Source organism: Microtus pennsylvanicus, chromosome 17 (assembly GCF_037038515.1).
Source record: "Microtus pennsylvanicus isolate mMicPen1 chromosome 17, mMicPen1.hap1, whole genome shotgun sequence".
Classification (NCBI taxonomy): Eukaryota; Metazoa; Chordata; class Mammalia; order Rodentia; family Cricetidae; genus Microtus; species Microtus pennsylvanicus.
In genome coordinates, this window is record NC_134595.1 from 24127143 (window position 1) to 24199231 (window position 72089).

The 72089-nt window shown below is 37.3% G+C and overlaps 1 pseudogene; it reads left to right on the forward strand.

The window, feature by feature from the left end:
- The first annotated feature begins 32481 nt into the window (after positions 1-32481).
- LOC142836786 (mortality factor 4-like protein 1 pseudogene) lies at positions 32482-33517 on the forward strand (annotated as a pseudogene).
- Positions 33518-72089: the final 38572 nt, after the last annotated feature.

Genomic DNA, 72089 nt, shown 5'->3' on the forward strand with positions numbered 1-72089 from the left:
TGGGAGCGGATCTGAGAGGAGTTGAGGAGGGCAACGTGTAATCAGAACATACTGCGTAAAAATATATTTTCAATGAAAAAAAGGAAAAGGATAGTTTTTATTTGCTGTTGCATAGATGAGACCAAAGAAATTGGTAGGTGATCCAAGCTAAATATAAGGACAAAAATAACACTGCTATGCAGAATTCAAAAAGAAACACAGAGATGGATAATGTAGCTGTGATTCCCTGGGGTAACTGGCCAGGAGTCGAGACAAATGTGTTGCATGAGCAACTGCAGAGAGAGCGGGTATGCATTGGGAAACTGATAGACAGTTCACTAGCAAGGAATGTAATTTTTTTCCTTTTCCTTTTCCTTCCTTCCTTCCTTCCTTCCTTCCTTCCTTCCTTCCTTCCTTCCTTCCTTCCTTCCCTTATTTATTTATTAATTTTAAACAAATAAGAGTTTTTATTCAGATACCTGGCTCCAGGTCTACACTCAAGACTCAGTATTCCCAAGGTGTAGTTCTGAATTACCATAGTCAGCAGACAAAACTCACAAGGCTCTGTACATCCTGAAGAGAGGAGATTTCAGCTGCTGTGTCTCCAACACTTTTTAAATGGGTAACTTGTGAATTGACAGAAATATCAATTTGTTTAAGCAAAATAATTTATTAGCAGATGCCATGCATTCCACAGTATTATGCAATATACCTCAAAAAATATAACAAAGCAAATTTTACAAAAGTAAATGGAATTTTTACAAGCCATCCAAGTAATTTCAAAGAAAATATTTATTTGTTATGGACAGGGAAAGATGCTGTCTTAGTGGGGAAGCCTGTCAAACACTATCTTATTGAAGCAACCAGATGGAACATAATCAATAGGCAAGTTTAAATTCTGAGACTTCTAGTAGGCTGCACAGGGAATCGACTTAAAAAAAAAATACTAGTTTCATTCTTCCAGTTTTCGCATTTGATTACCTGTAAAGAACACTGACATTAGGAGAAAAGGGGCATTATATAAACAACTCACATTCAAAGAGCATCTCTCTCTCTCTCTCTCTCTCTCTCTCTCTCTCTCTCTCTCTCTCTCTCTCTCTCTCTCCCCCGCCCTCCCTCCAACTGCTCAGCTCCTTCTGCCTCATTCTATCCCAACCCACTATGTGTATATTGGAGATTTCACTGAGGGCCTCATGCACACTTAACATGAAATATACCACGAAACCTATACTCTCAACTGCTATATGAATCTTAGATATTTTAAAATTTCATTTAGAAAATGGTTCGTTTCATAATAAGGAAAAGAGCAATGTTTTTGACACACTTACTAACTTAATATCGCATTGTTTTTTGTAATAAAGAGACTGTTGCCATCTAGAAAGCCAACTGCATTGCAAATTTGATTAAAGAATTTTCAGTGATGATTTGGGAACCTTCAGAATTTTACACACTGAATATAAAATTCCCCAAATCATTACAGTAACATATTCATAATATTCTGAAGTAATTAAAATATTATATTACAACAGTGAAACTATGAAAAATAATGAAAATATAACTGCACTTAACTCTTGTTATATGTTTATATAATGTAATTACAAATGATGAACAAAGTTTTAGGATAAGAAAAATCTTTGTTTTCTAGAGTTCACTAAATAACAACATTTTGAATTTTTGTGTCAATTTTTTTAAAACAGCAAGGGAGTAACATCATCTAACCCATTAAGATTTCAGCAGTACTACAATGAAGTTATTAAAATAAGGACACTTGGAGCTTAGAATTTTGCATTTTATACATTGAATCTATCTATGTCTGGTCATGTTTCTTACACAATCAGCTTAGCCTAGGGGATGCCATGTTGGTGTAGCTCAACCATGAGAGAAAGATTTAAGTCAGGTTTACTGAGTGCACAGAAGAAATCACATGAATGGAAAATCCCATTCCAAGCTTGGAGATAACAGCTTACCAAACATGTCAACTCTCTAGCATGTAGAAGATAGACTGTTTGAACCTTTGTCACCAGGAATTAGCTTTCTTATGTCAATATTGGAAACCAACTCTTCCACAAGTGGTTTTTTTTTTTGTGCATGTGTTCAGGAGAAAGAGGGAAGCAGGGGGAGAGAGACAGAAAGAGAGGATAAGCAGAATACTAGTATTTACTTACACTTATCATACCCAAGAATTCTCCTTGTGGGGATAAATAGCTGTGTACATATTTGTATGTGCACATGTCTAAATGTGTATGCACATGTGTGCATGCTTATAGATGCAAAAGCTTGGTGTTTAAATTCTTCCTCTATAGCTCTTATCTTCTGAGACAGGGTCTCTCATTGAACTTGAAGTTCCTAGGTATGGTTGTACTGGATGACCAACAAACCCTAGGGATCCTATATTTGCTCCCCAGTGCTGAGAATGCACGTACATGCTTCTGGGACTGGGAATTTTACAGGGGTCCAAAGGATCTGAATAAGTCCACATACTTTCAAAGCAAGCAGTTAATTGAATGAGCTACTTCCCCAACTTCCACTAACCCCATTATTTGTCAAACTATACAAAGACAGATTGATAATCAAAATATAAGATCAAATTATAGACACCCCAAAAATATTTGTGACCAAGTGAAAATTTACATGATACTCAGGTATTAACATTTAAGAGACTAGGTACCAGCAAGATACCTACATCTGTGAGTTCAGTCAGTGTGCTTGTCATGGAAGACGCTGTACTAAGACTCTCAGTGAACTGGCAACTGATCTGAATGTGTTTGTTTTCCACAATGAACAAAGTAGAATCATTGAGCTCCTGAATTTTATGAAAAAGTTGACTAGAGATTGATTAGTATTAAGAACATTTGATAGTTTTATTTGGATTTATTTTATTTGTTTAATTAGAAGATCATAAAAAATTATAAAATTTCTCCCTTCCCTTTCTTCCATCATATATATATATATATATATATATATATATATATATATATATATATTCCTGTTCTTCTTAAAATTCATGGGTTCTTTTTCATTAATGAATATTACATATATATATATTATATATGTACATTCCTAAATATAACCTGCTCTCTCTATGTAATTTTATATATGTGCATGGTTTCAATGCTGACCGTTTGCCATAGGAAAACCAAATGTTGAGCTCTTCCCTAAGAAGGACCACTTCTCTTCTCTTTTGTATAAGGTTTTGGACTCTTGGTCCCTGTCTGCTTTGGCATGCCCATTTATGTTGTTTTTCAGCTCACATATGAGCAGTCATGTTGGTGAGACTTCATGGGTGTAGCTTCTGATATTTCTGGAAGATGCAACCTTCTGCTCTCTCTTCTGTAATGTTCTCTGAATCTAGGTGTGAAAGTATCTTTTAGATAAAGCCATTGAAACTGGGTTCCATAAGTCTGCATTTTGACTGGTTGTTTGATTTTTTTTTGTAGTGGGTTTCATCTGTTGCTAAGAGAAGTTTTTGATAAGAGGCAAAGATTACTTATCTATCAGTGTAAGGACAAGTGTTTAGTGATTGTTGGTAGGGATTATGCTGGTTTACTAAATTGGTGGATAAAGACTCTCTTCCAATAACCATGACATCACTAGAACCGAGTAATTAGCTAGGTTTCCAGTACCAGGCATGTTTTTCTTCTTGTTGAGTAGATCTTAACACAATTAGAGATGTTAGCTACCACTAAGGTATGCATGCCACTATTGTACCCTTAGTTTTATATTGCTGTGATGATCAAAGATGTGGTTTATAGACATCATAGCTTGGTAGAACTGTTGGCTGCCTCCCTCCTTTGGCAGTTTCTATGGGGCCTTTTAGTACCATGAAAGTACCTCATCCAGGATGAGGCATTCTGGTCAGTACAACTAGGTCTGAAATCTAGGCATGGTGGCTCAAGCCTTTTTATCAGCAATTTCTATAATTATATCACAAATCTTTTTCTTTATTTGTTATTACTATATATATATGTATATATATGCATCAATATGTAAATATAACCTGAAGAGTCAATTTTGTGTAGTTTATATGTATGTGATTTCAGTGTTGACTGCTTGGTATGGGAGAGCCAATTAAGGGTTTTGTCTTTGGGAAAGAATATTTTTCATCACCCAGAAATACTTAATTGGCTATAGTTCCTTATTTTTTAGAGTGATATTTCTCTTTTACACATTAGTATATTTATTGGTGTTTCAAGTGTTCAGATTGTGTTTAGTTATCACTATTTTTAAAAATAGTATTATTCAATTTTCTTCTAATTTGTACCTGATGAAAGCTGTCCCTTCAATACAATACCTAAATACAAAAAATGAAATTTTCATCCAAAATTTATCCTATTGTCCCTGAAGTATAAAGGTTATTGATTTATACCTTTTGAAATAACCTAAAAGGACAATTAAAAATTTAAACTTCATGTTTTATTGTATGAGATAAATCATAACTTGAAAAGACAATGTGGGCTGGGGGGCGCTGGTGCTTGCCTTAAGCAGAATTGAGTGGATCTTTGTGATTTGAGGTCAGCCTGGTCTACATAGTAAGTTTGGGGACAAACTGTTTGACATTGTGAGTTCCAGAACAACCAGGGCTATATAGAATGACCCGAGGAGAGAGAGGGGACGGAGACAGTGAGGAAAGACAGCAGAGAGGAGAAGGTAGCAAAGCGGTGAGCCAAAAGGCAGAAAAGAGAAAGAGCTGCTGCTACACAGAGGAATTGTGTAAAGTGCTTTATGGTGAGAGGGTATGTAAATGAGATGCATAGCTGTGGCTGTGTGGAGATTTGCAACTGTGTGGAGGTAAGGAAAATGCGGCTGTATAGAAAAGAGACATAGAGGAGAAATGTATGTAAATGCAAGATGTGAAGTCACGTGAAAAGAGATGTTGGAACTGAATATTGAAATATGTAACTAAGAAGGAGGAAAGCGTTTGTATTCAAAGAGAGCTTGTCAGAAAGAGACATCATTTAAAACAAAACAGAAAGTTACTGACGTACGATTAATAAAAACTCAGAGGCAGGTATTGGGTTCAACCTGAAGACCAGAAAAGCAAAACAGCCACTAGATCTTACCTCGTCTGAAATTGGTGATCCTGCCTCCAGGAAGCCTCAGAATGAGATTGTGTCTGAGAGCTGTCTCCTCCTGTCTTGTGTTCTTCTCTAGATCTGGGATTAAAGGCGTGCACCACTACTGCCCAGTTTCTATGGCAAACTAGTGTGGCTACTGGGATTAAAGGTGTGTGTCATTGCCCCCTGGTATGGTAGGTAAGGCCAGTGTGACTCTTTGACTCTTCTGATCTTCAGGCACGCTCTATTTATTAAAATGCAAACAAAATGCCACTACAGGCTACCGTCAGGAAAGTGTGTGCTTGTTGATTCTTTCTTAGGTTAACAGCAGAAAGCCTGTGTTTTCTTACTTACCCCCTCAGGTAGAAAAGTCTAGCCCCTGCCGCATTCGTGGATTTTCTCCCATACCCTGATGCAGACTACTGGGGACTGGGCCCCCAAATAGTCAGCAATCTCATATGTGTGTGTGTGTGTCTATATGTATGTAAGTATATTTGTATATAATGTGTTCTGCTCAAATCCAGTCATACCCATTCCACTTTGGATTTTTTGTACATGTGTTTAGGTGTGTGTGTGTGTGTGTAGTGTGTGCATCTGTGTGTATGTCGTGTGTGCATGTGTGTATAAACTTGTGGTGAACTCATGAATATGCATATAGAGGCTAGTGGTCAGTGTCAGCAGGTCATCGGTTCCCACTTTGTATTTTGAGACCATATCTGGCAATAAGCTGAGATCTCTAATTCATCCAGGCTGGATGACAGCTGAGATCCAGGGGTCTGGCTCCATGTCTCTGCTCCACCACAACCCTGAGCTTATGTGCTAATACATTTTTCTGAAGGCATGTTTTGATCCAAAGAGACTGACATTTTGCTAGGCTTTTCCTTGAAGTTAGTAAAATGCCTAGAGACCATTTCAGACTATGAATATAACCTGCTGTCCTGTTGTGTATGTATGATTTTCATACTGTGTATTAGTTTTACCTGTCCTGAAGATAAAAAGTGTAACCAACTTGACCATACCCTGGATTACTCCTGCAATCAACTTTTACTACCTAAGCTAAATACATAATTTTAATCTTAAATGATTTAAATGTATTTTTCTATTCTCCTGAATTCATGCGTGTATGTATGGGTTGTGTAACTATTTGCTGAAAATAGCCCGCATAATGGAAACTACCATAAACAAAGCAAGTACATGCCGTAAATCTTGAGGAAAACTTGTGGAAAGGATCGATAAAATCTATTCCCAATGGTGCTTATAATTCTGGATCAGTTGGGGTCACCGAAATAACTTCTTCCCTTACAAAACTGTTGAAAATATCTGTAAACAATCTCTGACTTTTTTTTTTTGTTTTGATTTTTTGAGACAGGGTTTCTCCATAGCTTTTGGTTCCTGTCCTGGAACTAGCTCTTGTAGATGAGACTGGCCTCGAACTCACAGAGATCCACCTGCCTCTGCCTCCCGAGTGCTGGGATTAAAGGCATGCGCCACCACCGCCCGGCAATCTCTGACTTCTTATGTATATGGTATTTTCACTGCTGTTTAGTAAATATAAAGCCCTTTGTTAGGGACAGACACAACTCACAGAAATTAGGTAATGACACACACACAACAGAGCGATTAAATCTTTGCCCGTAAGCACATAATGCAGATACCTAGAAGAAGTTGAGAACTCAAATTTATGTTCGTTCTTGTTGAAACTAATCCAAGAGAAATTCCTCTGTTTTCACTCCTTAATGTGACAGTTTCACACTCTCTGAGGTTATAATGCACCAATCAATACACAGTTATAAATGCATCATATGTTTCTTAGTGTTTTAATTGCAAATTAATTTATTTGTATGTTTTAAAATTTTCATTTTTTTTGCAGTCTCTAATGGTCATATTCATCCTCAACTTTTTCCCTCCAGCTCCCCACGCCTGCGTCAAACATATCTCCCATGTCTTCCTTTCGGCATTAGGACTTCAAAATAAAAAGTATATAACTAAGATAAGTTAGTGCTGCTCATATATATGTGCTTGGGTATGAAACACTCCTCTAGACTTGAGCCACCTACTAACCACTGTTCCCAGCATCCAAAGCAAAGGGACTTTTCTCCCTCAGAAGCTATAAATTATCATTACTCTTCATCTTGGAAAGCCCCTTTCTGTTATTTTTAAATCTCTTGAACATGTGGGAATCTTTTTTTTTTTTTTGTGTGTGTGTGTAACCATAACCATTGTGAGTTCATGCATATGGTAACTTGTCCTGCCAGGAACTCAACCTTCAAAGTAGTCATCCCATTCTCTGACTATTTCAGTCCTCATGATGTTCCCTGAGCCTCAGGGAGGAGATGGTATGTTTATTCTACTTATCGAGCTTTCAGTTGCTCATTCTCGGCATGTTGAATAATTTTGAGTCTCCACATTAACCATTGCCCTCTGCAACAAGAAGCATCTCTGACCAAGGATGAGTATTCCAAGTCTAAGGATATAAGCATAAATATTTAGAAGGTAGTTTGACAATATAACCATTTAGAAACAGAACACGGCATCAACAGGTTCTCTCTTAGGGCATATGGCTTCCTTATCATAAATTTTTTGACTGTGTTTGTAGTACCAGGTATGTGTTTACTACCATAGAGTAGGACTAAAAAACAATCTGGAAAATATTTGTTACCTCTATAAATCATCTAGCCTCTATTATACAAGTGGTCATATCTTCCTTGGAAGGTGACAATAATGTTTAATATCCAGGACTGGGTAAGAACATTGAACTACCTTTCTCCTCCAGGACACTACATTGCACTTTCCAGCACTATGAAAACTAGTCATTAGGAAATTGATATCTTTATATCCTGCAGCTAAAGGACGGTGTCTTCAGCAATAGGTCTTGTAATGTGGCTAGGTCAACAACTAAGGACAACGGCAATAGTATGGCTTGCTTTAGTGTCTCTGAGCCCTCCTGGACAAATAATTCACAGGAAAGTAACCTTTGCCTGGCACGGAGATTTTTTGTTTAATAACTCATCTTTTTTGGAAGCTTCATTGTTCACTAATGTGACGTACCATTATTCTACTTATTTTAAAATTATGATCTAATTAGTTTATGACTGAGGTTTCATCAAACATCATTTTTCTTAGTTAAGCTATCCCTTAACCCTCCTTTTCCCCACCCCACAATCATCATCCCTATTTAAGCCTTTGACTCATATTAATAATTCTCTCCCCATTCTTTCACATCATATTTCTTCTACTATCTACTATCTTAATTGTATTTTCAAATGCATCAGAACACCACATGTTCCCATGCTGCTTATTCTTGGACCCTTCTTTTTGGCTAACCTTCCTCTGTTTCCTCATCCCCTTACTTCTTTCACTCCACTACGTTATCAAACATTATTGTTTCTTACAGTCTTTCTTCTCTATTGTCATCTCTCTTATCATCTACCATCCACTCAAATGAATTCTAAACCCACTGGACTGTTACTAGTTACATAATTTCTGCATGTGTTCTCAGATAAATATCATTGCAGAAGATTGGCAGCTAGCAATCAGATATGAGAGATAGTGTGCAACATTTGGCGACTTGAGTGACCTTATTATGTATACTTTCCCACTTCCATCCACTTGCGGCAAATTTCATGATCTCATTTTCTTTACATCCAAGTAATAGTTTACCCTGCGTAAGAATGACATTTCCATTAACCACTCATCTGTTAATGGATGTCTGGGTTGATTCCATTTCCTAAGTGTTGTGGACAGAATGGCAATGCACATACCTGTGGATCTCCATAGTAAGATTCGATTTCCTCTGGGCATAAACCCAGGAGTATAGATGAGTCACATGATACATCTATTTATAAGTATTTTGAGGAACTTTCAGATGGATTTCTAAGTAGCTGCACCAGTTTAAACTTCTCACAACAGTAAATAGTACACAGGAGTTCTTCTTTCATCATATTCATGACAGAATTAGTTGCCATTTTTATTCCTGATGATAACCATTTTGATTGGGGTAAGATGGAACTTTAAAGTAGTTTAATCATATTCAGCCCATTTATTGTCTGTATCAAGGAGGGCTACTGATTTTTTTGAGTTAATCTTATTTATTTAATCACCAATGATATTGGACACTTATAAAAATGTCTATTGGCCACCACGCACATTTCCATAGACTCTTGTTTTGTTGTTGTTGTTGTTTTATTTTTTTTGAGACAGGGTTTCTCTATAGCATTAGAGCCTGTCCTGCAACTCACTCCGAAGCTCAGGCTGACCTTGAACTCACAGACATCTGCCTGCCTTTTCCTCTCTAGTGCAGAGATGAAGACCTGCGACACTACTACCTAGCCTACAGACTCTTTTTAATGGAGTTGTTTGTTTTCTTGATGTTTTAGTTTTTAGTTCTTTGGGCATTCTAGACATTAATTCTCCATCGGGTATATAGTAGACCTAGATTTTCTCCCATTCTGTGGCTACTTCCTTGTTTGCTTGACATTTTCCTTCACTGTAAGGAAGCTTTCTAATTTTGTGAGATCCCATTTCTCAATTGTTGGCATTCCTGTTCTGCTGGAGCCCAGTTGAAAATATCCTTACCTGTGACTGTTAGTGGAAGTATATTCCCACCTTTTGCTCCAGCACTTCTGGCACATTGTGAATTATGCTGAGGTCCTTGATCCATTTGCAGTTGAGTTTTGTGTAGATGGAGATATAAGGGTTTAGATTCAGTTTTCTATAGATTGAAATCCTTGTTTCCCATAATCATTTATTGAAGATGCTATCTTTTTTTTTCAATATATACTTTTGTCATGCTTTCACAGATTACATTGCTACACTTACTATATGGGTCTTGGAGATTCAAATATAGTGCCTCATGATTGTGAGATAGTCATACTATTCATTGAATGTCTTTCTAGTACCTGATTCTAGGCTAGAAATTCCACAGATGTTGACATTTTTGAAAGAAGATAACAACTGAGTATTTTCTAAGCAAATAGAAGAGCAAATATATATTATGAAATTAGTTAATAAAGAATTTAAGAATAAAGAGTTCACAAATAGGAATGGAGCTTCCTAAGTCTAAATCTTACTAGACCACACTGATCTTCTTTGATTTCTTTCTATGATACAGGTAAATTTAAAAATACAAGAATTTTTCTCCCTAAAACTATTGCAAGTAATATTTAAACTAAGAGTTATGTTTTCTTAACAATTCACACTCCATGGGCTAGAGAGATAATTCATTGGTTAAGAATAATTGCTTTTCTACAAGATGACCAAAGTTTAGTCCCTAGCATGCATATTGGGTGGTTCACTACTGCCTGCAAAGTGATGCCCTTTTATGGATTCACAGGACATTTCCATGCGTTTTTACTTAGATGTGCAAACATATGATTAAATACAAATAACATAATAATTATTTTAAAAATGATATTTAATTTGTTTATTTTGGGGGATTGATATAATTACATTATTTCTCTTGTCCATTTCTTTTCCAAACCCCAAACCTATCATGTAATTGCCTTGCTGACCTTCAAATTCATGACCTTTTTTTTCTTTAATTGTCACTAAGTATATAAATATAGCCATCTCAGTCCATATAATTTATATAATTTACATGTATGCTTCTAAAAATTACCAATTGGATAACCAACTGTGCTTTCCCTGGGGAAGACTATTCCTTCCACTTGCAGAATTCTTTAGGTACTATAGTTGTTTGCTGCACTGAAGTTTCAAGTGCTCTCCCCCTTTCATTTTAACATATCTATTGGTGTTGTCCTTATTGAGATTATGTTTAGGGAGACATGTTGGTGAAATTTCCTGACTGTAGCTTCCGAAATTCTTCTGGGACACACACCAAATTTCCTGATCCTCTGGTTCTTACAATCTTTCAACCCCATCTTCCCCAATGATCTTTTGGCCTTGTGCACAAGAGTTGTTTCCAGTAGGACTGGGCTCCACAACTCTGCATTTAGATCAATTGTGGTTTTTTATAATGATGTGTGTCACAAAGAGAAGTTTCCTTGATGAGTATAAAGACTACACTTACCTGTGGTTATAAGGACAAATATTTGGAGTGTAGTTAGAGATTATGCTGGTGGTTATTGCTTCATGCTGTTACTAGCCATGGGTGTTTGGCTAGATTATCAATATCAGGAATAATTTTCTTTCCTGTTGAGTGGTCTTATGTTCAATTAGAGAGCTGTTGTTTGACACTAAGGTATGCATGCTGATATTTCACCATTAGAGCTATTTTTGATATGTTTACTCTATGGTTCATAGGTGTCATATATGAGTAAGACTGTTGGCTTGTTCCCTTCTTTGGAAGCTTGAATGGTGCCTTCTTGTACCATGAAAGCTAGTGCTCACAGAGGCTTTCAATTCAGATTAAATTCAGTGGCTTCTGCACCCTTTGTCAAAAGTGCATAGTGTATTCAACACTTGGGACTTGCCTTCTACCTCATGGTAGACAACCAAGTTCATGACTTTTGGGGAGTCTCTTGAACAGCTCTGAACAACAACTCAAAAGAAGGCATCTTATTCCTGATGTTGGGGTTTTGTTAGAGGATCTATGGGCTTTTGGTGGAACATTGAGAGTCCAAATGAGACTTAAACTATATATGCATAAATTTATACACAAATACATTATGTACATTATAAATATTTTAGGTAGATAATCATTTTATGATTCTTTGACTTTTTCTGATACCCTTACTGCTATTTTATTCTCTTCTCTACTTCTGTATTTGTGCCCCCCACCTCTGACTATTGTCTCTTGGGGTATAACATGGAACCAACAAAGCCCTTCTGTTTTGATGCAGTGTGAAGCGACAAGGAGAAAATAGTTTTTGCTTTGAGGATGTTTGTTGCTCCTTGTTATCATAATATGAGAAAAGCCATGAAGAAACATTTTTCTTCATTGAAATAATTATTTTTGTGTAGAAAAAAGGTAAAGTTGTGGGTTTTGATAGCAGGTTTCCTGGGGTATATGTTCTCAACCATTAGTTTCCACTATTGCATTTTTCTTTCTTTCTTTTTTAAACGATGCATCATTCAAAAAAACTTATTAATTAATTTTGCATACTGACTAGTTTGCCTTCCTTCTCCTTCCAATACTCCCCACATACACATATCCATATCCATGCCTTCTCCATTTCTCTTCATAAAAGGGCAGGCCTTCTGTGGCTATCAACAAAACATGGTATATCATATTGTAGTAAGACTAAGCACCTCACCTTGTTTTAAGACTGGGCAGGGAAAGTCAGTATGAGCAACAGGATCCCACATGTCAGAAAAAGGGTGAGAGACAGCCCTTGATCTCATCATTAAGAATCCCAGAAGAAGATCATGCTACACAACTGTCACATATATGCAGAGGGCCCAGATCAGTCCCATGTAGGCCCCCCGGTTGTCAGTTCAATCCTCCCAGACAATACGTAGATATGCAGTATAAATAACAAAATATAGATGAAAGACATGAAACTTCAACAAAGCTCATCAGTTAAGACTATCAGTTTTTGTTTTTGCCCTTATGTATCTTCTTAATCTAATCTAAAATAAAATGAAAGACAAGGAAAGGTACAGAAACAAGGGCTAGAAAACAGCAACATAATAAGAATTTCAATCAGGAGAGCTGTTTTCTGCATTTGTCCAGAGATAGTATAGAGTAATGGTTAAATAAATTTGTGGTCACAAAGACTTTAGAGTTTATATAGAACCAGATCCTGGGCATCATGTGCATTTACACAGCTTGAATTCTACACTCATCCATTCTCATAACAGTGAGGTGTTTATCTTTCTTAAGTGCACACACTTCTGAACCATGGGACTCTTTAGAGGAAGACTGGAGAAGATTCATACTATATATTCAGCAAGACTGGCAGTTTCTTTTTCCTGAGAAACTGAGTTTTTCTTTAGTTAGTGGATTATGTTTGAAAACTGACATTGGTATAGAAAGTGGTAAAAATACATTTTTGGGTCCAAATCGTGTATCATTCACTTCATTTAATGATGCAGGCTGACATGTAACCTTGTTGGATCTTTATTTATTGATTGATCTATCTGTTTATTTATTGTGGACGTCAGGTTTTATTAAGCAACTCCTGGACATAACCTTCTCTTGCTTACCCACCCCTTCTGATCATGTTGTTCACATATAGAATTGAGTCCATTTGACTTATAAGATTTAAGAGACAATATAAATTTACTATTTCAATATTAAATCACTCCTATTTTCAGACTTCTGTCAATCATTCAAATTCTTGTTCTTAATCTCCAGAATAATATTGTGAGGCTGCATGAGTGGCACCTCTTAATTCTATATTTTGACATTTTCTGAAAATCCGAAGTTATTCATACATAAGATGAAGTAATTAAAATGGAATGCTAATTACTATTATATGATTTTTATCATTATATTTACATTGATTAAGTGTTTTTACATATAAGAATTCTTTAACATGCCTAGTCTATAATTACCTTGCATATAATTAACCATAATTTATACTAGTCTCATCTCTGAAATTCATAAGAAAGTGATGCAGAAAACAAGTTGCCATTCAAGTAACTCACCTAAGGAATAGACTTAACATAAACTAACTCTTCCATTTCTGCATAAGCTGTAGGATACTTTTACATTCAGCAAAAAGCAAAGATTGATAATAGTAAGGTAGGGATTGAAAGTGAACTCCAATTTGTCTGTAGAAGGAAAACAGGTTGGCACATTCATTCTTATAGGGAAACTAGAGCTGGCTCCCAAATACACTTCCTATCAAGATGAAATATGAGCTATTTAAGCAAGAGTATGAGTTGTTCTGTGACCCTTAAGTCACTCAGTAGAATTAGACTGTGAGGAAGAGGGTTTTAAAAGAAGAAAATTGGAACTGACAGAAGGCAGTGTGTGTGTGTGTGTGTGTGTGTGTGTGTGGCCTCCAACACTGTAATTTTATTCTCCATTATGTGCTGTGATTATCACAGACTTCTCTTTATCACTCAGCTCTTACAACTGAACATGACAGTTTCTACTCGATCAAATGAAGTTCTTATATGTCAGCGTGTGGTAAACCTTGTTAACCTTATTCTAGGACACTCTCCATGTAACGTGAATAATCAGGCATATCCCTAAAAATCAGAAATGAAAGCTTATTTGGTAGAAATTGTTTATTTGGTAGAAGAGGTTGTTAGATCAATGCTCTCCCTCCCATATTTTGGAAAATATAGCATGTTACAGGTGATGTAACATTTGTAAATTGTCATGCGCCTGATTAAATAAATAGCTAATATGTTTATCTGAGCTATATAATGTGCTTGAACAAATTTCTTTTTCTGTACTTTTCCCTTCATAGTCCAATGTCTTTTTTTCTTTTTTTTCCTGTTTTTGATTTTGTTTCACTTTGTTTTTGAGACAGAATTTTTCAGTGTAAAACTAACTCTTACAGACCAGACTGGCCTCGAACTCATAGAGATCAACCTGCCTCTGCTTCCTGAGTGTTGGGATTAAAGGCACCTGCCACCACCACCCAGTATTCATCAGTTCTTAATATTGATGAGAAGACTCATTTTTTTCATGAACCGTTTATCATGTAGCATTGGAAGTGGCTCTTTTGGCTTCCTAGAACCTGTAGCCTTTTCAGTACTTTTGTGAGTGGTTGCCAACTAGGACTAGTATTTAAAATTAAATATAAATACTATAAAATAGTCATAAATTACATTGGAACAAGTGTAACTAATACTCAAAATCTGTCTTTGTTTTAAGGTCACAAATTCAGTTCAATCTGTTGTGAGTTCATGGTTCTTCAGCCTCAGCTTCACAAGTGCTGGGATTAAAAGAACGTGCTGATGCACAATTAATAAAAACTCAGAGAAAGAAATTGAGGTTTAACCTGAAGGTCAGTAAAGCAAAACATCTAACCACTGGCTCTTACGTCAACCTCAGTCTGAAATGGCGATCCTGTCTCCAAGAATCTCAGAATGAGGCTGCATCTGAGAGATGTCTCATTCTCTTTTAAATCCTCTCTAGGGCTGGGATTAGAGGCATGCACCACTGGGATTAAAGGCATGCACTGCTCAGTTTTTTATAGCAATTAGTGTAGTGACTGGGATTAAAGGTGTGTGTTACCACTGCCTGGTCTGTAAGACTGACCAGTAGGGCTGTTAAACTCTCTGATCTTCAGATCAGTTTTATAAAAATACAAATAAAATGCCACTACAATGTGCCACCACACTGAACTCAAATTTTATCATTTCATAATCATTTTATATTTCACTATTCCCTGTGCTTCTTACGATATTCTTGATTCATAAATTTTCATGTTAGAAATGGATTGTAGTGGTGTAACACTTAGGTCTAATTTCTTGCTTGTGTAAGTCATAGTGGCTAGCTTAAAGTTCATGGTATAAATATTCATCCCCTGGAAATTGGTCAATGCCATAATCAGGACCAAATCCTCAACCCTGAATACTTTTGTTAGTCAATAATTCTAGCACACAACTACCGCTAATGTTTTAAAAAGTCAATGTCCTTTAAGAAGAAAACTGTTTCCTCTGTCAACATGGAAGTTAGGAACAGACTTTTTTTTTATTTTCAGAAAATTTGGTTCCTTCAGATTTAGAAAAAACAATGAATAAAAATCAAATTATCAAGTTTTTCAAGCATTGTTAGACTTTTGAATGACCTACTCTACTAGATTAGGCTAGTTTCTAGTAGATAGATACAAGCTGGTACTGATCAGGAAGCCTTCTTCCTGATGGCTAGCTTTCATAGTATTGTAAGGTACTAACGCAGGCTGCTGAGACACAGATGTAATCAATGGTCTTACTCAGCCATGAACCCTGTGAAGTACGATAATGAGCAGCTAGCAAAAGAAGCCCATAGATATGATAGTGGTATAAAGGTTTTTAGAGTAGCCAATTTGTTTCTGATTTGATGGAATTTAAAGGTTGCTCCACAGAAGGAACTGCACGCCTAGGAATATAAAGCTGACCAAGAACCCATGGCTTAGAGGCTCATAAGCCCCAGGCATGAACCTACTACTATGGTTTTCCTAAACGGATTTAGTATTGGACAACCCTCTGAAGACCTATAGTACACCCACAAACTAGTGAAGCTACCTGTTCTCATCAGAGGAGCTTCTTGGTGCAATGGATGATGGGTAATACAGAAGGTACTTGCCTGTCTTAGTTCAGGGAGCAAGATTCCCTGGAGTGTTCAGTCCTACAAGGGACATCGCTATTGCTCAGCTTCCACCACCACTTAGTGAACAACAAAAACAGGACTGTTGCACTCATAAATTCATAGCAGCTGTGGTTGACTGCACCAAACCTTAACAAATCAAGTCAGTGGATATTTCAGCATGGAGAGAGGAGGTACACAAACACCTACACCAACTTAAAGATCAGTGAGAGCTGATGATGCCTAGGTTAGGAAGCGTAAATTTTCTTTCAGGATGTGATTCCTGGTAGATCAGCCTTGTTCCAGTCAGTGACTCCACACACAGGCATGTAGGTCAGCACAAATTTGACTCAGTAGGACATATGCACACACAAACACACATCATAAAACTGGGAGGCTAAATTAATATGGGATTGAGTGGATTTGGGGAGAGTTGGGGAAGAGTGAGGGTGAATGTGAGAAAAAGATTGTACACATGAATGAAATCCTCAAAGATTAATAAAAATTCTTTTAAAAAGAAAAAAAATGTTCTCATAGACAAAGAAGAATTACTTTTTTCATTGTATAGTGAATCTAATGAGGTTTTCAAAATTGTAGCAAGATTTTAGGATTTACAATAAGTTATTCTAGGCCACTGCATTTTAGATGAAGTTGGTCTTCTTTACATATAATCTCCAGAGTATTTATTGTATGAGATTTTCCTAGAGACACAATTGTGTAACTACACTTGACTTGTTAGCTGACTAAAGAAATCCCTTATAGTTTGAGTTAATTTTGTAAGAGTAATAGGCATCCTCTGTATAATAACCTATTTGTACTTTAGAAGTATTTGTGTTATTGGACTAATAGTTCTTCTTCATGCATATTTGTGTTCCATTTTTTCCAATCATCAAAGTCATGACCAGTACTTAGTTTTTACTTCAGAATGTTCTTCAGAGTGAAAACTTTAAATATAGCCCACCTATAATTACAAACTATCCCCTTATATCTAGTACTTTCAATCAAATTTAAAGTATGCATGTATATGCATATCTTATTCGATATGCAATTCTCTAAGAGTTCACTGGGATTGTCACCTTAGTATTTATCCACAACTTTGGTATATGTAACAGATATGACACAAATTAACTAATTTAAATTGTGTGTTTCTTTTCCTACAATTAAGGGCTTATATTTGCTAGTACTCACAATAAGTGCCCAGTTTTGAAATGAGTTAATAAGATAATAGCTCATCAAGTATGTACAAGTATGTCGAATTTACAGATAAATGTACCTCTCATACATCATCATCATCAATGAGGCTTTTAATTATTTTGTAGCAGTATCAGACAGAGACTATTAGAATTCCCTCAACTGGTCAAAATTCAGAGAACAACTGAGTTCTCTGACAAACACTTAGCCCCAACTGATACTTTTAAAATACAACTCCTATATATCTCAGACTGAGGGAACATTGTAGAAGAAAGGGCAAAAAGATTGCAAGGTCCAGGAGACCAGGACACTTGCTATAAGACAGTGTATCTGTCTTGGGTCTATAACTGGTAATTGCACTTATGAAATCCTAACAACACAGTATACTAAACAAAACCTGTAGACAAAATTGCTTGTAGCTTCATTTAGAATGGGGTCTTGTGAAATTTCTCACATCCATATTGAATGACAGCACCCAATGTGGATGTGAAAAATCTACAAGACCCCACCCTACATAAAGAGTTAGAGGCAATGAATAAAATGAATGATTGCTAAAAGGAGGACAACCAGTCTTCTCCAGAGTTGAGTAACATGATGAGTTATTTAGTCCCAAATGGTCATCAATAAACACATGTAACATATAAGTAACACTAAATTAATTTAGCTGGCTACACACACACACACATGCACACACACACATGGTCATATGTATATAAAGATAATGGTTAAAGAAGACGGGGTCAGAAATTTGAGAGTAGATAGAAAGAGGTTTGGGCAGAAATAATATAAATATATTACTCATATATGAAATTCTGAAAAAAAATAGGTATAAAAGAAAAGAAAATGGCTCATCAAGTAACCGAAAAACAAAAACTAAACAGAAAAGCAAAGATATGATACTTGTCTTGGGAACCAATATACAGAGGTATTCTTCAAACTGAAGAATTGGCACTGAATGTTGCATCATTAAATTGCTTTGCACAGGAATTATGTTGACACAATTTTAAAGCAATTTTCCATTAGGAAACCAATTTCCACTTAAGTGAGGAAATCAAGCCCTAGCTTGATTGTTCTAGTGAGAAGGATTAGCCTGTCAAATCAGATGGATCTGTTTGAATGTGTTATTTTTGTTTAGCCAAATACCAAAAAAAAAGTGCGTGCAAAAGAACACCATAGTAATAAAATTGTGTTCTCAAATAAGCATCAAAGGAGACTTTGATCTCTTCTTTTTTTAAAACAAAGTTTACAGTGGTTGTCTTATTCTGTTTTTGAAAACCCTATCCAACAGCATTTAATTCACATTGTTGACTCAGAAATTACATTTTGATTATACTGAATGAGGAAAAACCATTTATTGTCTATGTTGGTTTATATAGAGTGTTTTCAATGCTGCTTCTCTATACCTTTCAGTATTATATGAGTTTATCCCCATAGCTTTAGTTTGAGCTGATAGTCTCACAGTGTAGGTAATTTTAGAAAATCCGTTGAGTTCAGGAAGTATATCTTCATTCTTGAATTGTTTCAAAAAACACAGTTCAATTCACTAGTCTGTTACTTTCTATGTTAGTTTCCAGCTTTGTTTCAAACTAAAGATTCAAGAAATATTTGCAAATCCGGTAAACAGTTTTTGGTTCATGATGTTTAAAACGTTCCTGTCTGTGAACTTTGCAGATAGAATATAATAATTAAGTGTCTCAATATAGCACTTTAATAAAATTGAACTTTTCAATGGTTAAATAGATTATTTAAAGGTATTATAGTAGTATACCTGTTACCTGAATTCCTAATAAATGCAATTTTGTATTACCAGCATGGGATGTTTGTACATAGATGACAGAACACAGGATTTCTTAAAACATAAAAGATTTTAATTAAAGGTCAAGAGCTTGACAATCCATTGAGGAAAGTCACATATGAATATATATATATATATATATATATATATATATATATATATATATATATGCCTTTGTGATGTCATAAGCATCAAATGGCATAAGACAAATCAATATGATATTAAATTTCTACTGTGATTGCTGTGGGCTGAATGCCTTTGCCCATTCTGCTCTATTTATATGTTGAAATCTAATCCCCAAAGTTATGGCATCAGGCAGTAGGGCCTTTTAGGGCTCTTATAAAATAAAGTAATGCACTAATAAAAAGATGTTGACACATGAGATCTGTTTGCCATCAGAGAGATAAAAAAGTGGAATTTTGCCTATCCAACCTTTGACATTTATTTCATATCTGCAACAAAGACACTGGAATGAGCTCTTTGCACATATTCTCCAGGTTCCCTTGGAATCTGACAGGCCTGGAACACATACTTCAGTAACTCTGATTTTACTATTGAATCAGCACCAACCGGATGCTCTTAACTTAAAAAGTGAAGTGGTCAAAAGAAAGAACTCTGGTTCTGAAGATTACAGCTAGCCTGCCATGCTTACAGAACTGTTGACATTCAATACATGACAGTCTGTCTCTGTGTCACTTCACACCCCTGCCCTGTGCATACTACCAAGAGGAGCAATGTCTCCCAACAAAAGGGACTGTATAGACTAGAGATGCCACACTGTATTCTTTGGAGGAGGAAATGCCATCTCTTTTTCCTTTGCTGGGAGTTCCAGTTGCATATCTTAGCACTTACAAAACCTAGTTAGTGGCAACTACAATTTTTAAAAGAAATAATAGTAAGTATCCCCAGTAGAAGAGCAGAAGGAAGGAAAAGATGTACAAGGAAGTCAGGACCACAAGGGGTTGGTCCACCCACTGATACAGTGCTCCAGTTCTAAATGGGAGCACACCAAATCCAGCTGGACTGGGACTGAATGAGCATGTGATCAAACCAGACTCTCTGAATGTGGCTGACGATGGGGGTTGACTGAGAAGCCATTGATAAAGGCACTAGGACTTGTTTCTACTGCATGTACTGGCTTTTTGGGACCCTAGTCTATTTGGATGCACACCTTCCTAGGCCTGGATGGAGAGGGGAGGGCCTTCGACTTCCCACAGGGCAGGGTACCCTGCCCTCTCTTAAGGCTGGAGGGAGAGGGAGGAGGGGGAGTGGGGGGTGGGAGGGCGAGTGGGGGATGGGAGGGGAATGGGAAGAGGGGAGGAAGTGAAAATTTTTGAATGCAAAAATAAAAAAGAATAAGTATCAAAATAATTTTTGTAGGGTTGAGTAGATGGATTTTCAAAGAAACATCTTATCACCACTGAAATGCAAGGGTTAGCAATCAGTAGACTTTAGCTGTAGCCCCAGAACCACTGATTGCTAGTATTGTGACTCTTTAGACTAAGTTTATTCATCATGACAATAAGACACTTAGAAAACTGAGAACTATTGCAGTTACACATTGTATAATTCTACCATGTCCTTCACCACTCTGGCTTTTAAAAGAAGGATCTAACCCTGGATTGAACTGTGCACTTTTAGTATTGTGCTTGCTTTAAAGTATATTTTTTTAGTACTTTAAAAATGAATAAGAGTGTATGCATACTTTAACACAACCACTAGACTTTATATCAACTTATTTTTGATAGCTTTATACCCAAAGAACAACATATATCAAGGGTATGGACTGCTCTGTAACTCCTGACATATTTCACACTATCACACCTATGCGCTTTCAGTTACTTATGCCAATGCTAAAGTGTTAGTCAAGGTTTTAAAGTGTCCTTGGTTTGCTTAAGTGAAATGGAGTTGTCTGTGCTTTTTAAAATATGTATTAGAAAATATGATTCTTAGAGTAATAATTTTGGGTAGATGACCACAATATGTAATGAGAAATGCATCTTTCTGCAGGTCATGGAAATCAATAACTTAAGTGTGTCTCTTTTTCTTTTAATTTATTTTTTTTCTTTTACAAAACAACCACAATTTCCCCTCCCTCCCCTCCTCATGCTCTCCCTCAACTATCCCCCCAACCCCCAGCACTCCTCAAAAAGGGTAAGGTTTGTTCATGGGGAGTCAACAAAGTCTGGCACAACAAGTTGAGGCAGGACCAAGGCCCTTCCTCCTGCATCAAGACTGGGCAAGGCATCCCATCATAAGGAATGGGCTCCAAAACTCTCATTGTGTCTCTTTAAGTACAATTACTTAAAAGCTTTTATGGTTCTGTTTCTCAGCAACAAAAGTAGACCAATCCTTGGCATTGTGTAGAAGCACAATTATAATACACAGTAGAACATTTGGGAGCTTTGCAGAAGATGACTAATTAAGGGATTTACTGAAGTATGTTTGTGAACTGTAGTCAAAAGCACTGCTGGTGCCAATAATTATGCTTTTCCTGTCATGACATCATTTCTCCTCCAGTAGTTAATGAGCTTTGCTAAGACCTAGTTAGTCAATTCGAAATGTGTCGGCTTTATTCTGAAGAAATAACTTGTGATTTGGCAAAGAAGTATTTATTGTTCTTCAACTAACAGCCTCAAGTTCATGTTCTCTCCAACCAAGAAAAGAGTCAGGGACTTAAGTTTAGCTGCTGTGCAATGTATGCAACAATGAGGACAAATCCTGAAAGCGTTATGAGACCAAAGGAAGCAAGTTCCACACTATCCTTTGTCAATGGATAAAACAAGGATCTTACTGTGAAAAGATGGAAACAGGGATTATGGATTCCCTCAAGGTAGGGCCAAGAAAAATTTCAAGTGCAGGAGCAGTAATTTATATCTTCTTATGTATAAGAGATGTACAGATAGAATGTAAATGTCAAAATTCATTGTTTTATCAACTCTATTGCACAGAACATTTGAATCAAGTGATCTGAAGAGTATTCTGAATTTTATTCATGTTCAAAAAAATCATTAAATTTTGTTAAAATGATGGGATCTGCAGTGTTCAGGATGAGATTTTTAAAAAAACTCCTTGGACTGACTTCCTAATAATTTGATTAAAACACATAATGATTATATGAAAATTCATCTTACAGAGGTCAGAATGATTGCCATCTAAAATTCAAAACAAGGGACTAGAAAAATAACTCAGTGGTTAAGAGCACTGGCTGCTCATCCAGAGGACCAGGTTTCAACCATTACCAATACTTACAAAGCGGTTCACAGACATACAGACAAATAAAACATTTCACATAAAATATTTTTATAAAATAAGAAACTACAGAAACAGCAAATATTGATAAGTATGGAAACATTAAAGGAAACATTACTCATTGTGTCTGGAAAGAAAAATTAGCATAGTTAATGTGGAAATCAATATAATAGCTTCTAAGAAAAGAAAAAGCAGAACTAATCTTGGGATATTTTCCTGATCTTAAGTATTACCTAATAATTGTAATTTATTATGATTCTAATGACCCAAGTTAAGGGATAAGAATTAAAGACAGAGCTCTCTATTCCTATCCCATCCAGCTTACATCCAGATCCCCCCACCCCCTGTTTCTCTCCCCCCTCCCTTACTTGGTGGCAGAGCGCCTCCCTGCTCTGCCTGCTTGGGCGCTGGGTCCTAACCCAAAGCATAGGGTAAAGGGGAGCTCGGGGGCTTCTTTGTCCCCATAGCCCGCCTGCAGCAAGCAGGGTGGGCCCTTTGTCTGCGAGCGAACCAAGCAGCAAGGAGTTTCGATCAGGGCACCTAGTGAAACATCAATGTGGTGAGTGAGTGCTGCGGCACCCGGGAACAGCCCACCTACACTTCCTGATCAACCTACAGGGCAACACTGCCCGGTACCTCCTCTCTATTCCTATCCCATCCAGCTTACATCCAGATCCCCCTACCCCCTGTCTCCCTCCATCCCTCCCTTCTTGGGGCAGAGCGCCTCCCTGCTCAGCCTGCCTGGGCGCTGGGACTGAACCCGAAGGTGAGTGCAAAGGGGAAGGTGGTAGCTCCTTTGTCTCCATAACCTGCCTGCAGCAAGCAGGTTGGGCCCTTTGTTTGCGAGCTAACCAAGCAGCAAGGGGATCCGAACTGGACTCCAGAAGAAACATCATGAGGGAGTGACATCACTGGGAAGGTACATCAGTTGGCAAGAAGACCTGATCCGGTAAAAGAAGATCCATAGGAGAATATTGGGAGGAAGAGATGGGGAGACGCCAATGCAAGAATTCACCCAACAATCTGAAAAACAACATGAAACCACCAGAAGCCAGCGACCTCACAACAGGAGGACATGAACACCTTAATCAAGAAGAAGGAGAAAAAACTGACTTCATGACAGGGATTGACACCCTTATAGAAATGGATGAGAAGTATAACAGAAAGTTCGAGGAATTGAGTAAATCAGTGAATGATACCCTAGGAAAGCAAGGAAAAACAATCAAGCAGATAATGGAAACAGTTCATGATTTGAAAAATGAAATGGAGGCAAAGAAGAAAACACAAACAGAGGGCCGGCGGGACATGGAAAATCTAGGTAAACGAATAGAGACTACAGAAACAAGCATAACCAGCAGAATACAAGAGATAGAAGAAAGAATCTCAGAGTCTGAGGATAACATAGAGAAAATAAACGCACTGATCAAAGAAAACAGCAAGTCCAACAAACTCTCATCACAAAACATTCAGGAAATATGGGACACAATAAAAAGACCAAACCTAAGAATATTAGAGTAGAAGAAGGAGAAGAAGTGCAGCTCAACGGTCCAGAAAATATACTTAACAAAATTATAGAAGAAAACTTTCCCAACCTGAAGAAGGATGTACCTATGAAGGTTCAAGAGGCATACAGAACCCCAAATAGGCTGGATCAAAAAAAAAACATCCCCTCGCCATATAATAATCAAAACACAAAATATACAGAATAAAGAAAGATTATTAAGAGCCACAAAGGAAAAAGGCCAACTTACTTATAAAGGTAAACCTATCAGACTTACACCTGACTTCTCTATGGAAACAATGAAAGCCAGAAGGTCCTGGATAGATGTACTGCAAAAACTAAGAGACCATGGATGCAAGCCCAGACTACTATATCCAGCCAAGCTTTCGTTCACCATAAATGGAGAAAACAAAATTTTCCAGGATAAAAACAAATTTAAGCAATACGTAGCCACAAATCCAGCCTTACAGAAAATAATAGAAGGAAAATCACTAACCAAGGAGTCCAACAAAGACCTCAATAACTCAGACATCTAGAGACCCTTCACCAGCGCAACTCAAAGAAGGGAAACACACAAACCCTACTACTAAAAAAGTGACCGGAGTTAACAACCACTGGTCATTAGTATCACTTAATGTCAATGGGCTCAACTCACCTATAAAAAGGCACAGGCTAAGAGACTGGGTACGAAAACAGGATCCAACATTCTGCTGTCTACAAGAAACACACCTCAACCACAAAGACAGGCACCTACTCAGAGTAAAGGGCTGGGAAAAGGCTTAGCAAGCAAATGGACCTAAGAAACAAGCAGGTGTGGCCATACTAATTTCTAACAAAGTTGACTTCAAACTTAAATCAATCAGAAGAGATGGAGAGGGACATTTTATACTCATAACAGGAAAAATTCATCAGGAAGAAGTCTCAATCCTGAATATCTATGCCCCTAATATAAAAGCACCCACGTATGTAAAAGAAACATTGCTAAAATTCAAGGCAGCCATCAAACTGCACACACTAATAGTAGGAGACTTCAACACTCCTCTCTCACCAATGGACAGGTCAATCAGACAGAAACCTAACAGAGAAATTAGAGAATTAAGGGAGGTAATGAAGCAAATGGACTTAACAGACATCTATAGAATATTCCACCCAAAGAGGAAAGAATATACCTTTTTCTCTGCAGCTCATGGAACCTTCTCGAAAATTGACCACATACTCGGTAACAAAGCTAACTTACACAGCTACAAAAAAATATTACTAACCACCTGTGTCTTATCAGTTCACCATGGATTAAAGTTAGAATTCAACAACAATGCTACCCCCAGAAAGCCTACAAACTCATGGAAACTGAACAGTCAACTACTGAACCATACCTGGATTAAGGAAGAAATAAAGAAAGAAATTAAAGTCTTCCTTGAATTCAATGAAAATAAAGAAACAACATACTCGAACTTATGGGACACTATGAAATCAGTCCTAAGAGGAAAGTTCATAGCACTAAGTGCCCACTTAAAGAAAACAGAGAAAGCACATATTGGAGACTTAACAGCCCACCTGAAAGCTCTAGAAAAAAAAGAAGCAGACTCACCTAGGAGGAGTAGAAGACTGGAAATAATCAAACTGAGGGCTGAAATCAACAAAATAGAAACACAGAAAACAATCCAAAGAATTAATGAATCAAGAAGCTGGTTCCTGGAGAAAATCAACAAGATTGACAAACCCCTATCCAAACTAGTCAAACGGCAGAGAGAAAATTTGCAAATTAATAAGATCAGAAATGAAAAGGGAGACATAACCACAAACACAGAGGAAATTCAGAGAGTCATTAGATCTTACTACAAAAGCTTGTATGCCACTAAACTGGAAAATGTAAAAGAAATGGACACTTTTTTAGATAAATACCATTTACCAAAATTAAATCAGGACCAGGTGAACAATCTAAACACACCTGTCAGTCGCGAAGAATTAGAAGCTGTTATCAAAAACCTCCCTACCAAAAAAAGCCCAGGGCCAGATGGTTTCAATGCGGAATTCTACCAGAACTTCCAAGAAGACCTAATACCTATACTCCTCAATTTATTCCACAATATAGAAGCAGAAGGGTCATTACCAAATTCCTTTTATGAAGCTACAGTTACTCTGATACCAAAACCACACAAAGACTCAACCAGGAAAGAGAATTACAGGCCGATCTCACTCATGAATATCGATGCAAAAATCCTCAACAAAATACTGGCAAACCGAATCCAAGAACACATCCGAAAAATTATCCATTATGATCAAGTAGGCTTCATTCCTGAGATGCAGGGCTGGTTCAACATACGAAAATCTATCAATGTAATGCAGCATATAAATAAAGTGAAAGAAAAAAAACCATATGATCATTTCATTAGATGCTGAAAAAGCATTTGACAAAATTCAACATCCATTTATGTTAAAAGTCTTGGAGAGATTAGGGATACAAGGGTCATACCTAAATATAATAAAAGCTATATACAGCAAGACGACAGCTAACATCAAATTAAATGGAGAGAAACTCAAAGCCATCCCGCTTAACTCAGGAACACGACAAGGCTGCCCACTTTCGCCATACCTCTTCAATATAGTGCTGGAAGTTCTAGCAATAGCAATAAGATAGCATAATGGGATCAAGGGGATTCGAATTGGAAAGGAAGAAGTTAAACTTTTGTTATTCGCAGATGATATGATAGTGTACATAAGCGACCCCCAAAATTCCACCAAAGAACTTTTACAGCTGATAAACAGCTTTAGTAATGTGGCAGGATACAAGATTAACTCCAAAAAATCAGTCACCCTCCTATACTCAAAGGATATGGAAGCAGAGAGGGAAATCAGAGAAGCTTCTCCATTCACGATAGCCACAAACAGCATAAAATATCTTGGGGTAAATCTAACCAAGGAAGTGAAAGATCTATTTGACAAGAACTTTAAGGCATTGAAGAAAGAAATTGAAGAGGATACCAAAAAATGGATGGACATCCCTTGCTCTTGGATTGGGAGGATCAACATAGTAAAAATGGCAATTCTACCAAAGGCAATTTATAGATTCAATGCAATCCCCATCAAGATCCCATCAAAATTCTTCACAGATCTGGAGAGGACAATAATCAACTTTATATGGAAAAACAAAAAACCCAGGATAGCCAAAACAATCCTATACAATAAAGGATCTTCTGGAGGCATTACCATCCCTGACTTCAAACTCTATTACAGAGCTACAGTAATGAAAACAGGGTGGTACTGGCATAAAAACAGAGAAGTCGACCAATAGAATCGTATAGAAGACCCTGACTTTATCCCACAAACCTATGAACACCTCATTTTCGATAAAGGAGCTAAAAGTATACATTGGAAGAAAGAAAGCATCTTCAACAAATGGTGCTGGCACAACTGGATGTCAACCTCTAGAAGAATGAAAATAGACCCATATCTATCACCATTCACAAAACTCAAGTCCAAATGGATTAAAGACCTCAATATCAGCCCGAAAACACTGAATCTGATAGAAGAGAAAGTGGGAAATACCCTACAACAGATGGGCACAGGCGATCGCTTCTTAGGTATAACCCCAGAAGCACAGACATTAAGGGCAACATTGAATAAATGGGACCTACTAAAACTGAGAAGCTTCTGTAAAGCAAAGGACACTGTCACTAAGACACAAAGGCAACCTACAGACTGGGAGAAGATCTTCACCAACCCCGCAACAGACAAAGGTCTGATCTCCAAAATATATAGAGAACTCAAGAAACTAGACTTTAAAATGCTAATTAACCCAATTAAAAAATGGGGCGCTGAGCTGAACAGAGAATTCTCAACAGAAGAAGTTCAAATGGCCAAAAGACACTTAAGGTCATGCTCAACCTCCTTAGCAATCAGGGAAATGCAAATCAAAACAACTTTGAGATATCATCTTACACCTGTAAGATTGGCTAAAGTCAAAAACACCAAGGATAGCCTTTGCTGGAAAGGCTGTGGAGGAAGGGGTACCCTCATCCATTGCTGGTGGGAATGCAATATTGTGCAACCACTGTGGAAGTCAGTGTTTCGGTTTCTCAGGAAATTCGGGATCAACCTACCCCTGGACCCAGCAATACCACTCTTGGGAATTTACCCAAGAGATGCTCTATCACATGTCAAAAGCATTTGTTCAACTATGTTCATAGCAGTATTATTTGTAATAGCCAGAACCTGGAAACAACCTAGATGCCCTTCAATGGAAGAATGGATGAAGAAAGTATGGAATATATACACACTAGAGTACTACGCTGCGGTAAAAAACAATGACTTCTCGAATTTTGCATGCAAATGGATGGAAATAGAAAACACTATCCTGAGTGAGGTATCCCAGACCCAAAAAGATGAACATGGGATGTACTCACTCATAATTGGTTTCTAGCCATAAATAGGGTTCACGGAGTCTACAATAGGCGAATCTAAAAAGCTAAGTAAGAAGGTGAACCCAAGGAAAAATATATAGTTATCCTCTTGGATAAGGGAAGTAGACAAAATTGCCGGGGAGAAAAGTGGGATCTTGGGGGTGGGGTGGGATGGGGGTTAAGGGAGATGGGGAGAGAAAAGGTAGAAGGGAAGGAGGGGGGACTTGGGGAAACAGGAGGATCGGGATAAAGGAAGGTTGGATAGGGGAGCACGGAACCACAATTCTTAGTTAAGGGACCCACTTTAGGGTGGGCAGGAGACTTGACCCTAGAGTGGCTCCCAGGTGCCCAAGCTGAGGTCCCCAGTTAGTTCCCTGAGCAGCTGAGGATAGGGAACCTGAAATGACCCTACCCTAGAGCAATACTGACGAATATATTGCATATCATCCTAGAACTTGCATCTGGCGATGGATGGAGATAGAGACAGAGAACCACACTGGAGCACTGGACTGAGCTCCCAAGGTCCCAATGAGGAGCAGAAGGAGTGAGAACATGAGCAATGATGTCGGGACCACGAGGAGTGCACCCACCCACTGAGACAGTGGAGATGATCTACTGGGAGCTCACCAAGGCCAGCTGGACTGTTACCAAAAACAGCATGGGATAAAACTGGACTTTCGGAACATGGCGAACAATGAGGGCTGATGAGACGCCAAGGACAATGGCACGCGATTTTGATCCTACGCAATGTGCTGGCATGGTGGGAGCCTAGCCAGTCTGGATGCTCACCTTCCTAGATATGGATGGAGGGGGGAGGACCTAGGACTTACCACAGGGCAGGGAACCCTGACTGCTCTTTGGACTGGAAAGGGAGGGGGAGAGGAATGGGGGGAAGGGGAGAGGGGTGGGAGCAGGGGGAGAAGAGTGGGAGGAGGGGGAGGGAAATGGGAGGCTGGTGGGAGGAGGTGGAAATTTGTTTTTTTTCTTTTCTTTATTCTCCTTTTATCAATAAAAAAATTAAAAAAAAAAGAATTAAAGACAGAAGTAGATTGTGGGAAATTTAGAAACTCTTCATGAAACATTGCATTTAGCTTATGTGCACAAAAACTTGCTCACTATTGAAAAATGTGTGTACGCAACTGTTTACAATACCTACTATATTATGCAAAAATTAATATTAATGTTCTTAGAACAGAGTCCCTCTTATCAACTTTCCTTCCTTTCTTATCAACTTTGCCTTCCTAGAAACCCATTCACTTACCAACTGATTATAAAAGCAAATGCGAGATGTAAGAGCAAAATAGAAAAGTTTAAAAAGTAAATCCTTGGGCCTGGTGGTGGTAGCGCACACCTTTAATCCCAGCACTTGGGAGGCAAAAGCAGGTGCATCACTGTGAGCTTGAGGCCAGCCTGGTCTGCAAGAGCTAGTTCCAGGATGGACTCCAACGCTACAGAGAAACCCTGTCTTGAAAAACAAAAAAGAAAACAAAACAAAAACAAAAAAAGGAAATCTTTGAAATCTAGTTGGGAATAGTGTTTTTTCTTACAACCAACATTTTATTTTAGTTGTTGAATTTGTTCCTTCACATGTTGTGTTTGCATATTAAAACTTTATTTTCCTAATTTAAGGACTTTTATATGACTAGATCCATGGGCGAAAGGTGTGTATGGCATTTTAAGTCAAGGACTAGATGAAGATCCACATCCACAGTCAAGTTCAAGTCTACCCCAAATTGATGTTGTGATTACAATTTCTACTGCTGAAGGCATCCCGATTTTATTATTCTCTTGGAGAAATAACTCACATGGAGGGACCTTGGAAAAATCAACAAAAGAAATATAGAGGGAGAAGGAAGGAAAGGGGGAGAAAGGGAGGAAGGGAGAGAATGAGAATGAATGTGTGCAGAAAGTTCATCTGGCAATAGAGAATGAAATCTAAAATCTATATGATCATAAAAATCATAAAGCGTAACACATTAGTGTTTCAACAAAAAGTTTCACTTTCATTTACCATAGATTAGATATATTGTTGTAACAGGCACAATGTGGTTTGCTAAATGAAGAACACTTACTTCTTACCATATACAGTGCTGAACTATAGCTTTAATTCTGATTATTTTGCACCAATACTTACTACATGTGACCCTTACCTATAACGCATCTTTTCTTCCCTAGGTTTCATGGTTAGTTTCACTTGATCTTTGACTGGAGACCTTTGACCGAAGAGTCTCAAGCTCTAAGCTAACACCCCCAATCCGTAGAGAAACCCATAGTGACTCTGGGATGTTGTAAGTTCACTGTTAATGGGCTCTGTGTACTCGCCTGGGAAGTTTTCATTATTGCAACATTTATAACTTGTCTCCTTTTGAATTTCTTTCTTTTGACCTGCTCACAGAACTCTGACCAGATATCAGAAGACTCCAGTGTATGGAAGGGAAACCATGAGATTCTGAATCACAGTACTGGAGTCAATCACTTTTAGTGTTATGTTTGTTGTGTGCAAATATATGAAGACATATGTAAATAATCTCGAGAAAACCATTTAATATGCTGGATAACATTACGAACCCAGTTTGTCCTTATTTATTTACTTCTAGAGTCTTGAGAAGAATTGTGCCATGATTTAGAGATTACTACTATCCAACCATGCTATATCAATCCATTTTAAATTTTCTTTGGAATGTTTTTACATATTGAGGTGCACACAAGTGATTTATACATCTATATATGTAGGGAACATTTCCTCAAGGGAAATGTGATGCAAAAAATGTTTGAGGTAGCAAAACCTTCTGGTAGTATCACTGAAGCAAACCTTTTCCTAGTGGAATTTTGTTACATCTTTAACATGATATACAGGTATTCTCAATATGCAGTGACAATTACCATTGGTACACACTGATTTTCAGTCCTCTCTGAGGATTTATTTTTCTTTATTTTATTTTATCTTTTTTATTTTTCTTTATTTTAAAAATAAATTATTTCTTATATATAGAACAGCATGATTAAAGTTTCCCCTTCTTCTACTCCTCCCAGTTCCTCCTCAATTCCCCTTTCCTCCACTCCAGATCCACTCCCTTTCTGTCTCTCATTAGAAAACAACAGGCTTCTAAGAGACAGCAATGAAACATGACAAATAAAATATTACATGATAAAAGAAAACCCATCAATACTAGACAGGGCAAACCAACAGAAGAAAAAGAATCTAAGAGCAGACACAAGATCAGAGACCTTTTTTACACACTCAGAAATTCCATTAAAATACTAAGATGAAAATTATAATATATATGCAGTGGACTTAGTGCAGAGCTGTGTCTGGCCTATGTTTGCTGCTTCAGTCTCTGAGAGCCCATATTAGACTTGTTTAATTGATTAAGAAGGCCTTGTTTAACACTTAAGGAGTGTTACATTTATTTCTCACAGTACTTTGTCTACCTGAACCCAACAATAAGATCAACCGCTATAGGAAACTAGAAGATAAAAAATAACATTTAAAATAATTGCATCATAGTCTTTCAAACTGTTTCACTCACATAATGATTACAAGTTATATCTGGTTATGATGGCATGTACTTTTGATTCCATCATAGAGAAGGTAAGTAGCAGGACTGTAAGCTTGAGACTAATTTATGTTATATAAAAATTCTTTGTATCAAAAACAAAGACACAAAAATATAGCCAAACGAACAACCCATGAACAAAAAGATTGCATAAGTAAATTATGTGGAATAATGGTTTTGTAAAGATTTTTTTCACTCCTATTCATTTAATAAAAGACTGATCAGCTAGTAGCCAGGTAGGAAGTATAGGCATGGCAACCAGCCTAAGAGAATCCTGGAAAAGGGAAATGCAGACAGTAAATCACCAGCAATATGCAGAAGAAGCAAGATGAGACTACCTTACTGAGAAAAGGTACCAAGTCACACAGTTAAACACAGATAAGATTTATAGGTTAATTTAAGTTGTAAGAGCTAGTTAATAATAAGCCTGAGCTAATAAACCAAACAGCTCATAATTAAAACAAGTCCCTATGGAAAATTGCGCCCAGGGTATAGAACTGGCTGTTCCCAATGGCGCTCCTGACACTAAGGTGGGTGGGGTAGAGAGTAGGAGGCGATAGTCAGGGGTGGTGGGAGAAGGAGGAGGTGGCAAATCACTTATAAATGGCGCCCAAGCATAACCCAAAGCCCAAATTCCAGGAGGGCAAGCAAGTGCTTTGCTTTCATGGGTCCCTTCTCTATGAAGCAAAGTGTGTAAAAGCTGCCATAAAGGACAAACAAGTGAAATAATTTATCCACTACAGTGGTTGGAACAAAAATTGGGATGAATGGGTTCCAGAAAGCAGAGTACTCAAATATGTGGACACCAATTTGCAAAAACAGCGAGAGCTTCAAAAGGCCAATCAGGAACAATATGCAGAGGGCAAGATGAGAGGGACTGCTCCAGAAAAGAAGACATCCGGTCTGCAGCAAAAAAAATGTTGAAGTGAAAACAAAGAACAGGCAGAAAACACCTGGAAATGGAGATGGTGGCAGTACCAGTGTGACACCTCAGCCTCCTAGGAAGAAGAGAGCCCGGGTAGATCCCACAGTTGAAAATGAAGAAACATTCATGAACAGAGTGGAAGTTAAAGTAAAGATTCCAGAAGAGCTGAAACCATGGCTTGCTGATGACTGGGACTTGATCACCAGACAAAAGCAGCTTTTATAATCCTCCTGCTAAGAAGAATGTGGATTCCATTTTAGAGGATTATGCAAATTATAAGAAATCTCGAGGAAATACAGATAATAAGGAGTATGCCGTCAATGAGGTTGTAGAAGGAATAAAGGAGTACTTCAATGTAATGCTGGGCACTCAGCTGCTCTACGAATTTGAGAGACCACAGTATGCTGAAATTCTTGCAGATCATCCTGATGCACCCATGACCCAGGTGTATGGAGCGCCACACTTACTGAGATTATTCGTGAGAATTGGAGCAATGTTGGCCTACACACCTCTAGATGAGAAAAGCCTTGCTTTATTACTGAACTATCTACATGATTTCCTCAAGTACCTGGCGAAGAATTATGCAACCTTGTTCAGTGCCAGTGATTATGAAGTGGTTCCTCCTGAGTACCATCGGAAAGCTGTGTGAGGGGCGTGCCCTCTCCATCCCGTGCTTGGATCTCAGTAAACAGTTTGGTTCTTAGTCCTCTTGTACAAATGATGTACTTTGAAGATGCGTTAGTGTGTAACAGAATTGATGTTTGTTTTCTGTTTGATTTTAAACAGAGAAAATAAAAGGAGTCACTGCTCCTTTTTCCTTTCTTTTTTTCATTTCAAAGTTTCTACCAGTGTATTCAGTGATGGACAGTGCTGTAAAGTGTTTTATTGCCTGGTTGATAAAGCTGCTTTTGAATGCTGGTGGTTCTGTTCTTTTGACACTACACATTTTTATATGCGTTAGTGCTCTGTGACAAAAATGCTCTGATTCCTAGTGCCAAAGGTTCACTTCAGTGTACATAACTGAACCTCATCCATCTGTGCTCTTTTTTTTTTTAATGGTGCTTAAGATCCCATCCTTTGCAAGTCATCCATGTTGTTCCTTAGGCATTTTATCTTTGCTTAATTGTTAAAGAATGGTGGCTTGTTTCATGGTTTCTGTATTTGTGTTCAATGCATGTTTTAACATGATAGACGCAATGCATCGTGTAGCAACAGTTTTATGGAAATGTCAATCTTGTAGGAGTTCTTTTTCAGATCTTCAATAAATTTTTTCTTTAAATTTCAAAAACAAAACAAAAAAAACAAGCCTCTGTGTGTTTCTTTGGGACTGAATGGCTACTGGACCAGGCAGTATAGAAACTTCTATCTACAAGTAAATACATAAGTCATAATCAGAAAATTTCAAATTTGATTAAAATCTATATTGAAAAACACATTATACTAATTAGGTAAAGGATTGAATGAAGGTGGGATAGAAATATATATTTATTTTCAGAAAAATGTATTAAAGCCTTGTTCTGATATAAATGCTGCATTTAGACTTACACAGAAACATGAAGGTTTATATACACTATATTTTACTTAGGAAATTCATAATCACTTGCAAGAGTTTTTTTTTTTTACAAAGTTACATAGATGCTGGAGAAGAATAATTTTCGAAGAGGAAACTGAAGTTGAAAAATATTTTTTGTCTTAGTTCTAGGTTTATCTATGTGAGTCAATGATAATTTTGTAAATGTAGCATATAGAAATAAATTTGGTTTCATATTTTTGAATTAAATGAAAATTTTGGTACATATTACGCTGGATTCTTTTCCAAACATAGTGAAACTGTGAGAACTGAGACCCAATGAGCTTTTGGTTCCAGCCCTGGTCTAGAAGAGCTAGTTCCAGGACAGGAACCAAAAGCTATGGAGAAACCCTGTCTCGAAAATAAAAAAAAAAAAAAAAGAAAGAAAGAAAAAGAAAGAAAGAAAGAAAGAGAAGAGAGTGTATTTTGTGGTTTGAATATGAAATGTTCCCTATAGCTCACAGTTTTGAATCCTTGGTGGTGCTGTTTTGAAGGTTGGGGGCCTTTTTCAGGGTGGAGCCTTTCTGGAAGAAGTGTCAGCTAGTATCAGATCTTGAGCTTTCATAGCCCTGCCTCATTTTCTGTTCACTCTGCTTACTGAATCTGTGCCAACATACTCCTGCTCCTACCACCCTACGTTCTCTGGCACAGTTGATTATATTCCCATGAACCCTAAGTCAAAACAAACCTACAAGCCACTCCTCCCCTAACTGACTTCTTGTCAGGTGTCTTATAATAGTAATGATGAAAGAATCTAATTTCACACTGTGGAATGTTAACGGTGATTCTTCAAGCCAAAAGGGATTGACATTGTATAGTAACCTGGATTCACGCAGCTCATTAAAACAAAATATTGCCTATGAAAATAAAATGTTTTTCACAATTTGTCTAAAAGTCAAATAACAAGCTGATGTTTATAACACTATATGTAGGAACAAAATCAATGACTCAGATTGTAACAAGCAAGTACCTGAATTATTCACCTTTAAAGTTATTTTCAGATGAAAGGTATATAATGAAGACAAGAAAGAGCACATGGAAATTAATGAAATGAAGATGTTACATAAACCTTGCTAAGAAAATCCATGCCATAGTGAACAACATTCTGTTCCTCCAGTGCGAAATGAAAGAAGATGCACAGAGAAGAAACAATTGAGGGATATATAACACAACTGTAGACCCAAACTCTTATCACATGAATTTACTCACCGATACCCAGAAAAGATGCAATTGGAGGACTATAACAGAACTGTACACCAAAACTCTCATCATATGAATTTACTCACTGATACAGAGGTTGCCAGCGTAGATATAAAGCAAAACACAAATATTTTTTCAAGAAAAAATGTTCCTTCACATAAAAAGACACGGTAGTTTGAAATTGAGAGTCGAGAGTATGTTGTTCGAGGCACACATCTGAGTAAGCCAGAATGACAGCGTTAACTTTAGGACAAACGGACAACAAGCAATTGCCCATCACACATCACAGTGATAGAAAACCACAATTTTTAAAAGAAGATACATGTGAATTAACTGATGTTATCTTCAGAGACTATGAATTTAAAAATCATAACAATAACAGGGAAACTGAAAGAAAAGTAATATCTCAAAGTTTATCTTGACAAGAACCACGGTGGAACCACAATTGAAAACATTGCAGTGTGTTTCTACATCAGAAATTTATGTATGTATATGCATATGTATATGTGTATATATGATGTATCTCTCCATCCAAATAAGATATATATATATAGTAGATAAACATTATAGTAATTATATGTATATACACATACATACACACCCAAACACACACATGGATATATTTAAGACTTTCTAAAAATTTTGTAAAAGTTATATGATGTTCAAGAGTCAGACTCACAATATACATATACTATTTTTTTTTAATTTTAGATTTCCTTGTTCCTTGTTCTGGTGGTTTGAAGGTTAACTTCTGATGTTTTGTCTCTTGAGTAGTTCACAAGGAGATAATGAGGCCAATGCAATGGAGATTTTCCTTATTGTTCCTCAGGCATTCTGTCTCATTTGGAAGATTTACTTATTTGTTTTTATCACTAAATCCTATTTAGTTCTAACAAAAGTACTTCTAAATGTGTTTGCTCGGGTACACCCATTTTTCTTTTAAGATCGTAAGGCCATAAACATGCTGACAGGGATTTTTAGGCTTGTTGCTAAGAGCTTTGATTCAGGGAAACAATCAGCATTTAATTTTAGAAGAAGTGGGAAAATAAAACAGCTTATCGCATTTAAAATATCTTAGGATGTCCTACTGTAGCCGTGCTATGCATGGGCATGTCCCCACTGGAAGGTGAGTTCTCAGAGGTAGTGCATTGAGAAATATGCACAGGCAAATAGATAGAATCCTTATTTTTTAATAAAAATTTCTAAGTGCTTTTTGCATATGCCTAAAGCATTTTCTATAGAGTTTTAGCAACCAAACACTGATTTATAGGTTAGAAAGAGTGGCTGTTACTATGCGGTTGGGGAGCTTCCTTTAAACTACAGTTAAGGACACCCAATTTGTTGGCTTAACTCATGAACAATGATGAGTGACCCCGCTCTTCAGCATCCTTGATTGGAAGCAGGTACACAACACTGACCCATGCCTGATGCCACCAGTGAGGAACAATGTCATGGCTCATATTCTGTCAAAATTACACTCAAGCTGCCAATTGTTTTCCTTTTCATAAGACTCTCTGACTGATTTTATGGGTAACAATTTGTGAGGATATTTAGGAAGCAATAAATTAAATTGTTATTCATTGGCAATATTATTTTCCCTACATGAATAATGACTATACTCAAATCATGTTGCTAAACTTGATTCTTTTTTTTTAAGATTTTTTTTATTGAAAAAAAAATTTCTGCGTCCTCCAGCCTCCCATTTCCCTCCCCCACTTCCCACTCCTCTCCCCCTTCCTCTCCAGTCTGAAGAGCAGTCAGGGTTCCCTGCCCTGTGGAAAGTCCAAAGTCCCCCCCCCCCATCCTGGTCTAGGAAGGTGAACATCCAAACTGGCTAGGCTCCCACAAAGCCAGAACATTACGTAGGATCAAAACCCAGTGCCATTGTCCTTGGCTTCTCAGCAGCCCTCATTGTCCGCCATATTCAGAGAGTCCGGTTTTATCCCATGCTTGTTCAGTTACAGTCCAGCTGGCCTTGGTGAGCTCCCAATAGATCAGCTCCACTGTCTCAGTGGGTGGGTGCACCCCTCGTGGTCCCGACTTCTTTGCTCATGTTCTCCCTCCTTCCGCTCCTCATTGGGACCTTGGGAGCTCAGTCCGGTGCTCAAGTGTGGGTCTCTGTCTCTATCTCCATCCATCGCCAGATGAAGGTTCTATGGCGATATGCAAGATATTCATCAGTGTGGTTATAGGATAGAGTCATTTCAGGTTCCCTATCCTCAGCTGCCCCAGGAACTAACTGGGGACATTGAGCTGGGCACTTGGGAGCCCCTCTAGCTCGCTCTTGGTTTCTAGTCATAAATAAAGGTCATTGAGTCTGTAATTTGATATCCTAAAGAAGCTAAATAAGGTGAACCCAAAGAAAAACTTATAGCTATCCGTTTGGCTATGGGAAGTAGACAAGATTGCCGGGCAAAAAATTGGGATCTTGGGGGTGGGGTGGGAGGGGGGTAAAGGGAGATGGGGAGAAAAAAATGAGAAGGGGAGGATTGGGGGAACTTGGGGAAACGGGATGATTGGGATAAATGAAGGTTAGATAGGGAAGCAGGGAAGCACATATCTTAATTAAGGGAGCCATCTTAGGGTTGGCTAAATTTGATTCTTAATATTAAAAGGGAGACTTAAAAAGCTACAGAACTCTTAAATATTGTATAAAAGCAGCTGTTTTGCCCAAAGAACAAGTTCATAGAGTGTACAGTGTGTGTTGCTCAAATTAACATTTAATTAATTGTCCAACACCACTCCTTTGGCTGAGTATCACATAACAATATAATTTGAAGTTTTTAGATTGGGGATCACAGAATCCAATTGACATGTCCAGTGAAAGCAGTAACTCTGTGTGGTGGTTTGAATTAAAAAACAAAAACAAAACATCATTTTCTTGTTTTGAATGCTGGATAAAACTATTGGGATCACTAGAGTTTGTTCTTTGAAGGCTATATCTGTCCTTGGGGCAAATCTGCTCTCTCTGCTGACTATACACATATACACTCCTACTATCTTAAAAGTAGCCTGGCACCCCGGCCTCTCAGATGTGATGGAATTCAGCCAGCTCTTTCAATCCATGAGACAAAAATCAATATTTCCTTCCATCAGTCGTTTCCACCATGTAGTTTATGATATCAATATAAAAATAAATTAGGGCTGGAGAGATGGCTCACTGGTTAAGAGCAGTGGCTGCTCTATCAGAGGACCTAGGTGTGATTCCTAGAACCAACATTCTGTCTCATAACATCTGTAACTTCAGTTCAAAGGCATCTAATGTCCTCTTCTGGTCTTGAGAGATACCAGGTGCAGAGACTTACATATGGGCAAAACACACATATACACAAAACACAACATTATTTTTTTTTATTTGCGTGTTTGCCTTTGTGTTGGAGACGAGGTTTCTCTAAGTATCCCTAGCATTCCTGGAACTCACCTTGTCGACTAGCTTGCCTCAAATGCTCAGAAATACAACTGTGTCTGCCTTCTAAGTGCTAGGATTAAAAGTGTATACCACTACTGACTGGAAATAATAAATTTTTTTAAGTAACTAATGCATAAGAAATTCTAAGTTATCTTTCATGCTCTATTATTTCCTTTATTTTGCCTCAGTTGCAAAATAACCCAAAACAACTCTTTCTTATTATAAAGATTTATATATCCCTCTATATTGTACTTGTACCTATGCGAGTGTATGTACATAACAGGCAGATAGGAGCATGCTCAGGACATCGAGGTTACCAGATCCTCTAGAACTACAGTTACAAATGGTTGTGTCCTGCTTTAGTAGTGTTGGAACTGACCCTAGGTTCTTTTCAAGAACAGTGAGTACTCTTAACTTATTTATTTATTTATTTATTTACTTATTTATTTATTTATTATTTATTAAAGATTTCTGTCTCTTCCCCGACACTGCCTCCCATTTCCCTCTTCCTCCCCCAATCAAGTCCCCCTCCCTCGTCAATCCAAAGAGCAATCAGGGTTCCCTGCCCTGTGGGAAGTCCAAGGATCACCCACCTCCATCCAGGTCTGGTAAGGTGAGCATCCAAACTGCCTAGGCTCCCACAAAGCCAGTACGTGCAGTAGGATCAAAAACCCATTGCCATTGTTCTTGAGTTCTCAATAGTCCTCATTGAATGGCTAAAATAAAAAACACCAATGATAGCCTTTGCTGGAGAGGTTGTGGAGTAAGGGGTACACTCATCCATTGCTGGTGGGAATGCAAACTTGTGCAACCACTTTGGAAAGCAGTGTGGCAGTTTCTTAGGAAATTCGGGATCAACCTACCCCTGGACCCAGCAATACCACTCTTGGGAATATACCCAAGAGATGCCCTATCATACAACGAAAGTATATGCTCAACTATGTTCGTAGCAGCATTGATTGTAATAGCCAGAACCTGGAGTACTCTTAACTTAATGAGCTGTCTCTCCAGGTCCATTCTTTCTTTGATTTTCATTCAAGACATACACAGACTTGAAGTGAGGCTGTTTGCTTTTATCAGCCATACAGTCATTAAGTAACTTGACATGCTTTCCCTTCCTTTTAGGAAAATGGGCACACCTTTGGCTCTTTTCTCTACATCTAAGCAGATTGATTGGCAATAGAACTATACACAGAATGTATATGCATATACCAGAACACTGAAGTTCTTCCTTTCTTTATGTTTGCCTAACTCTTGGGCTCATCCACTGATCCTGGAGAAAAAGCCCTGGGAAAGATATTAGCAAGTGTTGCAGGAGGGCCACTTGTTCGTCCCAGCTGCCTCAAACAGAAATAAACACACAAAACTGTATTATTTAAATCACTACTTGGCCCATTAGCTCTAGCTTCTTATTGGCTAACTCTTACATTTTAATTTAACCCATTTCCATTAATCGGTGCATCACCACGAGGTCGTGGCCTACCAACAAAGTTTCAGCATGTCTGTTCTGCTGTGGGTCCATGGCTTCTCTCTGACTCCTTCTTTCTCCTAGCATTCAGCTTAGTTTTCTCTGCCTACCTTTATTCACTGTGCAGGTCCAAGATAGTTTTTTTTTTTTATTAAGCAATGGTATTCACACCATACAGAGGGGAATCCCACATCAAGCAAGTGAGGCGATAACAGTTTAGGTGGAAAGGTCACACAGACAATTTGTACAGTTCTTGGTCCTCAGGACCATGAAAAACAAATTTTGTAGTTTTGTACCACAGAATTCAAATGAGACAGCAGCAATGGGACTTCTATGGCTAATACAGCAGTGGAACAGGAAGACACATAGCGAATGTACTCTGTTCTCTTGCTGCTCATCTCTGCATTGTGGGGGCAAGGGAAAGTGGTTTTAAGACAGGGAAATATCTACTGAGTTATTATGTAAATGTTTTATGTTCTGCTTAAATTGTAGTGAAAGTACAAGTAGCTAGTTATTCATGCTCTATAGTAGGCTATATTATTTTGATCAGCTATCCACCCACTCTTTCCCATTTATTTTTTACTCTTGCCATACCTGTTTGCAGGTAAGGCATTATATAGTTCATACACCTATTATCAGGTGTGTTTAATTTTTTATATAGTAAGAGAAGATTTAAGGAGAGATATTGCACATAATTTTGCCATTGCTTTACTGTCTCTTTCTTGCCCCTGTGAATGATTGATCAATATGGACAAGATAGGAAATATTTTTTTTACCTAAATCACACAGCTTGATGGTAAAACAGTGCATTTATTTTTTTCTGTCTACCTTAGAGTTGCATCTAATTTGCAGTTCTGTGAGAAAAAAAAATATTGTCATGAGCCACAAGGATTGTAAGCTTTGTGAATGAAGTCATGGCTGGCAAAGACAGAAAACTGGACAATAATTGAATCAACTCTATAAAATTAGTAAATGTGTTTATCAGGAATCAGATTACAGGGAGAAGCTATAAACCATTTTAAGAATAAGAAAAAAAGCATAGGGATTCTGTTCTTATGGAAAATAAAAGAATAGCAGAATTTGCAGGGCTTGATGAAGCAACCATTAATAAATCAAACACTGTCTCCTCCATTGAAAAAGCAAATAAAAGTTGTAGTATCCTTTGTGTGTGTGAGTGTGCATGCACCCACTCACCCCCTCCCACACAGACACACCCATAGGGAGGCCAAAGGAAGATATCCCATGGCTTTCTCAACTACCCTTCATTTAATATTTTGAGACAGAGTTTCTTCCTGAATCTGAGACAATAAAATTGTTCAGATTGGCAGGCCATAAAGTCCCAGTGAATTTCCTGTCACATTGTCCTTAACATCATTATTGTACGTGTGCCCAGATTCATCTGGTTTTCTCTCATATGTGCTTTAAACTGAAGTTAGATCAGCACACTTGTGCAGCAAGCACTTTTCTGGCTGATCCGTCTTTCCTGTCCTTTACAGTGACTACTTTCACTAAATTCACAGCCTAAAAAAATAAAGTGCAGTGCTAAAACTGGAAGTTCTGTTATAAGTGTGCAGAAATAAAACAGAAATAAAGATGAGAAAAAAATCCACTTTGGTTGAGGACTTTCAGAAGACTTCATTGAGAAGGTAATGCCGGGACTAGGTTTTCAAAGATATGTAACCGTTTGGCAGCAGAGAGAATGGTAGGAATGTATTCCAGATACAAGTAAGAATATGTATTATTTAGAACAAACTGTAAACCCTAGTTTAGCTGGAGTATTAAGCGTTAGATAGGAGCGGTTGGACAGATTAGATGAAAATGAACTGCTAAAGGTGAAATCAAGGAGAGCTTTTTATGCCAAACTAAATAACTTGGCATTTACCCTGGGTAATAAAATTTCACTGGGAAGGATTTTAATCAGGGCAGACAGATGATCCGATTTTCACTTTAGAAATATCACTTTGTTAGTGCTTAAAGGGTCAGTGGTAAAGGACCAAGGTTAGAATGAGGGGAGATGAGTTAGAAAGTTGTTCATGCAGTTTTCAGAATTATTTAGTATGAAGGGAGTGGGATCACATTTTAGATGCAGTTTAAATTCTAAAAGGAGGACGGTGTAATTCAAATATGACAAAATTCCTATAGAAAATTGTTTTGATCTGTTGCATTTGCAATACATCGTACAACAGAAACATTTCGCTTGACCCTAGCTTTGGAGAGATCACATTGTCCCTCCTCTGAACATCAGACAAAAATATGCCTTAAGCATCTTAAACACGTTGAATATTGCTCTGGGTGAGATTCTTACATGGGAAAAACTCCCCTTGAATTTAGAACAACCGAGAGAACCATGGTTATATTTCTCTTGTGCTTCCGATGGCTATTATGTTCACTGAAAGAATCAGGGTTTATTTCCTTTCCCAACTTTTAAATTTTATTAAATTCTCGTTTTTTTTCCCTCAAAAGTTCAGTAAGGTCAAGTAAATATCCAAGAAGACTCTGCAGCTTGTAATACATCCTGAGACATTCTAGCATTGAACAATCACCTTAGACACTCAGGCAACAAGAACATAAGTAACAAGATTAGATTCCATCAAATGGAATTGTTGCTGATCAGAATAGGAAACCGTTAATGGAGTGAAGAGACAGACTACATCATGAAAGTGTTTGTAAAGTATGTTTCTTACAGCATTAGTATTTTGAATGTATGCAAAATTCAAACACCTCTGTAGTTTTAAAAAAAGCTCATTAAACTGGGCTAAATATCACAATGGAAATTTCTCAAAAATGATACATTATTAAACAACAGTAAGACAAAAAATGTACAATATTGGGAAAATCAAGAATATCAAATTCAAAACTGAAATGTTATATAGTCTTATGCCAGAAAGAAGACATATTACCAAAACTAGAATCAATGCCGAAAGTTGTGGAGAAAGACAACTTCCTATACATTGTTGACGAGAATAAAGATTAGTATATCCATAACCTGACATAATATAGAGAGTTCTCAGGAAACCATAAATAGAACCACCTTGTAAACTGTCAATCCTGGGACTGGGTATGTATCCAAAGGAAAAGAAATAAGAAAAGTTTTGCGATATCTTCATGCATATGTTTGTTGTATACTAATAATAGGTAACATTTGGAATATCTGTATCCAATAAATGATGAATAAAGAAAATGTGATGCCTATGATATGTATGTATTATGTAAGAGGTATTGTTTATCAAAGAATGATAAAATCTTGCCTTTTGCAAGACTGTTAATAGATTCTAAGGATGTTATATTAAGTGAACAAAGCAAGACACTGAAAGATTTTAAGGAGGAAAGTATCATAGGAAGAGTTAAATTGGTGTCAGGGAGCGGAAGACAGGGAAGACGAATAGAAGAATGAATTCAGGGAGGGATAAATCACACTAAATACCCTTTAAAAGGTCATATGAAAACTTATTACTGTATAATCCCCCCACACACACAGTAAGGGGGTATTTAAATGGGAGTTACACTGTACTGGGACAACAATAATTGGGTATTGTTGATACCATAAGCTAAGAAATAAAAATCCCAGAAATGGGCTACTTATTTTGGAATTGTTTACTCTGAGGTTTCATAGATCCCCAAACATTTCAGGCTATCAGCAATGCTACGTATTACCCTCCAGAAATTGATGGTAATACCCTGTTGCTGAATGTGCTATGTTTTTGAGTCATAGAACATATAACCATCAAGCCATCCTGTTTGCTAGTTTTCGTGGTGTTGGAATAGGCTATGCATGACATCATAGGAAAAGAATAGTCACCGATATTATTCATTTGTGAGTTTGCAAGCTCCAATAATAACTGGTCTGAAAAGACATACCCACCAGTGGAATTATGACATGGGTGCTGTGGGAGCAGCCAAATACTCTCTAGCTGGATTTAATTCCCACTCCACAATGAGAAGCACATTAACAATCCAAGAATGGATAGGTTTGTTATTGGTCCTTGAGGATAATCTATTAATATTCTTCTGTTAAATGGATACAATATGAAACTGAATCCTAATAACTTATTATACCTATAGATTAAGTCATCTCTCAACTCCCATCAAGGAAGGTTTTATTTGGAGTAGACTATGATTAACATGGAGCTAAAACTGGCCATGGAGCGGAGAATAAGAAACTGAATAATACCCAGCCCTAAATGGAACATATATACCAGATTCCCTCTGCACAAGGCTCAGAAATCATTGTGGAAGAGGGTGAGACTGTAAAAATCAGTCAGTGGATGACTCCAAGGATGGAGTGTCTTCTGGATACAGCAGAGCAGTGGTATATGAATGCACAGTACTTGTGATAGCATGTCCAAAAGCATTACAAGTCAAAGACTGACTAAATCCCAGCAAGGAGATGGAAGGCAAACATCCAGCCCACCTCTAGTCAGAGAGATACTGGGAATTGATAGTGACTAGGAGACATAGAGAATTTTCTCTAAGAGTGTAGCCTCCAGTAAGTTACCATGTTCCAGTAGAAGATCAAATATCCAAGAATGCATGAGCAGTAAAAATGGGACTTGATGTGTTCTTGAAAAAGAGGAATACACAAATTTGGACAGGGAGGACAGGGGAAGTAGATCTGAGGGTAGCTGGTGGTGAACATGGTCAAACATATTCTCCAAAATTCTCAAAGAACACATACAAACATGCAAATGCGTGTATGCACACAACCATGAAAATGCCTCAATGTCCAAATGTCTGAATCTGAAAGAGAAAAACAACTGTTTAACATATTTTGTAGTTCAGTTGTTGAACTGTTCTTCTGTAAATTATCCCTCTTCATTTTATACCAACACTTTCTATGTGCCTCTGTTTTCACGGAAGAGATTTCTGCTCTTTCCAAACAGGTACTGGAATTTAGTGGATTTAGAAACAATCTACTAAAAGGCCATCCACAGTAAAGCACAGTTATAAATATGTCAAAAATATATTTGTTCCTTAAATTTGATTGCCTTTAAGAAGCAAGTTATTATGTTCTTTCTTAAGGATCATAGGACTGCTGAAGTAAAAATTAGGAGTGAACAGATGTAGGTAGGGTAAGTAATCTCATATACTCTAACTGAAAATTATTCAGTATTTTTAAAATCAATAGTAATTTGGAATAATGATTTCTCAGCTTTGCTACAACTAATGCTAAAACATGGATACTACAAAATTAATATGATTGTGAAGTTTCCTGGCACTTACATTTTACCTTAGGGTTTTAAACCAAATCACCATTGCTTTATTTTAAAATACCAATATGAAACAAAAGACATATACTAAAAGAGAATGTAAAATATGCAAAAGTATTATATGGCAAACAACTCAACAGTCTAGAACTGCAATAAAAGTTTATGTAATTTCAGGAACCACTTTTAGTTTTGAATATTCTTTTAGAAGTCATTTTGAAACTATGTTATTAATTCATTTATGTATGGAAGTCATAAATTAATATTTATTAAAAATAATTAAAATTGTATATCTAATTTTGTTTATTACTTTTTAGTAGTTTCTACAGAAAACAAGAGGCCCATGTCCTTATTGTTGCTCTCCAGTGATTTCTAATGTCTAAAATTAGTGACCTATGGGAAATAAACTATAGTAAGACTGCTCATTTGTATTCAAAAAACATATAAAAATTAGACAAGAAAAGAATGGATATGATTAGCTGCAGGAAATAGTAAGGAGTATGGCTTTAAACATTCATCTTTATTAAAATATCATAAATGAGCAGATAGAGTTTCTTAAAAAACATACTAATGGAAAATAGGTACACGAACTGTAATCAACTTTATGATCATCAGGAAAACACAATTGTAAATCACCAAAAATACCATTCCTTAATCAGTAAAGAATGCCTATTATCAAACAGATGAAAGTTAAGTAGTTATGCCAAAGATATGGAGAAAATAATCTGTTATAAAACTTGGGTGAGGGTGAAAATTAATATAGTTATTACATAAATAGTACATAGTTCCCTCAAAAAAATGCTATATATTCCTCTAACCTCTGGGCATATATTAAGAGGAAATAAAATTAATATGTTGAAGAGGCATCTTTATTATTATGTTTATTGCAGCATTACTCATAAAAATGAAGGTACAGAATCAAAGGAACCAGAAGTCATCTGGTTAATTAGAAATGATGTATTTCCCAGGGAAATAGTGGTGTGAGGTTATCCAAAGAGGCACAGTTCTGCAGACCTTTGGGAGAGGGTTGATCTCTCAAGCTTCAGCCCAGTCATGTTCATGGCATGATTGCCATAGTTGGTGCCCACTGCACCTCATGACTGTCAAGCTCAGGAGCAAACTGTGCTCCATTGGGAATTGTTGTCAGAACCTGGCCCTCTTGCAGAATCTTGTTTTCATGACAGTTAAGTCCATATCTGCTGCTTTCCTGTCTATTTTAGCAGTCTCTCATATGGTCTTTATCATACTCAGAGATATAACTTTATATTTATTTATTTTATAAGCACACACACACACACACACACACACACACACACACACACACATATATATATATATACAGTTCTCAATGTAATGTACTAGTTATTGGATGCTATAAGCAGCTAAATTAAGCGTTTTTTTAAACATGTTTAAGAAGAAAACAAACCATCATTATTATGCTAGAAATTACAATCATATTTTGGAAAAGCTATTTTTAGAATTATATCATAACATTTTCTATGTTAATGAAAGTAAATGAAATCATTCCATATTTTTAGAGCTCGATTTAAATGCCAGTTTATTTTCTCAAATTATTAGTATGAATTTATAAAGATTGTACACAGAAAGGAAATCAGGTGCTATCCCTTCAATTCTCATGTCTTATTTAAAATCAGAAAAAAAATAAAATGTTTTAACAATTTAAAAGTCAGGTGGTGGTGGTATATGTGTTTAATTCCAGCACTTGGAAGACAGAGGCAGGATCTCTGTGAGTTCAAGTTCAGCCTGGGCTACAGAGCAAGTACAAAGACAGGCTCTAAAGCTAAAAAGCAAACAAACAACAACAAAAGTTTTAAAAGTAGAAACCTGTTTCTGAATGTAAAACAATGATAAATTTTCAGAGAAAGTAGTGCTGAAGAACAAGACTCTTGTAGAAAAATCTTTTGCACATGAAACTCTTTTTACTATAAGGGGGCAATGACCTATTTGGAGATGAAATCTTGAAAGGCCAAATCATTGAACAATTATCAAGAACTTGACATTCAAAAATACAGTAAATAGTGAGGAGTATGCATATTTCCATTCTGTGTGCACACTTTCCTTTCAGTATCTGGATGATTGGTATCTGCCTTGTGGGAATTCATGCTGTTTCAGGACATTGGTGCAAATAGGCTTTCGCCCTCAGGAATGCAGATATATAACAATGTTTAACTCAGATTGCCAGATATTCCCTTTTCATTCTTCAATAGATAACATTGACATTTTCTCAATTATAGCACAAGACAGCTTGAATTCGTTTAAACTATATATTCAGCTGCAGTTGCTGGATTTAAAATTTTTGTAATTTGATGGCTAAATTACTTTAACCCTGATTGACAGTTTCCATTACAGATGTGGATTATTTAAATGACTTCCACTTGATGGAAGAAAATATAGGAACATATAAAGTGGCCTCTGCATTCATCTCCCCTTCATTTCTAAAATGTAATTTTCCTCATTAACAAATGAATAGAAATGATGGATGGAAAATGCTATAACCTTATCACTGAAGGGGAATATTTTAATGATCCTGACATTAATATATAAACAGTCTAACTAGAATATGTGGAAAAGTTTAAAACATATTTTACATTGGGAATTTTTGTATAAACTAATTATGACTTTAAAACTTGAAAAATAATGATGTATTTTTTCTTATTCTTTGTCTTATTGATTTAATAGGAATTGAATTTTAGTTGTGGAACAAATTACTGCCACTTAGGATTGGCCAATCAGTTCCTCTAACTGATATTCTTAAAGAAAACGTTTGTGTTTCTCTCCCCATCTCCCCTTACCCCCACCCCACCCCACCCCACCCCACCCCCAAGTCCCCAATTTTTGCCTGGCAATCTTGTCTACTTCTAATATCCAGGAGGATAACTAAATGTTTTGCTTTTGGTTCACCTTCTTATTTAGCTTCTCTAGGATCATGAGTTAAAGGCTCAATGTCCTTTATTTATGGCTAGAATCCACTTTTGAGTGAGTACATACCATATTCATCTTTTTGGGTCTGGGTTACCTCACTCAGGAGAGTGTTTTCTATTTCCATCTATTTGCATGCAAAATTCAAGATATCATTGTTTTTTACCGCTGAGTAGTACTCTAATGACTGCTCTTTGGACTCAAGAGAGAGGAGGAAGGGGAATGGGGGGAGGGGGAGGGAAATGGGAGGAGGGGAGGAGGTGGAAATTTTTAATAATAATGGTAATAATAAAGAATAAATAAATAAATAAAGAGAACGCTTGTTAATTTACTTATTTATTTAGTGTCTACTTTTTATTTGTGAGATATGTGTATAAATATGTTGTATATTTGTGTGTGTGCATGTGTGCATATGTGTACATAATTATTGAGATCAGATGATGATGGCATGTGCCTCTTCCATCAAGTCTCACTGAACCTTTGGTTCATGGACTGGCTAGACTGGCTAGCCAGTAAGCTCCAGGAATCCCCTTGCCTCTGGTCCATACCTGGTGCTAAGACTATAGTACACAAACCAACAATCTAAGTTTTATTTCATGGGTGCTAGGCTTCTGAGCTCAGATTCTCATGACTGGAGCAAGCTCTTTACCGACCGAGCCATCTGCACAGTACCACTTTATCCCTTTTAGTTAACGGTATGTATGCTAACTAACCCATGAGACAGGGAAGAACTGTAAAAATTTATAATGCTTTAGTCATATTCTTCCTCAACTCTTAGTTATTTTGTTTGTTGTTTTCCCCACCTTATTCACACCACGTTGATAGGTAAGAAATTTTGTTGTAGAAGGTGCGGGTGAAATCCTGCCGCCTGGCTAGTTTAACCCCCTAAATAATCACACAGAAATTGTATTAACTAAATTATTGCCTGGCCCATTATTTCTAGCCTCTTATTGGCTAACTCTCACATCTTGATCTAACCCATTTCTATTAATGTGTATCACCACTTGGCTGTGACTTACCAGCATGAGTCTAACCAGCATCCGTCTCGGGCAGGAGAACCATGGCATCTGCCATACTGCCCTTCTTCCCAGCATACAGTTCTATCTACTCTGCCTATCTAAGTTTTGCCCTCTCAAAAGGCCAAGGCAGTTTCTTTATTCAACCGATGAAATCAACACATAGACAGTAGAACCTCCTACACCATAATTTGTGGAAAACATGATATATTTTGAGTTCATATTTTCTTTCCATGTTGTCTGCTTCTTCATATGTCCTTAGCCTTTTAGACACCAATGCCTGGCTTTAGGCTTACAAGAGGAGCTTCTCAAGTGCTCTCTTTGATGATCCTTATTCTGTTTATTACTTTGAAGTGTGAACAAGCAACAGTGTCTCTGCCCCCACTGATATCTTAAATGACCTAGGTGGCCTCTATAGATAAGGGTAGGCACCCTTTTGAGACTTCTTTTTTATGTGGTTTTTACCTCTGATTCTCCCACTTCATTTCCTGAGTCTCCTTCTATGTATCTATAAACTCCTATCATGTCTATCTAACTTGTAACAAACCCTTGAATTCTTAAAGATTTCTAAGGGCTTTTTATACTTAACTAATTTATGATGAGAGCTCTTGATTTGTCCAATAAAAACCTATATGTACACAAAAGCCTAATTATACATTTTCTATGTATGTGTACAATACCCGTCAACCATGTCTCCTCTAGAGCAAGTTACTCTCATAATGTGATCACTGTTATATATTCACATGTCAGTCAAAGCTTCTAGTATGTCCACTTACTTGATAATATGGAAAATTGTATTCATTTTTGTATCATATGTACATATATTATAACTCAATACATGTGTTCTAAGAGCTTATAAAACTTTGAAAATAATCTATCATTTCAGATGTTGAGATATATATGTGTGTGTATCATATGTATTTTTCACACATACATATTATATGCATAGTAATATGGCATTAGTATCCTCATTAGGTAAGGGGATCCTAACACATATTTAATAAATCCATTCAAATCAGTAGCATATGCCATCCCTGGGTGTTGCTTACAGAGCTGAAAGAATTCATTGTTCTCTCAGATTAGGCTAAGATCCTATGTCCAGGAATACGCTTTTCTGCTTTGTTAATGTAATTTATTCTTCTTGATCAGCCGTTTTAAATAAAAGGTTGAGTGTGAAATTAACATTGCTTTTATAACATTTCTAATGTTTGTGACTTAACTTATGTTTTCGGTATTTCTATCAGAATCGTTAGTGCCCATTGTGCTAGAGAGTAAGTTAACAATCAGATTTTTTTTTTTGCTAGAGGCTTTCATTCTAAGAAATAACCTTCCCGCAGATAATAGGAAACACATCTGTATTATTCTTCTGTCAAATACCTTTTCAGTATTTGAAAGTGTTCATGTCAGAATAAAATGAGATAAAAGATTTTTCAAATATTTTTTTCTTTTCCATTGTAATACCTATAATTTACTCCCTGTCTTGTATGAAAAGGTCATTAAATGCTACATCTTTTAAAAATAATGCTACGTATCCAGATTACTAAAGAGTTTTGAGGGTATAAATAAAAGATATCTTTGAAATGTATCATTATCCTATTGATACTGATTGGTGAATGTACCTTCTTTCTTATAATAACCAAGATAACCTGTATGAGAGCAGGATTGCCCGTTGGATTTAAAAAGCATTCCATAATGAATATTCAGAACAATACGAATACATAAAAATACACTAAATTGATGAACTTGTGTCAACATTGAACCCTGCTGGGCTTGTAGGCAAGGTTTTTCTTATTATGTATTTATAGTAAGCGTACTTCCAAGAAAATAAAATACATTTTCTCCCAGAGAACTTTCCCCCCACTTTGCACCGTAGCCCTGTTTTCTAACCTTGGGAGCAGCTGCTCTTAACAACAGATAATTGGCAGTTTCCCAGGATGCAGAAGGTCATTCCATTAAGAAGATGGCTGCAGTGCATCTTCTCTCATCCTGGAAACCAAAATATAGGCATCCAGGAGAGAGCATATGTAGCAAGTGATGGATGCAGGCGGAAAACCATCAGCATGCAAGCTTTCAGCCTCTGTGTTCCCACAACAACACTGAAGAAAACAGACGAGTGCAAATGTTTTATTTATTTATTTACTTATTTTTTTACTAAAGAATTTTAGCATAAGTTTCAGAAAAAAAGTTACATACTTTGAGTCTTGCTGGGATGGGGAACACTATTAAAAAGAACTGTATATAAATTAAAAAATGAGAAAGCAAAACACAAAGAACAAGGCCAAAGAGATGCTCTGATCTGGCGTCCCAGTACACATAGATCTCCGCCTCAGCCAAGCCCGATCCCGCAGGATTGACCACAACCTGACTCAAATCCCAGCGTGAGCTCACGACTTCAGTGGGAATCCAAAAACGACAAAAATAAGTACGAATGGGTCCTCCCCAAAGCCTATAGCATAGACAAGAAAAGGGACTCACCAAGATGCAGCCGCTAAGCCCAGAAGGTGGTTTTAAGCATGGCATAGAGAGCTCGAATTGTAGACTAGGGGCCTTTCAACACATGGCCTGCCACGTGGGCAGGGCCTGCCCTAGCTCGGTGGAACCCTCCAAATGATAGGAATATTTCTTTATATAAGCTCATTGCTGACTCAAAAATTCCCAATCAAGCCAAATGAAAACCAGCTAAATTAAAAAATATCCAGGTTTAATGGGAGATTTGACCCAGGGAGGGGTCAGGATCTGGCCTGTTGTGATTTGGAGTCCAGACCACGCCTGGGGGCTGGGATAGATGCAAGGGACTTGGGCCTATGCTCCCAACTTGACAGTGAGCTCACAAGTATTATACAATAAATTTACAGCCAACAGATCTATTGGACTATCCACAAAAAAATGTATATGTATACTTCACCTGGACATCCTGTTTTTGCAGAGATGTGGAAACATCTGTCATTGGGCAAATCACTGTCAGTTCTGTAAATATCTAGTGAAATCATGACTTTTCCTCTAGGGCATCCAGATACCTCCCTCACACCATGAAGTTATGGTGTGAAAAGGATTCAGTCAAGTCTTTGTTTTCATATTTCCCCACAAACTTTCTTTATTGACAGTAGTCATTGATAAGAAAGGAGTCTCATACAGGAGGTTAAATGTTTGCTCTAATAGCAGACTCAGAAAGGTGCGATCTACTGGTCTTCTGCTCTGTTCTGACTTAACAGGCTACTGATATTCTGTATTTACCCTTTTCCTTGGTTTCAGCTAACATAAGATCACAGCCCAGGAAATTAACTGTTTGTACAGTAAAAATGCCTGAGTAGCTAAAACTAGCTTCAGAGAAAAAAATTCTCACCTGGGCACCCTGCTGGAGTCAAAAGTGGGACTCCCCAGATTCCTTTTAACTCAACCAGCTAGATGCTAATGCAAATCAAGCCTACAGGTTAGTATATCTACTAATACTGTATTCCCAGCCACAGGGAAACTTCACAGCCACACACACCCTGAGACATAAAGTGCCACCTTGCCAGATCCACTGGGTTTCTTGTGACTCCGTGAAGAAAATGCATATGGTATTGCTAACTTGTCTGTATGCCTTTATAAACTAAAAGCTTTGTGAAGATCACCCACCTTTTTTTTTTTTACCTTTACCCTTATGCTTTTTGCCTTATGTCTAATGCCTTGCCCTTATGTCCTTATGTTCATCTTCCCCTAAAGAACAAAGAAACATGCAGTAATATAAGTCCTAAGTCAGTCAGTTTGTTCTACCCCTCAGGTTCGGTTACAAAGCTAGTCTTTACTTGTCATAGAAGTCCTATTCTGAACCCTGAGAGAGTGCTGAGGCTGGTACTCAATAGCTCACAATAGAAACCCACACCTGGAGCCATTATCAGACATAGAACCTGATTAGGGTTATAGGTTATAGGCCCTAGGGTGGAATCTACTATTATTATTCTGCTAAATAGACATAGTATTAAATGGACTTCTAATGATTTTTCATTCTACTCTTAAATTTTAGAGACTGTTTTTAGATTTGAAAATTTTATGTATGACTGTTTTGCCTGCATTCCAATGTATGCATCACATATGTTGCTGGTGGTAATAGAGATCAGAAGAAGGCATTATGTGCCATGGAAATGGAGTTATGGATGGTTCTGAAGCGTGTGTGAGGGGTGAGGGTGTATGGGTACTAAGAATTGAAACTTGGTCCTCTGTAAGAGTAACAAATGCTCTTATCTGTAAAGCCATCCCTCCAGATCCTGTTATAGCCATCGAGTAATACATCATTCAACCAGTATGAATGAAGGACACAGCTTCTATTTGTGATTGAGACACAGACCCACAATTGACTGAAGTCTCAAGAAAAACACATTCTGAATAGCTGAGCAATAAATGGCACATTTGTATCACATCTGTATGCCCAAGGCTCAGGGGTCACTGTATATAAGAGAGAACAGAAAGACAAGTCAAATGGAGAGATGAGGTAAACATTCCAGCTCATACCTACCCAAGGAGCTAGTGTCAAATGTTAGCTGTTGGCAGAGAGAAAATTGGTTTTCTTTAATAATGTTATTCCTGCTAATTGTACTGCACTCCAGGGCAAGGTCACACATTCTAGAATATATGGGTGGGCAGCACAAATTAGAATTGATGAATGGGGAAAAAAGACACACACTTGGGAGGATAAGGAATCATGGCTTAGTGTGAGAGAAGTTGGAAGAGAGAAAGTGAGTATAATAAAAACATAATGTACACAATTCTTAAAGAACTAATAAAAATAAGTACATTCAATTAGTTATCTGCTATGGTAACTATCCATTCTGAGTTTTGGACCATTCACTGACTTCGAAAATATGCTAACTGAAAATAAAATAAAATTTGTTGTTGCTTCCATAGTGGGTCTGTGCCTGGTGAGTGCAGTTCTCATGTCCAAATTATACGAGATTCTAGGCAGAATGTAGATTCTGTTTCCACATCAATAAAAGCCTTGACAGATGAAGGCTCCGGGTGCCTGGTCATTTGTACTCTTCTGCCTCTGTGTCTTAAGGCAAGACAGTCATTTTCCACTAAAATCTTTCTCCTCCTCTTCTTCCTCCTCCTCCTCCTTCTCCTCCTCCTCCTCCTCCTCCTCCTCCTCCTCCTCCTCCTCCTCCTCCTCCCCCTCCTTTTCCTCCGCCTCCTTATTCTTTTCTAAAGTTTTCTTAAACTGCCTCCTAGTCTCTCTTTGGTTCTTTTTCTTGAAGAGTGCTCTTGTGGGGCTACCTCACCCCAAAACAAAGACAACTTTTCTGCTATGATATATATCATTTTAAATTACAACTAGTTATGGTGTTGAGAAATGAATGTTTCTTGGTTGTTATTTTTCTTCTGATACAGGATATAGATGGCTATATATGGAAAGACAAAATATATCAGAATTGTTGAGCAGCAGGCAATTTGAAAGACACCGGTATACAAAAATTCTCTGCCTCTCTTCCTTCTATCTATAAGCAGAACGTAGATTTGCAAATACCAGGGGGATCTTGATCCCATTTTGCATTGCAGAAAACAAATTTTAAGTAGGAAGGACTGTCTGTCTACGGTTACTGGCCTGCAGATAGAACCAGAGAAATTTACTCAAGCGGTTTTCCTAACTTCTGTTTGACTTGCCTCAAGTTGTAACCCCTAAGAACTCAAGGTCTTTGTCTTTGCCTTGCGAATTCTCTAAGAAATTACAGTTCTGTTAAGATGCTGTGTCAGTTAGAATACAAAGTCAATTTTTAGAACTATCCTTTTCCAAATGACTGCTATATTGAAATGCAATTTGCACATTCATAAATTTGCCAGAGTTTTATTCCTTAATCTGTCTTTTGTTCCAGACATCATTCCATAAGAACCTATGAAAGTTAAGACAATTGTCTTTTCCTCTAACTGTGTATTTTGGAATCTAAGTGTTTTCTGTTCAGCCCTCTTTTGCAGACAATGTCAATCTTTCTTAATTTGACATTTTGAATTTAATGGACTATGTATTAAGTCTCTCTAATGTCTTATACTTCTCCACAGGTTTTGTGTGATCAAAAAAAATGACAAATATCTGGAATATATATATACTTGGTGGTGGGCTGTGCATTTTCCTGGCTCCTATAAGAGAGAGAAACTGCATAGAAGTTTGAAGAAGAAATGTTTACTGTAAGTATATGAATGTAAATATATAACTTTACTAATTGAGCTAATGAATAATAGTAAGAATTAAATAAATTAAATGAAAGAGGACTGTATGCAATCAACAAATTTGGATCTCAGCTGGAGTAGCCAAGACAGAGCACCCACAAGCCACAGGAGGAGATCCAGACCTGGTTGCAGAGAACATTTTCTTACCTGCCAGATAACAGAGGTCAGAGAGGTTCCACACCAGCAAAACTTGACAGACAGCTGCCCTGGCAGGGCTTGGAGATGCTACAAAAAGGTGTGACCCAGATTTACAGTAAGTATTCTGATCTCAAATTGCCTGCATTTAAGTTGTGGTTTTCTGTTTCCCCTTCCCAGGAGAAAGCTCACTGAGTCTGGACTGATGAGGGGTGAGGGTACAGCTGCATGGGACCAGGTTAGGCCTACTAAATGTAAGGGACAGTTGTGAGCCTTGGGCAGTCTGTGGGGTCACTGGAGGCGGGACTGGAATTTGTCCCTGGTGCTTGAACTGGCCTCTGGGGACATATTCTTTTGGAGAGGGTTGCCTTGCTTAGCCTGGATGTAGGGGGTAAGGCATTGGTCTTGCCTCTGAGTGAGGTGTGGACTTTGTTGACTCCCGATGGAAAGTCTTGCCCTTTCTGAAGAGTGGATGGGGGTGGTATGGAGAGACGGGGTAAAACTGGAGGAGGGGAAGGAATGGGAGGGATCAGGATAGCTATGTAAAATGAGAAAAGATTGTATTTAAAATATTCTTAGTGAAACAGAGGAAAAAAATGGAATAATTTCTTGTAGCTTATCAGATCACCATGGTTTAAAGTTAGAAATCAACAACACCATTAATATATGACTTTTAGTCTTAAGTAGAATTCATTAAATGAGTAAAATGCTATACAGATATAAGGTTGAGAATTTTAATTTTTCTAAGAATTAGTCTTTAATAAGAATAATTTTTTCTACTGTATTTTCAATGATCTAAACTAATTAGGTTAAAATGATATGTTGTGGTGATTTAAGTTCAATAATTTTCAAGTAATAAATTTGTATGACATTATTTTTCCATTTTTTTTAGATGAAAACTTTGAAGGGAATGCTGCTTGTCAGAGAATACATGCTGAAGATGAGTAACACCCACGGGCCTTTCAGAATATGCCTCTGGGGAAGTTGAGCAGGTTGTGATCGGAGATCTGTTATGAGAAAGGAAAAGATGAGTAAGAACATTGGAGTGTGTGGGCCATTTCATTTTCTCTCTTCTGTCCTTATCTTAGAACGTGTGATGTTCCACCCAGCTATTTTCCTCAGACCTGGGAAGCTCTTCCAGGCCCTGCCTCTGTGTCCTTCAGAATCCCAGAGAGACAGATTTTCTAAGTTCTTTCTTACTATGATTAACTCTGCTGTTCTCAGAGAACCAAGGCACCAATTTCAGTGGTCAACAAATGCTGCAAAAAAAAAAATCCCTCATTTTTAGGAAAGTCACTCTGCAAAATTACATTAAGGGGTTCTCTCCATGGCCACTTTTTGTAGTGACAGTGCTGTCCATGGCTACAAAGCCTTTCAGAATATAGCCTGCTACCTTTTAGTTAGTGTGAATATACTGGAACTAAGTGGACTATTTTGGATGCCATTTACTAAAGCATTTAGTATTGTGTCCAATCCTTCTGCTCAGAGGTTAAAATTTGGGATGAAAATTTTCTACGTAGACTGTTGACATCTTCTTAAACCAAATTTTATTCATTTATAATGTCATAATTTTAAGAGAGAAACTGTAGGACTGATGCAAATATCTTCTAAGTGAGTCTAAGAATTTATTGAAAAGCTGTTAATTATCAAACTTATGTAACAGAGAAACAACCCAGTTGAAGATTTACAAACAGTCAAATGTAACAGCATATTGTCTTTTATCAACTGCTCTGCAACTTTAATCTCCAAAGCTTTGGGACTTTGGTTGTGTGTAGTATCCTAAATGAGAATACGCTATGTGATTTTTTTTGGCACTTATTAAAGATATGGGGCTTCTGACAAAATCCAGTGATATACTGATGATGCCTTTGTGTGAGTTCCTATCAACACATGCCATGTTAGTTGAGATGCTTATTTATATATCTATGTATAGAATTTAAATTAGCATTCTTGATAACATGTCTATCTCTGTGCCTCCCCTGCTTCCCTCTCTCTCTGTTTCTCTGTGCATGCATGAGTGTGTTTTCTAGATTTGGGAATACACTAATCTACTTTTATTGCCATAGAATAATGATCTCTTGAATAAAATTCAATATAAACACAACAATGAAAAATAGAAGACTGTAAAGCAAAATTAATGACTAGAAGCTTCACCTCAGATTTTGCTTTGCTGATTCACCTGGTTCATCATCCTCACCTAAGACATGTTGTTGACCATGGCAGTTATTATGATGTATTGGTGTCTCCTCACTGGCTATTATCCAGAGCACAAAAATCTAATGCCACCTGGCTTTATATGTTTCTGTCTTAAGCTGATGTTTACAATGGCCTTTCAGATAAGGAGACATAAAAGAAAATGTTGAGATTCAATTTTATGGTGTAATCCATGAGAATGGTCAAATGAAAAACAACTCACCAAGGAAGACCACACCATTTTTCTGCATCAATAAAAAGTTCTTATGCCTTCAATATAAGAGTGGGTGGGAGTTCCTTTGTCTCAATAGCCTGCCTGCAGCAAGCAAGGTAGGAGCTTTGTTTATGAGCTAACCAACCAGCTTGGAGATCTGATCTCGGCACCAGAAGAGCCATCACTGGGGCACCAGGAGAGCCATCACTGGGGAATGCCATCACTGGGAACGTACATCAGTGGGCAAGGAGACCTGATCCTGTAAAAGAAGATCCATAGGGGAGCATTCGGAGGAAGAGATGGGCAGGTGCCAATGCAAGAATTCACCCAACAATCTGAAAAACAACATGATACCACCAGAACCCAGCGACCTCACAACAAGAGGACATGAACACCTTAATCAAGAAGAAGTAGAAAAAACTGACTTTATGAAAGTGATTGACACCCTTAAACAGCATGTAAAAAATGCCCTTATAGAAATGGATGAGAAGTATAACAGAAAGTTTTAAGGATTGAATAAATCAGTGAATGATACCCTAGGAAACCAAGGGAAAACAATCAAACAGATAATGGAAACAGTTCAAGACTTGAAAACTGAAATGGTGGCAAGGAAGAAAACACAAACAGAGGGCCTGCTGGACATGGAAAATCTAGGTAAACAAATAGAGACTACAGAAACAAGCATAACCAACAGAATACAAGAGATAGAAGAAAGAACCTCAGATTATGACGATACCATAGAGAAAATAAATGCACTGATCAAAGAAAACAGCAAGTCCAACAAACTCTGATCACAAAACATTCAGGAAATCTGGGACAAAATAAAAAGACCAAACCTAAGAATAATAGGAGTAGAAGAAGGAGAAGAAGTACAGCTCAATGGTCCAGAAAATATATTTAATAAAATTATAGAAGTAAACTTTCCCAACCTAAAGAAAGATATACCTATGAAGGTTCAAGAAGCATACAGAACACTGAATAGGCTGCATCAAAAAAAAAAAAAGAAAGAAAGAAACATCCCCTCGCCATATAGTAATCAAAACAAAAAGCATACGGAATAAAGAAAGAATATTAAGAGCTGCAAAGGAAAAAGGCCAAGTTACTTATAAAGGAAAACCTATCAGACTTACAGCTGACTTCTCTATGGAAACCATGAAAGCCAGAAAGTCCTGGATAGATGTACTGCAAAAACTAAGAGACCATGGATGCAAGCCCAGACTATTATACCCAGCCAAGCTTTCATTCACTATAAATGGAGAAAACAAAATTTTCCAGGATAAAAACAAATTTAAACAATACGTAGCCACAAATCCAGCCTTACAGAAAGTAATAGAAGGAAAATCACTAACCAAGGAGACCAACAATGACCACAATAACTCAGACATCTAGAGACCCCTCACCAGCACAACTCAAAGAAGGGAAACACACAAACCCTACTACCAAAAAAGTGACAGGAGTTAACAACCACTGGTCATTATTATCACTTAATGTCAATGGACTCAACTCACCTATAAAAGGCACAGGCTAAGAGATTGGATACGAAAACAGGATCCAACATTCTGCTGTTTACAAGAAACACACCTCAACCACAAAGACAGGCACCTACTCAGAGTAAAAGGCTGGGAAAAGGCTTATCAAGCAAATGGAACTAAGAAACAAGCAGGTGTGGCCATACTAATTTCTAACAAAGTTGACTTCAAACTAAAATCAATCAGAAGAGATGGAGAAGGACATTTTATACTCATATCAGGAACAATTCATCAGGATGAAGTCTCAATCCTGAATATCTACGCCCCTAATATAAAAGCACCCACTTACGTAAAAGAAACATTACTAAAACTCAAGGCAGCCATCGAACCACACACACTAATAGTAGGAGACTTCAACACTCCTCTCTCACCAATGGACAGGTCAATCAGACGGAAACCTAACAGAGAAATAAGAGAATTAATGGAGGTAATGAATCAAATGGACTTAACAGACATCTATAGAACATTCCACCCAAATAGGAAAGAATATACCTTCTTCTCTGCAGCTCATGGAACCTTCTCGAAAATTGACCACATACTCGGTAGCAAACCTAACTTACACAGTTACAAAAAAATATTAGTAACCACCTGTGTCTTATCAGTTCACCATGGATTAAAGTTAGAATTCAACAACAATGCTACCCCCGAAAGCCTACAAGCTCATGGAAACAGAACAGTCAACTACTGAACCATACCTGGATTAAGGAAGAAATAAAGAAAGAAATTAAAGTCCTCCTTGAATTCAATGAAAATAAAGAAACAACATACTCAAACTTCTGGGACACTATGAATGCCGTCCTAAGAAGAAAGTTCATAGCACTAAGTGCCCACTTAAAGAAAACAGAGAAAGCAAACATTGGAGACTTAACAGCCCACCTGAAAGCTCTAGAAGAAAAAGAAGCAGACTCACCTAGGAGGAGTAGAAGACTGGAATAATCAAACTGAGGGCTGAAATCAACAAAATAGAATCACAGAAAACAATCCAAAGAATCAATGAAACAAAAAGCTGGTACCTGGAGAAAATCAACAAGATTGATAAATCCCTATCCAAACTAATCAAACGGCAGAGAGAGAATACGCAAATTAATAAGATCAGAAATGAAAAGGGGGACATAACCACAGACACAGAGGAAATTTAGAGAATCATTAGATCTTACTACAAAAGCCTGTATGCCACAAAACTGGAAAATACAAAAGAAATGGACATTTTTTTAGATAAGTACCATATACCAAAGCTAAACCAAGACCAGATGAATGATCTAAATAAACCTGTTAGTCACAAAGAATTAGAAACTGTTATCAAAAATCACCCTTCGAAAAAAAGGCCAGGACCAGATGGTTTCAATGAAGAATTCTACCAGAACTTCCAAGAAGACCTAATACCTATACTCCTTAATGTATTTCACAATATAGAAACAGAAGAGTCATTGCCAAATTCCTTTTATGAAGCTACAGTGACTCTGATACCAAAACCACACAAAGTCGCAAACAAGAAAGAGAATTACAGGCCAATCTCACTCATGAACATCGACACAAAAATCCTCAACAAAATACTGGCAAACCGAATCCAAGAACACATTAGAAAAACTATCCATTATGATCAAGTAGGCTTCATCCCAGAGATGCAGGGCTGGTTCAACATATGAAAATCTATAAATGTAATCCATCATATAAATAAACTGAAAGAAAAAAAACATATGATCGTTTCATTAGATGCTGAAAAAGCATTTGACAAAATTCAACACCCCTTTATGATAAAGGTCTTAGAGAGATAAGGGATACAAGGGTCATACCTAACTATAATAAAAGCTATTTATAGCAAGCCGACAGCTAACATCAAATTAAATGGAGAGAAACTCAAAGCCATCCCACTAAAATCAGGAACAAGACAAGGCTGTTCACTCTCTCCATACGTCTTCAATATAGTGCTTGAACTTTTAGCAATAGCAATAAGACAATATAAGGGGATCAAGGGAATTCGAATTGGAAAGGAAGAAGTTAAACTTTCGTTATTTGCAGTTGATATGATAGTGTACATAAGCGACCCCAAAAACTCCACCAAAGAACATTTACAGCTGATAAACACCTTTAGTACTGTGGCAGGAAACAAGATCAACTCCAAAAAATCAGTCGCCCTCCTATACACAAAGGATATGGAAGCAGAGAGGGAAATCAGAGAAGCATCCCTTTCAAGATAGCCACAAACAGCATAAAATATCTTGGGGTAACTCTGACCAACGAAGTGAAAGATCTATTTGACAAGAACTTTAAGGCATTGAAGAAAGAAATTGAAGAGGACACCAGAAAACGAAAGGATCTCCCTTGCTCTTGGATTGGGAGGATCAACATAGTAAAAATGGCAATTCTACCAAAAGCAATGTAGATTCTAGGCAATCCCCACCAAAATTCTTCACAGATCTGGAGAAGACAATAATCAACTTTATATGGAAAAACAAAAAAGCCAGGATAGCTAAAACAATCTTATACAATAAAGGATCATCTGTAGGCATTACCATCCCTGACTTCAAACTCTATTACAGAGCTACAATATTGAAAACAGCTTGGTATTGGCATAAAAACAGAGAAGTCGACCAATGGAATTGAATAGAAGACCCTGACTTTCACCCACAAACCTATGAACACCTGATTTTCGATAAAAGAGCTAAAAATATACAATGGAAAAAAGAGAGCATCTTCAACAAATTGTGCTGGCAAAACTGGATGTCAATCTGTAGAAGAATGAAAATAGATCCATATCTATCACCATGCACAAAACTCAAATCCAAATGGATTAAAGACCTCAATATCAGTCCAAACACACTGAACCTGATAGAAGAGAAAGTGGGAAGTACTCTACAACACATGGGCACAGGAGACCACTTCCTACGTATAACCCCAGCAGCACAGACATTAAGAGCCTCATTGAATAAATGGGATCTCCTGAGACTGAGAAGCTTCTGTAAAGCAAAGGACACTGTCACTAAGACCAAATGGCAACCCACTGACTGGGAGAAGATCTTCACCAACCACACAACTGACAAAGGTCTGGTCTCCAAAATATATAAAGAACTCAAGAAACTAGACCGTGAAAGGCTAATCAACCCAATTATAAAATGGGGCACTAAGCTGAACTGAGAATTCTCAACAGAAGAAGTTCAAATGGCCAAAAGACACTTAAGGTCATGCTCAACTTCCTTAGCGATCAGGGAAATGCAAATCAAGACAACTTTAAGATACCATCTTACACCTGTCAGAATGGCTAAAATAAGAAAAAAAAAACACCAATGATAGCCTTTGCTGGAGAGGTTGTGGAGAAAGGGGAACACTCATCCATTGCTGGTGGGAATGCAAACTTGTGCAACCACTTTGGAAACAGTGTGGCGGTTTCTCAGGAAATTCGCGATCAACCTACCCCTGGACCCAGCAATACCACTCTTGAGAATATACCCAAGAGATGCCCTATCATATGACAGAAGCATTTGTTCAACTATGTTCATAGCAGCATTATTTGTAATAGCCAGGACCTGGAACCAACCTAGATTTCCTTCAATGGAAGAATGGATGAAGAAAGTGTGGAATATATACACATTAGAGTACTACGCTGTGGTAAAAAACAATGACTTTTTGAATTTTGCATGCAAATGGATGGAAATAGAAAACACTATCCTGAGTGAGGTAAGCCAAACCCAAAAAGATGAACATGCGATATACTCACTCATAGTTGGTTTCTAGCCATAAATAAAGGTCACTGAGTCTCTAATTTGTGATCCTAAAGAAGCTAAATAAGAAGGTGAACCCAAAGAAAAGCATATAGTTATTCTCCTAGATATGGGAAGTAGACAAGATTGCCGGGCAAATATTGGGATCTTGGGGGTGGGGTGGGATGGGGGTAAGGGGAGATGGGGAGAGAAATGTGAGAAGGGGGGAACTTGGGGAAACGGGATGATTGGGATAAAGGAAGGTTGGATAAAGGAGCGGGAAAGCACATGTCTTAATTAAGGGAGCCATCTTAGGGTTGGCAAGAGACTTGAACCTAGAGAGGCTCCCAGGTGCCCAAGGCGATGTCCCCAGCTAGTACCTTGGTTAACTGAGGAGAGGGAGCCTGAAATGGCCCTACCCTATAGTCATACTGATGAATATCTTGCATATCACCTTAGAACCTTCATCTGGCGATGGATGGAGATAGAGACAGAGACCCACACTGGAGCACCGGACTGAGCTCCCAAGGTCCCAATGAGGAGAAGAAGGGGGGAGAACATGAGCAAGGAAGTCAGGACCACGAGGGGTGCACCCACCCACTGAGACAGTGGGGCTGATCTATTGGGAGCTCACCAAGGCCAACTGGACTGTGACTGAAAAAGCATAGGATAAAACCAGACTCTCTGAACATGGCGGACAATGAGAGCTGATGAGAAGCTAAGGACAATGGCATGGGGTTTTGATCCTACTTCATGTCCTGACTTTGTGGGAGCTTAGCCAGTTTGGATGTTCACCTTCCTAGACCTGGATGGATTGGGGAGGACCTTGGACTTTCCACAGGGCAGGGAACCCTGACTGCTCTTTGGACTGTAGAGGGAGGGGGAGAGGATTGGGGTTAGGGGGAGAGGAATGGGAGGAGGGGGAGGGAAATTGGAGGCTGAAAGGAGGTGGAAATTTTTTTTTCAATAAAAAATAAAAAAATATAAAAAAGAGTTTATATTACTGTAGATAATATACTCATTGGAAATAAATAGCTTTTAAATTAGAGATATAATATACTATTAGTTTAAATATTATTAAAAAATTATCTTTACCTTTACCATGTACAATTTTTTATAAAAAGCAATATTTGTAGTTGTCATATTTAATAAAGTCCCACATTTGTAGCTATGCTTTGACATTATGTAAGTTAAAAATAATACATCAAATTAATCAAACTGCTCACATTTTAACATTTCTCCATTTCCTGTGGCTTGTAACTAAGGATATGCTATGGAGACATAAAATATTCAAACTCCAAAAGAATTATGTTGCCTGTAATTGGAATTTGACCTTGTAAGCAGTTCAAAAAGGATCCAGAGGGTATTTCAGATTACTTCTAAAATTTTCCTTAATTTTTAAATAGAAAACCTCATATGAATAGATCCTTTAATAAAAAATTGGGCTTAAGTAAGATTTATAGAAGCTGTAAAGTTTATTATCCGTGATTATTTTTCTAATACTAATGAAAGCTCACAGCATAATGTTCAAACTCAAGTTTGATGTCTTAGAGTTGTCTTTTGTCTTTTTCTTCTTGAGCGGTTGATTATTTCCAATAAACGTCATTTGATAAATAAATTCGATATTATCAGCAAAGCCTGGATGATACAGAGAGTCCCCATACAGCGCTGTCAGCACACTGACACAGCTCCCATCGCCATACACAGCTTGCACCAGAGTGGTCCATCCACTATACCTTATAAAAAAAGACTTATCACAATCACTGAAAGTCCCTAATTTACATATACTTCAGTTTTGCTGGTGTACTGTCTACATAATGTTACAACACTTATTAAGCATTATAATAAGGAAATAATTTTATCCCACTATAAAAATTTTGTGATCTGGCATTCTTTCCTCTCTCCCACCCATTCAAATAACTAATCGCTACAGTTTTGTTATTTCTTGGTTGTCTTACAGTTGAAACCATACGTTATGGAGTCTTTATTTCAGAATGCATTCTTTAACATCGTATTATGCATTATTTTGTTTGTCAATATCTTTGAATGATTTAATATTGTATTGTTTTTATGCACCAAAGATTTATGCTATCTGAATCCATGGAGAGCATTAACCAAATACAACAACTGAAGGATGTCTTTGTTGATTCCAAATTTTAGTACATATGAGCAGAGCTTGTATGGACATTTATATGAAGGCTTCTGTATTGACACAAGTTGTCAATCATGATGTCATGTATCTCAGAGTTATTTTGATTTGCACTTCTCTGATGGCTAAGGATGTTGTACATTTCCTTAAGTACCTTTCAGTCATTTCAGATTCTTCTGTTAAGAGTTCTCTGTTTAGTTATGTAGTCCATTTTATATTGGATTATTTGTTCTTTTGATGATCAATTTCTTGAGTTCTTTGTATATTTTGGAGATAAGTCCTCTGTCTGATGTGAGTTGGTGAAGATCTTTTCCCATTCTATAGGCTGCTATTTTCTCTTGTTGACCATGCCCTTTGCTTTACAGAAGATTCTCTGTTTCAGGAGATCCCATTTATTAACTGTTTCTCTCAGTGTCTATGCTACTGAGGTTATATTTAGGAAGTGGTCTCCTGTGTCAATGCGTTCAAATGTACTTCTCACTTTCTCTTCTATGAGGATCAGTGTCGTTGGCTTTATGTGGAGGTCTTTGATCCATTTGGACTTGAGTTTTGTACATGGTGCTAGATATTGATCTCTTTTCATTCTTCTACATGTTGATATCCAGTTATGCCAGCACCATTTGTTAAATACGCTTTCTTTTTCCCATTTTATATTTTGAGATTCCATCTTCTGACACTACTAAAGCTGGTCCTCGGGGAGGGAGCATTGAGATCAGCGCCACCCTGGAGTTTCTAGGCCCTGTTTTTTTAGTATTAGTGATTTAGCTTCCATTCTGGAGGGGAAAAAAAGAGCAATAGCAATAGTCTGAAAGTTTTGGGAGTTAGACAGACCGATAAATCAAAAGAGGGTTTCTTATGTTTAGTAATGGGTTTTTGTTTGGTGGAATTTGGTTCTTGGAAGGAACAACATTAACCCAGATAAAAGCAATTAATTAAAACTGTATGCATATATTTGTACACCAATTGTTATTTTACCCACTTCTCTCTTTATCCCATATTTACCTTCCTCCCCCTTTCCTAATATGCTCTACTTTCAAATTTCCCTAGTTGGATCACTTGTGTCCTTGTATTCACCTTTGCCATCTTCTCACCATGTTTTAAAAAAACTGAGAAATTCGCATATTCATGTTAAAGAGACCTACGTTCTGTTTTTATTTTAAAGGTATGCTACTTTATAACCAAAGCATCAAGACGATGGGTATTAAATTTAAACACTGCATAATTGCATACAATGTGTCAAATGCTTTATAATAAGACACCAGTCATCTTCTAAGGTATAATTTCCAGGCCATGTTAAATGACAGTTCTAGGAAGCAATGTTGTACGCATTGTGCCAGATGAGATTACCATAAACCAGTCATCTCGTTGAGGTCAAAAGCAACTACAGAGGTCTTCCAAGGCAGGTCAAGACAACTTGCAAATATATAGTGCCATCTGATATTGGAATTGAAAATGAAGGTTTTTCCATGGTGAGAAGAGATTTGAACAACTACATCAGTTACATACAATTTTAAAAAATTACTTTCTCTAGAACTGTAAATGAATATGTCTCTCAATATGTGTTTGATATCCCCCACCAATAAAACCAAGTTATTGCACCTATACTGAAAATCATAACAACACTTTAAAAAAAAAGAATACCACTTTTCTCTAACTTAGAGTAAGAAGTCTTTGCTAAGGGCCAGTGAAATAAAGAGAATACATGAACAAGAAAGAGATAATTTGAAATATTATTTAGCCCTCATTTAGAATAGCCTTGAGACGACTTTGTAACATAATGTAAGAAAATGATCAGACTTTGAAATATTACATATATATTAAATGAAACATAAATGATAACTAATTTGTACAAAATATCAAATAATGCTTTTCTTCTATCAGAATATAAACCTAAAACTTTTAGTAATAAACATAAGGTTAAGTAGGATGTTTGCCATATCTCCTTTCTGAGAGAGAAGCACAAATATTAAAAACAAAATTTTGGGAGTCAGAGGTAGGCAGATCTCAGTGAGTTCAAGGTCAGCCTGGTCTCCAAATTGCGTTCCAGGACAACCAAGATGCTTGCACAGAGAAATCCTATCTTGAAAAACAAAAGAAAACAAAACAAAATAAAACAAGCAGAATAACATAGCTGATTAATCTTTACAGTTATATTAACTGAAATGTTTGTGAAATTCGTTACTTTTCAAAGAATCATTATCAATGTGTATGTGAGCAGTGTGTGGATTGAGGAAATTCAGGACTAGGATAAGGCTGGCTTCCATTTCACTGGGGTCTTCAGTGTATTTATTAACATCAAATATTGTTGTTTGACTTTCTTTTGGGACCAACCAGCTCACAAGTAATGACATAGAGACTTTTTATTAACTATGAAAGCTGAGCCTTTAACATAGGCTTGTCCCCAACTAGCTGGGGTTTGTTTGTTTGTTTGTTTGTTTTTTCATTTTTGGATTTTCAAGGCAAGGTTTCTCCATGTAACTTTGGAGCCTGTCCTGGAACTCATTCTGTAGACTAGGCTGGTCTTGAACTCAAAGAGATTCAGCTGCCTCTGCCTCCTCAGTGTTAGGATTAAAGGGGTGTATCACCATTGCCTTACCCAACTAGCTGTTATAACTTAAATTTACCTGCTTTTATTAATCTATATTTTGCCATGTGACTTCTTCTTTTAACCTCTCCTCCATTCTGTATGCGCAGTTTGGTTTGGTTCTCGCTGGCATCTCCTCATATCTGGATCTATCTCCTCTTCCTCTGCCCTCCCCCCCCCCCCTGGAAATCCTGCCTGTCCTCTCCTGCCTAGCTATTAGCCATTCAAGTCTTTATTTTTTTATTTATCTTTCCATTCAAAAATTTCCACTTCTTCCCCTCTTCCCATTCCCCTCCTGCTCCCCCACTCACCCTTCTTCCTCCCCCCTACAGTCTTAAGAGAGGGCAGGATATCCTGCCCTGTGGGAAGTTCAAGTATTTATTAAATCAATTAGAAGGCACCTTAGCAAAGAAACATCTTCACAGTGTACAAAAAGATTATCCCATAACAAAATACTATCAGTACCTTGAATCAAAGTTGAATTTGATTTTTAAAATTCTACAGCTAGTAAACGTAGACATTAAAATCTGAAAGAGTCTCTTAAAAGCTGCTTAGTGAAATGAGATGGATCATTGCATGTTTGCTTTATTAAGCACACATCTTTTGACTTCTTTTGGTTATTGTTATTCTGAATTTTATGATCTAAATTAAAAAGTTGTCTTTTAAACAATTACATAAACATAAAATTGTTGAAATAAAAATAGATTTTGCTGTGGCAAACGAGGACAAAGATAGTTTTAATGCTAATAAATGACCCATGGAATTATATAATTATCATATATGTTGTCAAAGCTAAAGGCGCTAAAATATCAACTTAAAACAAAACAATGTTTGTCTTCTGACAAAATTGCTTTACAGAAAATAAAGCCTAAGCATTAAGTAAAATTCATAGGGAAATGTATGTATATATTTTGAGCTGTTTGAATCAGTTGCATTATGCAAATCATATTCCTCTATTATTTAAAAAAATAGAGTTTAACTTCAGATGACTGTTTTACTAGATGACATAAAAAGATGATTTTAAAGCAATATTCCAGTCACCCATATGATGCAAAATAATTTCTTTTTAAACATAGAGAAACACAAGCCAAATTCCAATGTCAGAACTGTACTAACATTTCTTTCACTTCCTGGTGTTTGTAGACTTTGTGTCTGTGTCTACGCAGAAATAACTCCCATGTATGATAAGTATGAATTAATTCATGTGCACAGATACATTTAATCTTTGTAAGCATGTTATTATGTGAGGATTCTTGTAAAAACACATGTAACAAAAAAAATAAAGAGGTCCTGACTTAACCTGATGTGACTATGGGTCTCCAACTAAATACAGGTTTAAAACATGAGGAGTCAAAACTATTATCAAGGGTAATTATGTTAAGTATTTTAAAACCACAAATAAGGATATATTTTGGAATAGTTTTCATAATTCCCCAGGAATTGTAAAGGAGACATCAGAATCTCAAAGCATGTTGAGCTATGGAAAAATCCTTGGGGTAGTGTGGTTAGGTTCTCATTTACTTGCTATGTCTCTTTTACTGCAAAGTACCCTGAAATAAGAAAGACTTTTGGAGTCTTCCTAAACAATCTCTAGTAGCTTTTTCCTTAAAGTTATTTTGCTTAATTGTGATATGAATGACAATTTTTATATTTAAAACATAAGGCCATGGTTTGATATATGTATCTTATGAAGTAATTATTGTATTAGAGCTACTTAACATATTCATCATCTAACATTTATTATTATTTAATATTATTATTATTGCTGTTATTATCTCTCCCTCTATGTGTGTGTGTGTGTCTGTTTTGTGTGGTAAGAACTGTTAATATTACTGTGTCCCCAAATTTGAGGAACACAAATAAGTAGTGGTGGTCGTTGGAGTCTCTTTACAAAAATGAAGCAGGAGCTAAGGCAGAAATTTTCAGCAGGGACTGTGCAGTAGCAGTGCCACAGCTGTCCATCATGTCATTTGAAAAATATGGAAGACTCTTGATCTTTGGACTAGAACATCATTTGAATGCTGTGAGCATGCCTTACCAGATTATCCTAGTAGGAATGTGAAAACCATTGTTTTTAAACACTGAAAAAGAATCTGGATGATTTTTGCCCTTGTCCAAAGAAGTCATTCTGATTCTATATTTAAGCTTTTTGGACTAATGTTGGCAATGGGGAATTCAAGAAACCCTGATATTGACTGTGTCATGTGTTATTAGTGATCACCCTTTGTAGGGTTAAGACAGCCCCCTTAGGGGGCGGGGTTTGCCTCGGGCGAATACCTGCCAGGGGAGGCGGCTCGGCCTCTTTTTCCTTCTTACCTCCTGTACTACGCTGGAACTTCGGTTCTGTAAGTTTATCATTAAAGTGGTAAATATTCTTTAATATTTGCATTGCATTTATTTTACGCCGATAAAACCCCTTATGCAGATTTAAAACAAAAGGAAGGGCTGGGTAAAAAGGAAATACAAGACATACAATTTGAAGAGAAAAAGAGCCCCCAGAAGTTTAATATTGGACTCAAGTCTTACATTCAAAGAGAAGAGAAGCTTAAAGGGCTAAGGCATCAGAACTTCGCTGCTCAATGGAATGCAGGGAGTGGTACACTCAGGGTAAGTCCCCACACAGTTGAGCTTACAACTTGTGAAAAGCAAAGCTTAGTGAATAAAGGCAACAACCACCAACAAATAAAACCTTATATGTGCAATTCTAGGAGGGGGCAGATCTCACCTCCACTAGGCAGCAGGATGTGACAGCGATGACTAGTAGTCTCTGGATTTCAGGATGCCAGAGGCATAGAATACCTGTCCAGAAGAGATGCAGACAAGATATGGAACAAATCTAAAATAGGATCTCTATTCCCTCCTGTGATTGGAGTCTGTTCATTAGTTTCCTGCTGCCCAGACCTGAAAAATCTGACAGAAACTATATTAATTACAACACTGCTTGGTCAATAGCTCAGGCGTATTCCTAGCTAGCCCTTGCATCTTAACCCATTTCTATTAATCTGTGTATTGCCACATGGCTGTGGCTTACTGGTAAGGTTCCAACATTACCTTCTTCTTTGGCAGACATAGGCATCTTCCTGACCCTGCATACTCTCTCTGTATATCTCTTCCAGTCTGTCTATATTCTGCCATAGGCCAAAGCAACTTTATTCACTAACCAAGAAGAGCAACACATATACTTAAGGACAACCCACATAACCCTTCCTTTTAATTGATGGTTGTATGTTGGCAGTAATTTTTTTTCTTTCATAGAAGGTTACAGTGATTGCCTTATGTCTCCTAAAAGACTTTGGATTTAAAAACTATGCTGAGAATGGTAAAGACTATAGGAACTTTTGAAATTGGAATGAAGGCATGCTGGCATTATAATATGGTTGCAAGCCTGCGGAGGCCAGGGAGTTGGATATATATCGTGGCTTGAAGGAAAATGGCTTCTATAGGCTCATGTCCTCCAATGTTTAATTCACAGTCAGTGAGTGGGCTGCTTAGGAAGGATTGGTTATCATGGCCTTTTGGGAAAAACGTGTCTCTCTGGGTGGGCTTTGAGTTTTCATAAACCCATGCCAGCTTCACTCTTACCTTCTCCGCTACTTGCTGTTCTCAGATCAGATGTAAGCTCGTAGATACAACTCCAATGATATGTCCATCTGTGGCCATGCTCCCTGACAATGATTATCATGGAATAACCCTGTGAAGCTATAAGAAAGTCCCAAATAAAATGTTTTCATTTATAAGTTGCTGTGGTAATGGTATCTTTTCGCAGCAATAGAACAGTA